The following is a 71,028-nucleotide window of genomic DNA, read 5'->3' as shown; positions in this document are numbered from 1 at the left end:
ATCCCTTGGAAGAAATGGAGTAGCACTCATAGTCAACAAAAGGGTGGGAAAAGCAGTACTGGGGTACAATCTTAAAAATGATAGAATGATCTCAGTACGAATCCAAGGCAAACCATTCAACATCACAGTAATTCAAGTCTATGCCCCAACCACTGAGGCCGAAGAAGCTGAGGTTGATCGGTTCTATGAAGACCTACAACACCTTCTAGAACTAACACCAAAAAAAGATGTCCTCTTCATCATAGGGGATTGGAATGCTAAAGTAGGAAGTCAAGAAATCACCGGGATAACAGGCAAGCATGGCCTTGGTGTACAAAATGAAGCAGGACAAAAGTAATAGAGTTTTGCCAAGAGAACATGCTGATCATAGCAAACACTCTTTTCCAACAGCACAAGAGGCGACTCTACACATGGACATCACCAGATGGTCAATATCGAAATCAGATTGATTATGTCCTTTGCAGCCAAAGATGGAGAAGCTCCATACAGTCAGTCAAAACAAGACCTGGAGCTGACTGTGGTTCAGATCATGAGCTGCTTCTTGCAAAATTTAGGCTTAAATTGAAGAACGTCGGGAAAACCACTAAACCGTTCAGGTATGACCTAAATCATATCCCTTATGAATATACAGTGGAGGTGAGGAATAGATTTCAGGGATTAGACCTGATAGACAGAGTGCCTGAGGAACTATGGATGGAGGTCCGTAACGTTGTTCAGGAGGCAGCAATGAAATCCATCCCAAAGAAAAAGAAATGCAAGAAAGCAAAATGGCTGTCTGATGAGGCTTTACAAGTAGCTCATGAAAGAAGGGAAGCGAAAAGCAAGGGAGAAAGGGGAAGATATACCCAACTGAATGCAGAGTTCCAGAGAATAGCAAGGAGAGACAAGAAGGCCTTCTTAAATGAACAATGCAAAGAAATTGAGGAAAACAACAGAATGGGAAAGACTAGAGATCTCTTCAAGAAAATTGGAGATCTCAAGGGAACGTTTTGTGCAAAGACGGGCATGATAAAGGACAAAGAAGGCAGGGACCTAACAGAAGCAGATGAGATTAAGAAGAGGTGGCAAGAATACACAGAAGAACTATACAGGAAAGATCTGAATGTCCCTGATAGCCATGATAGTGCGGTCACTGAACTTGAGCCGGACATCCTCGAGAGTGAAGTCAAGTGGGCCTTAGGAAGCATTAGTAACAACAAAGCTAGCAGAGATGACAGTATTCTAGCCGAGCTATTTAAAATCCTAAAAGATGATGCTGTTAAAGTGCTGCATTCAATATGCCAACAAATCTGGAACACTCAACAGTGGCCACAAGACTGGAAAAGGTCAGTTTACATTCCAATTCCAAAGAAGGGCAACGCCAAAGAGTGTTCAAACTACTGCACAATTGCGCTCATTTCACATGCCAGCAAGGTGATGCTCAAAATCCTACAAGCTAGGCTTCAGCAGTATGCGAACCGAGAACTACCAGAAGTACAAGCTGGGTTTAGAAGAGGCAGAGGAACTAGAGATCAAATCGCCAACATTCGCTGCATCATGGAGAAAGCAAGAGAATTCCAGAAAAACGTCTATTTCTGCTTCATTGACTACGCTAAAGCCTTTGATTGTGTGGATCACAACAAACTGTGGCAAATTCTTAAAGTGATGGGAGTACCAGACCACCTTACCTGTCTCCTGAGAAACCTGTATGAGGGTCAAGAAGCAACAGTAAGAACCAGACATGGAACAACCGAGTGGTTCAAAATTGGGAAAGGAGTACAAGGCTGCATATTGTCACCCTGCTTATTTAACTTATATGCAGAGTACATCATGAGAAATGCCGGGTTGGATGAATCAGAGGTTGGAATTAAGATTGCCGGGAGAATTGTCAACAACCTCCGATATGCAGATGATACCACCCTAATGGCAGAAAGCGAAGAGGATCTCAAGAGCCTCTTGTTGAGGGTGAAAGAGGAGAGTGCAAAAGCTGGTTTGAAACTCAACATTAAAAAAATGAAGATCATGGCATCTGGCCCCATCACTTCCTGGCATATAGAAGGGGAAGAAATGGAAGCAGTGACAGATTTTACTTTCTTGGGCTCCAAGATCACCGCAGACGGTGACTGTAGCCATGAAATTAAAAGACGCTTGCTCCTTGGGAGGAAAGCTATGGCCAACCTAGACAGCATAGTAAGAAGCAGAGACATCACCTTGCCGACAAAGGTCCATCTAATCAAAGCTATGGTTTTCCCAGTAGTAATGTATGGCTGTGAGAGCTGGACTATAAGGAAGGCTGAGCGCCGAAGAATTGATGCTTTCGAACTGTGGTGCTGGAGAAGACTCTTACGAGTGCCCTGGACTGCAAGGAGGCCAAATCAGTCCATCCTAAAGGAAATCAACCCTGAGTGCTCATTGGAAGGACAGATAATGAAGCTGAAGCTCCAATATTTTGGCCACCTAATGCGAAGAGAAAACTCCCTGGAAAAGACCCTGATGCTGGGAAAGACTGAAGGCAAAAGGAGAAGGGGACGGCAGAGGATGAGATGGCTAGATAGCATCACGGATGCAATGAATATGAACTTGAGCACGCTCCGGGAGAGAGCGCAGGACAGGAAGGCCTGGCGTGCTATGGTCCATGGGGTCACGAAGAGTCGGACACGACTGAACGACTGAACAACAACAACAAAACTCTGATGGCAATCGCCGCAAAGTATAGGTGTGCTCTGCCTTCTTTTAAAAAATTAAAATGTTAAACAGAAATAGCGCTTTTGATGGCAGTACCTACACCTCCCCTCTATCTCGTTAACTCGGTAGGTCACTATCTCGCATCTGTCCAGCAATACCTATATCCCCTGTATCACTACTTCACTATTCCACTATTTGGGGGCATAGCTATTGCTGGACAAACAACGGGTTTGGCAAGGAAGGATATCTTTCTTCATGCCCATAAAAGAGAAGGTTAAAGAATAGAAGTGGGGGGGTACTTTTGGGGGAGATACATTCTCTAAATAATTGCCACATCAGATGTGTGACTTTTGGACTTGTTCCCTGAAGGATTTTAGAGTTCAGCTCCTGAGAGACAGAGAAATGGCAACTTGTTCCAGTTGAAAATCAAACATCATACCAGTGAGATCTGCAACAAAATATCAGAGTTCAGAGTGCTCCTCCGGTCCAGAGTTCCAGCCAGCCAGCCATGTCCCTTCCAGGACATTCCATTCCATTCTCCTTTCGCTGTGCCCGTTTTATCTGCTTTCCCACCTCTAACAGCTACTCGGTGTGTGTCCATTGAGCCTGTTCAATCCTCATTGGGCTGTTTTGCTTCTCTCCCCATCCCCCTCAAGGGTTTTTCCCCCTGAAGATCTTTTGCAGCTCTTCTAAACCTGCTGATACCGTCTTCTTGTGCATGGATGAGGCTGCTTCAGCTACAAAAGGATTGGCACATTTATTTATGTATTGGCATTTATATACCACCTTATCTGTTTTTAAGACCAGCGTACCTTGAAGCCCTGGATGTGAAGAACTGAGGATGCAGCTTTTGAAAGGAAGAGGCTTTTTCCGTTCCTTAGGCATGAGTGATATTGATGATTGGCCATGAAAAACATATTGTCGCTTTTAGTTTCTTAGATCAGCCTTCCTTAACCTGGTGCCCTCCAGATGTGTTGGACTACAAGTCTCATAATCCCCAGCCATTCCATGCTGGTTGGGGGTCACAGGAGTAGTATTCAATACATCTGGAGAGCACCTGATTGAGGAAGGCTGTCTTCGATTAAGAAGTGCCACAAAACACTGCAGAACAATCTCCTTCCTTGGGACATTTCCTGCACTCTTGGGCTGGACACTGGCCTTTCCTGTGGGGCCACTTGCCACACCAAGAACACTCTTTTGAATCTCTAGTGTGTTCATAGCCTTTGCCCCCTTTCCACGCCAGGCATGTTTGTTGGGCTCTCCGTATGCATCCCTTGTCCTGCTCCGTAAGTATTTTATTCCCACAGTCTGTCACTTCAACTGCGGTCCCTCCCTTGCAGACATTGCTAAGGAGGCCCTTTTACTCCTTTGTATAGGAGCACTGGAAGACTTTGGTCTTGGTTCTCTCCAGTGTGAGATGTGGGTCATTTTGTAGCATCTCAGACAGGCGGCTATCTCTAAGCCCAGCTACCAGTCTGGCTCTGGTGAGTCTGATGGATGAGAATATACAGGTTTGTAATGAAATCAGATGCACTCTCCTTGCTCTTGCCTGCGAGAATGAAATTTGGCTTAATCAAAGATTATGTTCCGACAGGGTGAGAAATACCTGTCAAGCTCTTCTTTGTTTTCATCTGAGCTTTTGTGAGTTTCCTAGACATTATTATATCCTCAGCAGCCAGGCCTACTGTATACAAAAGGGTGTTTACTTGCCTTTCCTCAGGCTGCTGATCCAGGCCAGAAATCTGGGGAAATCTTTGGAATCTATTTTATCCAGGGTGGCCAGGCTTTGTGGAGCTGGAAGTCAAATCCTGCTGGGGGAGCTACTTGAACATTGGCTGGGGGTGGGGCAGCCATATCTGTTGCTCCAAAGGTTTTGAGATGGATGGAGCTCACCCCTGTTTGGTGTGTTGTCGCTGGAACAATGAAGTGCAGCAGCTGGGCCTTCCTGAAGGCTTTTCTCTGACTGGGCCTCTCCTTTGCTGACAGGAGTTTCAGTCACAGACTCCAGTTGCATCAAGTGAGCCTTCAAGGGAAAATGTGGAAAGACTCCACAACAGGAGGACTGCAAGTTTTTTCTTTAATGTAGGGCATCTCTACACCAGCCTCAAATCCTGCATTTAACAGGGGACTTTCTGCTTCTGTTTTTAATGCAGGATCACAACAACTCTCTTTTTCACGTGCTTCCTTTTCCCCCTCCCCCTTCCCCCTCCTTCTCCCCGTATCTGAGTCTTCCATTATCTTTCACTGAACTTGCTCCTGTTCTTGCCACTTTTACTCCTTTCACGGAGGAAACTGAAGTGGAACACAACAGGGTAATTTGCTAGCTCATTATCTGCGATCTATTTAAAAACAGAACAAAGGGCATTTAGTGCAGGAGATGCACTTTTGATCTTAGTTTCGACCATTCAAGTGGGGGGGGGGCAGGAAGGTTGAAAAGAAATCACATGCCAAAATTGTGGGGAAGTGTGAGAATTTTCCGAGAAATTTTCAGGGGTGTGAGGCTTTGACACTTACATGAATACCAGGAGCTGGCCTAGAAGGCTGTGTGTGCTTTCCTTTCTTTTGCATTCCACATACTGTATACCCTGTGGGCATTTCTACACCAACCTAAAATCCTGCATTTAAAACGGGGCTTTCCGCCTCCGTTTTAAATGCAGGATCACAACATTTCCACTTGCTTCCTTCCCCCCCTCCCGCCCCCCAACCGGAATCTTCCATTATCTTCCATTGATCTCGCTCCTCTTCTTGCCACTTTAACTCTTTTCATGGAGGAAACACAACGGGGTAATTTGACAGTTCATTATCTGCGATCTATTTAAAAACGGAACAAAGGGCATTTAGTGCAGGAGGGTCACGGCGTCATGTAAAGAGCCCGCAAACTTCCGTGAAGGAGCAACTCAATCACAGGATAAACGCTCTGTGTGATGAAGCCCTGTGCTTGGACACGCTCTTCTCTTCCCCCTTGGTCAGGGAGAGGGTTGCTGCTGCTCCTTTCCTCCTGAGCGGGAAGAGTGTTTTGCGAGCACAGGGTGTGCTGGCGATCAGCTGGCGCCCCCGTGCCCCCAAGGCTCTTCTCGCTCTGATCGGGAGGACGGCGGCTGCAACCACCTCGCTGCTTGGTGGGGGGAGCGTTTGGCAAGCTCCAGCCACGTTGGCTATCGGGAGCTGGTGTCGCTCGCCTTGCTACTCCGGCAGGGAGGTGGCTGCCGCCACCACGTCCCTCCTGAGCAGGGAGTGTGACTTGAGTTGCGACAAGGGGGCGTGCAGTGCATGTGCGAAAGAGCTTTCGCATGAGGTTCCTGAAATGAGGGACAATGCCAGTCCTTTTTATTTTTTAAATGCTCTCTGTCATGCCCTCTACTAGCAGTCCCATTTCTGCGTGCAGCAACTCGGCCGCAGCGGTTCCTGGGATGGCCATGTGACGTCTGCTACTCCAGGGACTGCTGCTGACCTGAAAGTACCCGTTACGCTGTGAGTGTAGCAGAGACATTTTAAAAGGAAAAATGACAAGAAGTCTCCAGAACAACCTCATGCACTAAATAAGGTCGATGGAATCCTTGCCTCCCCGCTCCCACTCAAAAATTCTCTGACATTCACAGAAAAAACAATGCCTCTTTCACAGAGAGGGAAGGGGTCCCTTTCTCAGGGTTCAACACAGAACTATAGAGTATGGCAGTCATACACAAAGTTATAGCTGACCTGTCTCACTAACCAGCCATCCTGAGGGACACGGAGATCAAAAAGGCAGGAATGGGACTTTTATGTGCCTGTAAGACCATCTTCAGGAGAAGCTTTGTAGACATGGGAGCCTTATGCTGCCCTTCATTTGGCCAACATGGTTAAAAAGCCACATTCTCTCCTCTGCCAAACACACACATAAATGCAGACATAAAGAGTCAAGGCCCTTCCCAGCCCCCACCACAAATGCCTTGGCAGGATGAGCACAGTTGTTCTTCCAGTCAGACCGAGCTCATCACTACTATATAGATGTCTGTACTGAGATCCCCTCTTCTCTTGCTGTTAGGACTTTTAAAGGCGCTCGACATACAGGACAAGATAAGCATGCTTGTCACACTGAGTAGTTCCCATACAATTCCACCATGACAGAGTTTCAAATTTTATTGGGGCCCTTTGCTATAACTTATTAGGCAACAGTTACCGCAGCCTTCCCCAGCCTGGTGCCCTCCAGATGTTTTAACCAAAGCAACCACCATTCCTGACCATTCTACATGGAGTCTGAAGCTGATGGAAGTCCAAACATCTGAGGGCACCAGGTTGGGGAAGGCTGAGTTAACCCAATTTACCTGCCTGCTTTGCTTTAGGATTGATCCAAGACAGGATATTTCTTCCTCCCGTGAAAGATGATTATGTAACTGCTATAAAAGCCTCAGCATGTGGGAGGATGGATTCGAATGCTCCTGGTGTCCCCACCCCCCTGTCCAAAAAGAACATCTTGCCTTGGCATAAAAATCAGGGATCTTCTCTCCCCTGCCACTTCCCCAATGACAGCAACGCTCCAGCACACACACCTTTTCTTCCACCAATGAGTAGAATCAAGTCTGTGCTGTGACTGAGGAGGAAGAGGGCTAAGGAGATGCTCTCTTCGCTCCATAGAAGAATGGGGCCGGCAGATCAAGAGACAAAGTCCACCAGGGTGTTTCAGAGGCACGCAAAATCACAACATCTCCCCTACACCTCACATTCATTCCCGTCTCCTCCCTTATATTCCCAGGCGACTTGCTCACATGATGTCACAGTGAATTAACCCCCATTCTTCCACAGGAGCCAAACCAACCAAAGACAGCTTGCCACTGGTGCAAAGGACTTGCTGAAAGCCTTTGCCTCACCAGCCATCAGTTCACAGCTGCTGAGCTTTGCTGTTGTCCTACCCTGGTGGAAACAGGATTCAAAACCTCTCTTGGTGCCTGTGGCTGTTTCCAATTGCTCTGCTGATCTCCATTCAGGGAAGTCCCCTTTCTTGCCATGCTTGGGGTCATTCAGGTGGCTTGGGGTCATTCATACTCCCAGCTTCCAAACATTCTAGACTCTGTTACTTCTAGGCATCTCCACAAGTGTCTTGAATCCCAGTTTTGACAACACGGTGTTGGAAAGTCTGTTTTCAGATTGTTGCCCATCTAAGTAGGTATTTCCTCCCTCAAACATATGTTTTAACAAATCTCATAGGCCAGGATATCACATCACACTTTGAATCAGCTTTTACTCAGAGGAAGTATTTGTTCAGAGTATAATCTAAAGCTGAATTTGAATTAAAAAATAAATGCATAATCATTACCAGAAATCTAAGGAATTCTTTACACAGCAGAATAGTTTTATTCACATGTTATGACAGAATAATATGACCCATGTCCTATGAGGGCTGTTTTTTACCTGAAGCTGAAACCTCTGCTCTCCGATTAAGGTATAACCTCCACAGAACGTATCCTCATACATGCCAAAGAAGAGCTATATTCCCCAGCTTGTTTCCGAAGGCACTCCTAACCTCCCGGTTCCTCAGACTGTAGATCAAGGGATTCAGCATGGGGGTCACCACCGCATAGAGCACAGAGGCCATTTTGTCTAGGTGGTGATTCTGCCTAGAGCTGGGTCGTGCATACACGAAGCTAGCACATCCATAGAAAATAGTGATGGCCGTGAGGTGGGAAGTACAAGTGGAGAAGGCTTTCTGCCGGCTCTTGGCAGAGCGGAACTTTAAAATAGTCACCAGGATGTAGGTGTAAGAGGTGAGAATGATCAGACTGGTCGATATAGCATTGAATCCAACAAATACAAACATCAGAGTATCATTGAGACTGATGTCTGAGCAGGCCAGTTCTAATATGGGAGGAATTTCACAGTAAAAATGATTAATGACATTTGGGCCACAGAAGTTTAGCCTAGACGCAGCAGCTGTGTGCACCAAGGCATTTACAATCCCAGCGCCATAGGAAACTGCTATTAGCTGGACACACTTTCTTTGGGACATGTTGGCGAAATAGAGTAAAGGTTTACAGATAGCAACGTAGCGGTCATAGGCCATCACAGCCAGGAGGTAACACTCAGTGGTGGCAAATGCTGCATAGAAGTAAAGCTGAGTAAAACAACCAGCAAAAGAAATTACCTTCCTCTCATGTAGGAGATCAGTTAGGAACTTTGGGGTGACGGATGATGAATAACAGATGTCCAAGAAAGACAAGTTGCTAAGGAAAAAGTACATCGGAGTGTGGAGTTGAGGGCTGGACTTGATTAAGACAATCATGCCCAGATTCCCCACCACGGTGAAGGCATAAACAGCGAAGAAGCATGCAAAGAGGGCGACCTGCAACTGTGGAAGGTCTGTCAATCCTGTGAGCCTGAATTCGGTCACCACTGTGCTGTTTCCCATTGCGTCACTGTACAGCTGTGGGGATCTGAGAAAAGTACAAGTCAGTGTTTCTTCTTCGTGTTTGGAGCCTGAGAGCGATCTATGTGACTCAGTCCCTCTCTAACTTTCTGTCAAGGGCTCCTTGGAGGCCTCTCTCAGTCTAATCCAGTAGCCAAGTCCAGACACAGACAAATGGATTCTTTTCAAAGCTTTATTTCTCTTTTACAACTTAACAACTCTACCGTTGGCAACTAGATATGAGCAGCAGAGTACCTATGCCCTAAGTTGGAACAGTTGGTCCCCGTTTGAAAGGGAATTACTGGCAGACCCCTGAACCTAAGGACTAGGGAGAGTCCCTCCACTTTTCCCTTGGATCCTCTGGGCACAGCCGTTGTTTGCGCGCCAACTGGGCACTACACCTCCTTTCTGCGCCCTCCATTTGGCGCCGCTCTCTGCGTCGGCGTCGCGCGTCCATCAAGTCTGCTTCCCGCGCTCTGTCACTCCCTGGACTGCTTTCTAATCTAGGAATGCTGGTGGGAGGAATTTCCGTCAGCTGTTGGCCCTGGGAAAGAGGAGCGTACTCCTCTCCCAGGAGCGACTGCTCTTCCTCAGAATCAGAGCTAATATGGGATTCTGTGGGCTCAGTGTCCACCCTGACACTTTCTCTCTCAGCAAAGAAAGGTGGGAACTACATTTTGAACTACTCGAAATGCTTACATACAGACCATTCCCCCAGCCCCGTCCTGTTTTCCATCCCTCTCCCCCCACCCCCCGTCAGCTAACATTCCACACCACTGAGCATGCCTAGTGCCATTCTGCCATTTGGTTGAGGCTTTAGGGTTTCTTTCTAAGGATTTCTAAAGGTTTGTTGTACTTCTGCAAAGCTTGAGGTTCCCCATTTATTTCTTTGTTTATTTATTCATATATTAACAATTATATACTCCCTTCTCTGCTACAATGCCATGAAGGTGGTATTCAACAATTTCAAAGAATGAAGCCCTGCGGTAATTCTAAGAACAGAGAAAACAGTAAAAATATTTAAAGCTACACATTTTAAAAGACTGAATTAAAAGGATGCATCTTTACACCCTTTCTAACGGCCAACTGCAATACTTGACGGAACACATTCCATGCTTTGGGGGCAACGCAGAAGAAAGGCTTCCATGTGTGCCCCACAAACAGCCCCTGCAGGTACTGGTGCCCTCGAAAGGGCCTCTTCGGCAAAATTTAATTGATGGGCACAGCAAGACAGGCAGTCCCTTAGATAGTCACATCCTAAACTGTTTCAGGCTTTAAAAGTTAAGACCAACACCCTGCATTGAGCCTGGAAAGCAACTGGCAACCCGTTCAGGTCTTTCAGGACAGGTGTAATATAATCCCAAGCTTGCTGACACCTTCTCCTTGTATGGGGATGGTGCAATTTTGGCTACAGAAGGATCCATGCTATTAGTGAAGAATATAAGACGATGGTTGCTCACCAGGCAAGCAGTGCAGAAGGTTTCAAAGCAGCTGCCTAGAACAGGTCTTCTTCTCAACCATTTATTCTAGTTGGTATTGTGCGTTGATATATATGCTAATCTGCATACCTTGGTTCAAAGTGTCTGTGAATATCCAATTTGTTCTCCTTTTCATTTGGTTCCTTACGACTTAAGCTGAAAGTTAAACAAAAAAAGCTTGTCATACGACTGCCTCAAGTAATATATTGTTCCATACAATAGTATAGAACACCTGCAACATTGTTCTGTTAGTAATACCAGCTGCTCAGTGCATCTGAATTCTGAACATACTTGATTTCTTTTAACTCCGCTACATCTTCAGCATGTTAGAGGCATCCCATTTTGAAGCATCCCATCTTTGTGAAGACAGTAGGAAAATCCTTCTAGTGGTGTGAGGAAATTCAGATCCTACACCCTGCAACTCAAAAGCTTTTTATGTCCTCAGCAAGCAATGATGCTTCTTTCACTCTCTTTGGAATTATGACGGAGGAGACAATTGTACTAGGAAAACCTCGGCTTTGGGACCTTCTCCCTAAAGCATTTGAGCCCCCACTATGCATTGATTTCTATTAATTACACTCTGGAGACAATGTGAGCCAACTTACAATGATCTGAAAGACTGGCCAGTGGGGAATGGAACCCACAACAGAGACCATTTTGTGGCATTTCCCAAACTATGTATTTATGCATTGTACTTTTTACATTTTATACCGCTGATAGCCATCTCTTCCGCACAATCATGTTTCCACATGTTAGGCACATTTATCAACAAAATGTAATTAATTAATTAATTAATTAATTAATGCAATATAATAAATTTAATTGCAATACCCCCACTTTAAACAAAAACAAAAACAAAAAACCCTGCACTGTTAAAATGGTTTTTAAAACCTAGTTGAAGGTGTAACAGAACTCCAGAGATCTCTGGCTGGCATGATTCTTCCCCATTAAAAACTGGGAGAAGATCACACAGGCCAAGCTTTCATGAGGCCAAGCACACATGTGGAAGGTCTAGTCCATGCCGCAAGCCACAGAGGATGGCCGGGTATTGCCTTGTTCCAGCACCCCACTGCTGCTGAGCTATCCCACTGAATGCCTGAACCAGGGCTATCCAGAGGAGACTGAGGGTGTTTCTACATTAACCAAAACCCTTTAAAAACGCACATCCTTTCTTGAGCTTCCTGCTTTTGGTTTCTTTTCGGGATTAGGAAGGGCTTCTTTACATGGCAGCCATGTGGTTTGAACTGAGGGGGTGCCTTCCTCCCTCCCTGGCATGCGTGCAAAGGAGCGGGGGGCGGGGGAGTCTTGTTCTCTTAGCTTAACTTCTGCTGTACTGTTTTCTCACAGCCCTCAGGGAACCTCTGACTTACTTCTGAGTAGACATGAAATGTAAGGTTGTGCTGTAAGTCTGCAACCCTCGGCACACTTATTTGGGAGTAAGCCCCATTGAACTTAATGGGGTGCTCTGAATCATCAGAGGACGTTGCTATCACAAAACCCCTTGGGCGCCTCTTTCCACTCACACACACACACAAAATAAGAGACTTCAGTCTCACCCCTTTATTTCATTGTTCGCAGGTTCATTACAGATGCAAATCCTCAAAGACTATCTGGCTGCGAAGGAATGCCTCCAGGGGATTCCAATGGGATCACCGAAAGTTGCCCGCAGTTTGAAAGGGAGGCTACCTGGCTGGGCTAATTTAGAGATGGAGGTCCCGCCCCTCGCACAATGCTTCCCTGCGTAGCCTCTCATGCATCGCTGATTCGACCATCTGAGCTGCGCCCCTCACGTTTCCCTCTTAGCTCTGCGCCTCTGCCTCGCGTGTCTTAGGTCACAGTCCTCAAGCCCCTCCTCTACCTGCTTGCTGCTTCTCACAGAGGGGGGCAAGGAGGGGGCTTCATGCCCGGCCATCTGGGAGTTGGTAACCTAAGAAGCATGCCTACCCATATCTGAACTGGCTTGTGAAGCTGCCACCCCCAGTTCTGGCTGCTCCTCTTCTGAATCTGAGCTGCTAACTATCTCCCTGCGCTCAAAATCAATCCTGACAGTTGCTTCTGAGCTTGGTGGGGTGGGGGATCAGATGTGTCTCCCTTCATTGCAGGGAGGCATTTTGCCCTCTTCTCCCTCCAACTGAGAAACGTAGAGGCAGGAGACGGAATCGGCAGGTGATTCTTGCCCTCGCGCCTGTCAAATCTCATCCTGACCACACCCCCAACAACTGAAAACAAACACCCACAGCAGGCAGACACAGTGGTTTCTTCCGCTATTGGAGACTTTCACAGGGAGGTCATGACACTCATGTTCCACAGGCTAGAAAAAATACCACATTTTTTGCGTTTGGGGAAAACACAAGACAGGCTGGAGGAAATGGTGGGAGACACCCTGTGTCAGGGTGGACACTGAGCCCATAGAATCCCAGAGTAGTTCTGATTCTGAGGAAGAGCAGTCGCTCCTGGGAGAGGAGCGCACTCCTCTTTCCCAGGGCCCGCAGCTGACGGAGATTCCTCCCACCAGCATTTAGAAAGCAGTCCAGGGAGTGACCGAGCAGAGATAGCAGACTTGGTGGATGCGCGATGCAGACGCAGAGAGCGGCGCCAGATGGAGGGCGCGGAAAGGAGGCGCAGTGCCCGGTTGGCGCACAAACAACGGCTGCGCCCCGAGGATCCAAGGGAAAAGGGGAGGGACTCTCCCTAGTCCTTAAGTTCAGGGGTCTGCCAGTAATTCCCTTTCAAACAGGGACCAACTGTTTCAACTTAGGGCATAGGTACTCTGCTGCTCAGATCTAGTTGCTACCTGTAGAGTTGTTAAGTTGTAAAAGAAGAATAAAGCTTTGAAAGGAATCCCTTTGTCTGTGTCTGGACTTGGCTAATGGATTAGACTGAGAGAGGCCTCCAAGGAGCCCTTGACAGCATGGAGAGTAATGGCGTCATCTACAGAGCCCACAAACCTCCAAGAGAGGGCCATCTCAATAGTAGGATGAAAGGTCTGTGTGATGAACCCCTGAATCCATGCATAAAATACATTGCTGGTTTATTTCTGTGGGAGCATTGCTTACAAAATTTGATCGCAGGGATTTATCTGGGACTAGTATTTTCCCCCCCAGCTTGTCTCGGTACTTGAACGATCTATCTGTGTAAGAATGATCAGGGACGCTTGAGAAATTTGATCTTTATGAATTCTGATACAAACTAACCTGGGAATTCTGATACAAGCCTTCCGCGCAAACAGAAGTCTGCTCGCACAACAGGGTATGTGCTCATGTGACAGGACTGCCCCATCCTCTCCCCCTGCTCACACACACACACACTCCTGCACACAACCCAAATCTGCTCCAGAGGGTCCCCCAAACATCCAGAGAAGATTTCGGAGGGTGCTACAGCGGAGAGCGGGAGATCCATTCTGCCAGTGATCCCCTCCTGCTGGTGGAATGACACCATTGGATGCAACCCCTGATCTGCACTTCCAGGACAAATATGCAGATCAGAACGTAGCTATCCATCGGATTTCATCATTCTCCAAATGCTGTGACACAGTTCTCTGCTCAAAAAGCACTTTAAGGGAGCAATCCTATGGCTGCTAGTCAGGAGCTAGATGGCCATAGGATACGTCCGTTTCCGGGAAGCAGCCTCATATCCCGCGCTCTGAGGTCGGTTCCCAGAGAACCAACCTCCCCCGCTCCTGCCCTGCCTTGCAGGCAGCTTGGAACAACCCTGTGCTCCGTGCCCAGAAGAGGAGCACAGAGCCCGAAAACGGGGCGTTCCGGGGGAGCTTTCTGGGGCAGGGAAGGCTGAAATGCCTGTACGACACGTCCAATGTGTCGTCCTGCAGCTGCTTTCCCCACTCCGCTTTCCTGCAGCTAGATAGCTGAGAGCGGCTGTCTACTCTAGCCACAGATGCAGGGTGGCTGAAGCACAGAGGGGATGATCCCCTCTGCGCGTCTCCTGGCCTGCATTGGACAGGCAGTCACCTCCGGGTTCGGAGGCGGCCGCCTATCCCTGTAGGATTGCTCCCACCAGTGCTTTATAAAATCCATATTTTGAGAGAGTATACATTTAGAAATGTGTATTGTGAGAGAAAATGCATGTGAAATAAGTCGTATTTAAATGCACATTTCCGTGTGGATTTTGTTTTAATTGCAAACTAATATGGATACAAGACAGAGCAGATTTATGAGAGAACACGTGCAAAAGAGACTGGAACTACACTAACTTTTCCATTCCTAGTCTGCCTTTAGGTGGCATCCACATTGTCATGTAAAGGTACTATGTCTATAAGGGCAGCGACTGATCACTGATCTAAATAGTGTCGCTTACCTAAATGCAACACATTGAGGCCATCAATTCAAATTAGTGTCCCGCCAATCCATTGTTTGTATCTCTCAACCACTGCAAGAGTCAGTATTTCTTTAATGAGGAACTTTCTGTTAAGCATCCTGTTTACTGGTCATCAGCACAGTGTTTAGAATCACACTGAGATAGGTAATGTTGGACAATCCTGCTTTTCATTTGTACCCATGGCTCTCTACATTTTTCTTTTATTACTTATAAAAAACATTTCTAGACTGCTTTTTGGCACTAATAAGTCTCCCAAGGTGGTTTACAATACAAGAGATGTGATTTTATTGTAGGGGGAGGCTGCAACACCCTCACACACACATTACTTGCACTCATGACCAAACCCAATTTAATTCTGTTTGTATATCACAGCATGGTGCATGGATTCTCCAGCACTCCCTGGATGCCACATATGGGCATACCCATCCCACCCCCATGACTCAGTGATGAAGGATTCAATGAGGGGAAATGGGCGTCAAGGAGAAAGTTCCCAACTAATAGGGATGACCGTTACAGGGAATCCTGTTCACTTTTGGCTCAATGGATCCCCACAGCACCCCCAACTCAGCCATGCATTTCTGAGCTGAGCAGCGGGTCATTTCCCCAAACTTGGGGACTTTTGCCACTTTTTTTTAATATGTGCAAGTTCTGATTTGCGCAAAATCACGGGTATAACTATTTATGGAAATCGCAATTTGTGCACAACTGCAGCTGTAAATAGTGCAATTTGTGCAAAATTGCAGACATAAATGGTTTGATTAGAGCATTTGCGCCAGCTTTGGGACAAATCGCTCTATTTACAGCCACAATTTGGTGCAAATCGCAATTTCCGTCAATAGTTATACCCGTGATTTGTGCATATTTTTAAAAGCGGAAAACCACGAATTGGCCCAACGCATCGCGTAACGAGTCAGGCAAGCTCATAGATCCGCGAGCCAGAGTCTGGGGGCTGAGCTGGCGAAAACTCACCACGCCCTACCCCCCAACACCCCTACCAAAGGAACTATTTCTCTTTTGGAAGGTTTCCAGATGCATGTAGAGGGATGAAATAGCTGCCTGACTATTGTATCTTCTCCTTCCCCCTGGAGAACAGAGCAGAGCAAAACTGAGTTTGCAGCAGTAGCACTCCACTGGTGAAGGGAAGGGGTCCCTTTCTCAGGGTTCAGCACAGAACTATAGAGTATGGCAGTCATACACAAAGTTATAGCTGACCTGTCTTGCTAACCAGCCATCCTGAGGGACACAGGGATCAAAAAGGCAGGAATGGGACTTTTATGTGCCTGTAAGACCATCTCCAGGAGCAGCTTTGTAGACATGGGAGCCTTATGCTGCCCTTCATTTGGCCAACATGGTTAAAAAGCCACATTCTCTCCTCTGCCAAACACACACATAAATGCAGACATAAAGAGTCAAGGCCCTTCCCAGCCCCCACCACAAATGCCTTGACAGGATGAGCAGAGTTGTTCTTCCAGTCAGACCGAGCTCATCACTACTATATAGACATCTGTACTGAGATCCCCTCTTCTCTTGCTGCTAGGACTTTTAAAGGCGCTCGACATAAGGGACAAGATAAGCATGCTTGTCACACTGAGGAGTTCCCATACAATTCCACCATGACAAAGTTTCAAATTTTATTGGGGCCCTTTGCTATAACTTATTAAGCAACAATTACCACAGCCTTCCCCAGCCTGGTGCCCTCCAGATGTTTTAACCAAAGCAACCACCATTCCTGACCATTCTACATGGAGTCTGAAGCTGATGGAAGTCCAAAACATCTGAGGGCACCAGGTTGAGGAAGGCTGAGTTAACCCAATTTACCTGTCTGCTTTGCTTTAGGATTGATCCAAGATAGGATATTTCTTCCTCCCGTGAAAGATGATTATGTAACTGCTATAAAAGCCTCAGCATGTGGGAGGATGGATTCGAATGCTCCTGGTGTCCCCATCCCCCTGTCCAAAAAGAACATCTTGCCTTGGCTTAAAAATCAGGGATCTTCTCTCCCTTGCCACTTCCCCAATGACAGCAACGCTCCAGGACACACTCCATTTCTTCCACCAATGAGTAGAATCAAGTCTGTGCTGTGACTGAGGAGGAAGAGGGCTAAGGAGATGCTCTCTTCGCTCCGTAGAGGAATGGGGCTGGCAGATCAAGAGACAAAGCTTGCCAGGGTGTTTCGGAGGCACACAGAATCACAACATCTCCCCTACCCCTCACATTCATTCCCGTCTCCTCCTGCCTTATATTCCCAGGCGACTTGCTCACACAATGTCACAGTGAACTAACCCCCATTCTTCCACAGGAGCCAAACCAACCAAAGACAGCTTGCCACTGCTGAAAGCCTTTGCCTCACCAGCCATCAGTTCACAGCTGCTGAGCTTTGCTGTTGTCCTACCCTGGTGGAAACAGGATTCAAAACCTCTCTTGGTGCCTGTGGCTGTTTCCAATTGCTCTGCTGATCTCCGTTCAGGGAAGTCCCCTTTCTTGCCATGCTTGGGGTCATTCAGGTGGCTTGGGGTCATTCATACTCCCAGCTTCCAAACATTTCTAGACTCTGTTACTTCTAGGCATCTCCACAAGTGTCTTGAATCCCAGTTTTGACAACACGGTGTTGGAAAGTCTGTTTTCAGATTATTGCCCATCTAAGTGGGTATTTTCTCCCTCAAACATATGTTTTAACAAATCTCATAGGCCAGGATGTCATATCACACTCTGAATCAGCTTTTATTCAGAGGAAGTATTTGTTCGGAGTATAATCTAAAACTGAATTTGAATTAAAAAATAAATGCATAATCATTACCAGAAATCTAAGGAATTCTTTACACAGCAGAATAGCTTTATTCACATGAGACAGAATAATATGAACCATGTCCTATAAGGGCTGTTTTTTACCTGAAGCTTAACCCTCTGCTCTCCGATTAAGGTATAACCTCCACAGAACGTATCCTCATACATGCCAAAGAAGAGCTACTTTCCCCAGCTTGTTTCCGAAGGTACTCCTGACCTCCCGGTTCCTCAGACTGTAGATCAAGGGATTCAGCATGGGGGTCACCACCACATAGAGCACAGAGGCCATTTTGTCTAGGTGGTGATTCTCCCTAGAGCTGGGGTGTACATGCACAAAGCTAGCACATCCATAGAAAATGGAGATGACCGTGAGGTGGGAAGTACAAGTGGAGAAGGCTTTCTGCCGGCTCTTGGCAGAGCGGAACTTTAAAATAGCAATCAGGATGTAGCTGTAGGAGGTGAGAATGATAAGACTGGTTGTCATCATATTGAACCCAACAAATACAAACATCAGAGTATCATTGAGACTGATGTCAGAGCAGGAAAGAGCAAGAAGTGGAGGCCCCTCACAATAAAAATGATTAATGACATTTGGGCCACAGAAGTTTAGCCTAGACGCAGCAGCTGTGTGCACCAAGGCATTTACAGTCTCAGCACCATAAGATACTGCTATTAGCCGGAGACACTTTCTTTGGGACATGTTGGCGAAATAGAGTAGAGGTTTACAGATAGCTACGTAGCGGTCGTAGGCCATCATAGCCAGGAGGTAACACTCAGTGGTGGAAAATGCAGCATAGAAGTAAACTTGAGTAAAACAACCAGCAAAAGAAATTACCTTCCTCTCATGTAGGAGATCAGTTAGGAACTTTGGGGTGACAGATGATGAATAACAGATGTCCAAGAAAGACAAGTTGCTAAGGAAAAAGTACATCGGAGTGTGGAGTTGAGGGCTGGACTTGATTAAGACAATCATGCCCAGATTCCCCACCACGGTGAAGGCATAAACAGTGAAGAAGCATGCAAAGAGGGCGACCTGCAACTGTGGAAGGTCTGTCAATCCTGTGAGCCTGAATTCGGTCACCACTGTGCTGTTTCCCATTGCGTCACTGTACGGCTGTGGGGATCTGAGAAAAGTACAAGTCATTGTTTCTTCTTCGTGTTTGGAGCCTGAGAGCGATCTATGTGACTCATTCCCTCTCTAACTTTCTCTCTCAGCAAAGAAAGGTAGGAGAACTACTGGAAATGCTTACATGCAGACCATTCCCCCAGCTCCGTCCTGTTTTCCATCCCTCTCCCCCCACCCCCCGTCAGCTAACATTCCACACCACTGAGGATGCCTAGTGCCATTCTGCCATTTGGTTGAGGCTTTAGGGTTTCTTTCTAAGGATTTCTAAAGGTTTGTTGTACTTCTGCAAAGCTTGAGGTTCCCCTTTGGTTTGTATACAACAATTTCAAAGAATAAAGCCCTGCGGTAATTCTAAGAACAGAAAAAACAGTAAAAACATTTAAAGCTACACGTTTTAAAAGACTGAATTAAGAGGATGCATCTTTACACCCTTTCTAACGGCCAATTGCAATACTTGATGGAACACATTCCATGCTTTGGGGGCAACGCAGGAGAAAGGCTTCCATGTGTGCCCCACAAACAGGCCCCTGCGGGTACTGGTGCCCTCGAAAGGGCCTCTGCGGCGGAACTTAATTCTTGGGCACAGCAAGATGGGCAGTCACGTCTTAAACTGTTTCGGGCTTTAAAAGTTAAGACCAACACCCTGCATTGAGCCTGGAAAGCAACTGGCAACCCATGCAGGTCTTTCAGGACAGGTGTAATATAATCCCAAGCTTGCTGACACCTCCTCCTTGTACGGGGATGGTGCAATTTTGGCTACAGAAAGATCCATGCTATTAGTGAAGAATATAGGATGATGGTTGCTCACCAGGCAAGCAGTGCAGAAGGTTTCAAAGCAGCTGCCTAGAACAGATCTTCTCCTTCTCAACAATTTATTCTAGTTGGTATTATGTGTTGTTATATATGCTAATCTGCATACCTTGGTTCAAAGTGTCTGTGAATATCCAATCAGTTCTCCTTTTCATTTGGTTCTTAAGCTGACAGTTAAACAAAAAAAGCTTGTCATAAGACTGCCTCAAGTAATATATTGTTCCATACAATAGTATGGAACACCTGCAACATTGTTCTGTTAGTAATACCAGCTGCTCAATGCATCTGAACATACTTGATTTCTTTTAATTCCACTGCATCTTCAGCATGTTAGAGGCATCCCATTTTGAAGCATCCCATCCTTGTGAAGACAGTAGGAAAATCCTTCTAGTGGTGTGAGGAAATTCAGATAATGCACCCTGCAACTCAAAAACTTTCTATGTTCTCAGCAAGCAATGATGCTTCCTTCACTCTCTTTGGAATTATGACAGAGGAGACAATTGTACTGGGAAAAACTTGGCTTTGGGACCTTCTCCCTAAAGCATTTGAGCCCCCAGTATGCATTGATTTCTATTAATTACACTCTGAAGACAATGTGAGCCAACTTGCAATGATCTGAAAGACTGGCCAGTGGGGAATGGAACCCACAACAGAGACCATTTTGTGGCATTTCCCAAACTATGTATGTATATATTGTACTTTTTACATTTTATACCATTGGTAGCCATATCTTCCGCACAATCATGTTTCCACATACTAGGCACATTTATCAACAAAATATAATATGTATGTATGTATGTATGTATGTGTATATATGTACATGTATATGTGTGTGTATATATATATTTTTTCCAATATAATAAATTTAATTAAAACACCCAAAACAAAAACTTTAAAAAAAACCCTGCACAGATAAAATAGTTTTTAAAAACCTGGTTGAAGGTGTAACAGAACTCCAGAGATCTCTGGTTGGCATGATTCTTCCCCATTAAAAACTGGAAGAAGATCACACAGGCCAAGCTTCCATGAGACCAAGCACACATGTAGAAGGTCTAGTCCATGCCGCAAGCCATGGAGGATGGCCGGGTATTGCCTTGTTCCAGCACCCCACTGCTGCTGAGCTGCCACCAAACTCTACCCTCCAACACCCCTACCAACCAATCAGAGGAACTATTTCTCTTTTGGAAGGTTTTCAGATGTGTGTAGAGGGATGAAATGGCTGCCTGGCTATTGTATTTTCTCCTTCCCCCTGGAGAACAGAGCAGAGCAAAACTGAGTTTGCAGCAGTAGCACTCCACACCAGCCTCTCACTCTCTTTTTTTATTTTTACACAATTTCTTGCAGCAGCAGAAAGAGTGATTTTGTGTGACTGTGTGACTGTGTATCTGTAAATCATAATTAATATTAAGTGTGTGTGAAGTGTGTGTGAGGCTAGCTAATTGAATCCAGACCAGACCATGGAGGAAGACAGTTGCCTGAATACTTGCACTGATGTCCTGCTTGCGGGTTTCCCATGGGGAGCTAGCGGGCTGTTGTGTGAACAGAATGCTGGACTAGATGAACCCTTGGTCTGATCCAGCATGGTTCTTCTTATGTCAATTTTATTTTAATCTCTACTTTTTGGAGTTTTCCAAACTACTTTTTGGAGTTTTACAAACTTTTTTGGGTTTAAACTCTTATTTGAGTTTTGGCACTTTTTTTTTTGTTAAATCCATACAAAACCCATTATTATTATTATCCCACCCCACACATTCAGCTTTGCCGGCATGCTCTCTCAGTGTCCCCTTGTGCAATGGGTTGCTGCTGGGTTTTAAAGACTGCTGTTCTATGTTGCTTTGAGTGAACCATCATCATTATCATTTGTGAACCACCCAGAGAGCTTTGGCGATTGGGCGGTATAGAAATGTAAACATAAATAAATCATCTGAAAAGAGGTGGATTTTGGATGTTCTCAGAACTTGCTCCCCATGCTTATTCCTGAGTAATCCAGCCCTTCTTACTTCTGAGCTGAATTTTTGTACTGTGCTGCTTCTCACTGTTACTTCTGAAGAGACAGGGAAAGCAGTGGTTTGGGAGATGCTCTGTAGACAGGTAAGGAGATGGATTTTGGGCGCTCTTAAAACTTGTTGCTGGGTTCCAAAGACTGCTTTTCTGTGTGAGTCTGAGGATATCATCATTGTCATCATCACTGTCATTGTAGTAGCGATGCTGCTGCTGATTATGATGATGTGTGGGTTATATGGATTCCCCTCTCCCCACTCTGTTTTGCATGCATGATCTTAAAGTCACTTGATTCTCTGTGCAATGAAAGATGTTGCTGGAACAGGAAAAAACGAGTCTTTTTGTGTGGCTGTTTGAATTTTTGCTTTGTATTGGTGTTTAAAGTCCATGTGCCTCCATTTCCCCTTTCTGTGGTATGTGCTCCTGGCTGATGGGGATTCAAAATGCTGCTCTGCCTCTGATGGCCCCTTGGCTTAGCCTCTGGTGGCCATGGCCTCCCTTCTACCAACTGAATGGGCAGCAGACACCACTGCAATACAATCAAAACCAATGAAATCACTAAAATAATATTAAACAGAATTAAAGGCAGAGATTCAGAAGCCAGAGAAGATGAGAGTTAAGACTTCAAATTCAATATCATACTTAAGTGCCACTGAAGGCCAGATAGAATAAAAACATTTTGCCTGCTTAAGAAAAACATCAGGGACAGAACTAATCTAACCTCTTTTGGGAGGGAATTCAATGCATTCTTCTGTAAAAACTTTATAAACAATGGACAAGGTGTCCCTCTGGAGCCACAACCTGATAAACATATTTTTAGAATTACCAATCTGTCCTCCTCTAGGTGTCTCAATGCAGATCAATCTTTTACTCTGTGTTTCTTCCATCTCCAAATAAATAGACTAACCACTGATCATCATTTAATCATCTTTGTACAGCTCTGCTACTGAGGTCAGAAAATCCCCAGGGACCAGGCCCCAGAGTCACAAATTCTCAACATAAAGGCTGCTCTCAGTGTGATGCAACCCCATAAGCAGGAAGCAGCATGTCAATACCTAGCATGGGGAGATTTCTGAATCCTGTGCACAGCTAGATTAAAGAATATAAAAGGACATGGAAGGAATTGGGCATTTCTTTCCATAGAAAGGACATTGTTTTGTGCCCAGTTCCCAGACCCAAAGTATTGCTAAGTGAGACACTCAGCCCTTAAGTGAAGATACAAGCATACAAGGTAAGTGTAAAAAGTCTCTAACACTGGCTCTAAAATAACCTATACAAGAAGTGTAAGGTTAAAAAAAAAACATTTTTTAACAAGACCACAAAAAAAAAGCAATTTTCTCTCCCACACAGGGCTGGGTGTTGGAGACAGAAAGTTGAGGACAGTTATAATTTGAATTATGAGAAGATTCACCACTAAGCTTTGAGATATCTTTGTGTCTTTCCCTAGCAGCATTGTTATTACCTCAGCCAGAGCTAAAATGCATTCAGAACTGGTTTGCCTCACTGGAGCACTGCATGCAGCTGTTTCCTTTGGCCAGACTATTGGTAAGACGGGAGTTTGGGTGCCCTGATGGAAAGCAGAATGGGGCTCCTAAGCCTTTAATAGGCATAGAAGACATTTTGGCAGCTGCATCTTCTCATGTGATGTTGAGACAAGCTACAGAAATTCCACCTGCTGCACAACTGATAAAGGTAAAGTAGCACTGACTTGCTTTGCCTTTGGACACCCTATTGCAGTTGGCCAGTTTGATTCGCAGTGGAGAGACAAAGAAGTTATGGTTTCCCTTCCTTTTCCAAAAGCTTTGAGGGAGATAATACTAACAGACCCCATTAGTGTCCCTTTAAAAAATATATAAGGACACTTTGATTCATATCAGAGCAGGTAAAGAAGGCGGAAGCTGAAATATTTGCCTTTAAGGTTTCAATGTTTGTAAGTTACTCAATTATACACACACACACACACCCCACATAGGCAAATTTTGCATGGAAAATAAAGAGAATCATGTCAGTGTTCTTATGGAACTCCTATTCATTCAGTGGAACTGGATCAGGATTCCCCACCCAGCATATTCTGTGCTATCTTTAATCAGTTGTCTTCTGACATTACAGAGGAAAGAAGTGTTTTCCTCCCTGTAATGTTTTGAACCTTTACATAAGCAGTTACTTAAGGGACTTTTTAAATAACCAAATAATACTACGGATATATGGGCAAATCTGTCTGGACTGTCAGTTTGTGCATTTTCTGCACAAAAAGTCACACAAGGATCTTATGCAGTCCACATTTTATCCTGTGGCCATATAAGTGTGTACGTTCCTCTGAGGGGTGGGGAGCAGGGGGAAAGTTATGCAAACCTGCCCTATATTGAAGAGGTCCTCCTTCTGTGTGATTGTCTGCACAGAAATCTGGGGCTCTCGCACTTTCTAGCTATTGTCCTTGCCTTCCTTTCTTAGTAGAAAGAACACCCCCTCCTTTTCAAGGTGTAAATTTACCACATCAATTCTTCGGTACTTTCATATGTTCATTGCTTCACAGCCCCAGAACCCATCTTCTTAGTTGGATCATTAATTTTAATATTAATCTTGAACATCTATAGCTGAAGGTTATGTCCCTCACAAGCTTCCTCAATTAATCTCACTGAATGAATTATCAAAGGAGCAGGGCCCCATCTAAATGGCACCGCCTTGGCCCCCCAGCTCATCGCAACTGTGCAGCAATGCAGCTTCGAATCACCATGCCCTGCGATACAGTCGCGATGTACTGCATGCTTCCCTAAGAGACTTGCCGTGCCCCTTTTTTTGGTCATTATACTGAAATGAGCAGCTGTGCAGTTCCATGAGCGTGCGGGAGTGAGACTTCAGTGGCTGTTTTATATTTGAGGGGCTCTGCTGTGTCTTTCTGACCCTGTTTTAGGTTAAAAGTTGGTATTTTGTGCTCCTTCATTTCCGCAGCATCAGTTTGTCAGTTCCCCAGCCCGAGACTCTTGCAATGGTTCGCACTTACAAGCGTGAGCGCTATGTGCCAAGCCTTCACTCCAAAATGTTGGCCAGAGCGACGCTGATCCTTCCTCAAGACACCCCCCCACCCTTGAGTACTGCATCCACAACCATTGTGAAGATACAAAGTTGCAAAAATGTGCGAAAGTGTGATTAAATAAATGATAACTCCCCTCTGTGCATCTGCAACTACGCAGCTGCGAAGGGGTGGGGGAGCAAAGGGGCATCACAGAGTGATGCAGGCAGTACGCACACCTACAATACCCCCACTGCAAAATGCGAAGTCAGTTCAGGGATGGAGCAGATGGCCCGCAACCGTGGGGGAACCTGCAGCAAACCAAAAAATTGCAGTAAAACGACTCCTTGGAACTCCACTTTTTCCAGGCGAAAACCATGGATGGCAGCAAAGTTGCAACTATGTCATCTATCATGAGGGACCTTGACTTGCACCTGCCCCAGAGTAAAAGCCCAGTGTAGATGGGGCCCAGGTCTTCCAACACATTACTTACACAGCTGAACAGGTGTAGGTGTCACAGATTTCCTAATTCCTTAAACGCATTAAATAATTATCCTGTATTTGGTTTTTTTATACACCAGAGGGAGCAATCCTATGGCTGCTAGACAGCAGCTAGACAGCCATAGGATATGTTCTTTTCCGGGAACCGAACTCGGAGCCCACGCTCTGAGGCTGGTTCCTGGAGACCTGACCATGGCCTCAGAGGCAGCACCGGACAGCCCCATCCTCCATGCTTACAAGAGGAGCGCGGAGGGGCCAGAAAGGGGTGTGGCTGGGGGCATTCCAGGGCAGGGAGAGCATAGCGGACTGTACGACACATCCTATGTGTCGTACAGGAGCCTCCTTCCCTGCTCCGTCCACCACTATCGGCTATCTAGCTGAAAAAGCAGGGCAGGAGAAGCACAGAGGGAATGATCCCTTCAGTGCTTCTGCTGCCCTGCTTTGGATAGGCGGTCACCTCCAAGTTCAGAGGCAGCTGCCTATCTAGATAGAATTGCTCCCTTAATTACCTAACTAGGTATTCAATTCTAGCCATACAAAACTAGAATTAGAGCATATCATGCCATTAGAACATAACATGGACTTTAGCAGAACTACTCCAATGACACTCAAAAGATTAGGATGCAATGTTATTTCTTACTGAACTGAGTTCTATTGAGACCAGGCAGGAGTTGAACCTGTCTCCCAGGTACACGTGAGCACACTGAGACCTTCTGCAAAGTCCCATAAAAGCTGGTTTACATGCAGCTGAAATTAGTGTGACAGATCCACTTTTGTTCAGTATATCTACAGTTATAACTAGAACAAATGTCGCCCATCCTCACGGATAGTCAGCATAAAGGATGAGACAAGGGTATTTCAGACAGCTGTAACGTGCTTTTAACTTCTTCTTTTCTTCTTTTTTTGCTGTAGTGGCAGAACACTACACTCCTACAGCTGAGTCTGGTGCCATCTCACAATACCTCACTCTGAGGATGGACATGGACCTCCCATTAGAGCTGTAAAGAACTGGGGAGCAGGAGGCAATTGTCAGCAAATTCTTCTCACATAATTTGCTTGTAAAATGCATATGGATACTCCTTAATAGGAATTCTTCCATCTGAATTTATATACTAATCTGAACTTAATTTCCAATATTCCTAGTTATGGATTCTTGAACTGCTGATACTTAACAATACCCAAGCAGACTTCAGATTTAGGTTCCTGATCCAGCCAAAGCTGAATGCCTTTAGGTGAGCCCTTTGATCTTTCAACACATGTAGGAACTTGGAAGTGCATCCTTTGGATCTTGATAGCTCTTAAGATGCACATCTCTTCTCAAAGATTTGTTTCATGCCTTCAGAAGGCAGTGAATATCTGTCCACATTCATGCATTACTTATCCAAAGGTCATCTAAATCAGGGGTATTTATTTGTTTGTTTGTCTGGCATATAGAAGGGGAAGAAATGGAAGCAGTGACAGATTTTACTTTCTTGGGCTCCAAGATCACCACAGACGGTGACTGTAGCCATGAAATTAAAAGACGCTTGCTCCTTGGGAGGAAAGCTATGACCAACCTAGACAGCATAGTAAGAAGCAGAGACATCACCTTGCCGACAAAGGTCCGTCTAATCAAAGCTATGGTTTTCCCAGTAGTAATGTATGGCTGTGAGAGCTGGACTATAAGGAAGGCTGAGCACCCAAGAATGGATGCTTTCAAACTGTGGTGCTGGAGAAGACTCTTACGAGTCCCCTGGACTGCAAGGAGGTCAAATCAGTCCATCCTAAAGGAAATCAACCCTGAGTGCTCATTGGAAGGACAGATAATGAAGCTGAAGCTCCAATATTTTGGCCACCTAATGCGAAGAGAAAACTCCCTGGAAAAGACCCTGATGCTGGGAAAGACTGAAGGCAAAAGGAGAAGGGGACGGCAGAGGATGAGATGGCTAGATAGCATCACGGATGCAATGAATATGAACTTGAGCACACTCCGGGAGAGAGCGCAGGATAGGAAGGCCTGGCGTGCTATGGTCCATGGGGTCACGAAGAGTCGGACACGACTGAACGACTGAACAACAACAACAACAACAACAGCCAAAGCTCTCTGGGCGGTTCACAAAAATTAAAACCAAACAACACACAATAAAACAATTTAAAATATTTGTTGTTGTTCAGTCGTTCAGTCGTGTCCGACTCTTCGTGACCCCATGGACCATAGCACGCCAGGCCTTCCTGTCCTGCGCTCTCTCCCGGAGCGTGCTCAAGTTCATATTCATTGCATCCGTGATGCTATCTAGCCATCTCATCCTCTGCCGTCCCCTTCTCCTTTTGCCTTCATTAAAACCACAATATAACAATACAACCACAATAAAACCTAGCAGCAGTGCAGGAGTTTAAAATACAAATTTTTAAAACAGCAAAGCTAAAAGTTTAGAAAGCTAAAATGCCTGGGAAAATAAAAAGGTCTTCACCTGGCGCCGAAAGGAATACAATGTAGGTGCCAGGCAAACCTCACTAGGGAGCTCATTCCACAGCTGGGGTGCCACAGCAGAAAAAGCCCTCCTCCTAGTAGCCACCCACCTCACTTCCTTTGGCAGGGGCTCACGGAGAAGGGCTGCTGACAATGATCTTAAGGTCCAGGCAGGCACATATGGAAGGAGGCGATCCTTCAGATAACCTGGCCCCAAGCCGTTAAGGGCTTTAAATGTTAATACCAGCACTTTGAATCGGGCCCAGAAATGGACTGGCAGCCAGTGCAGCTGAAAAAGTACTGGCATAATATGAGCTCACAGGCCAGTCCCTGTTAACAAACTTGCTGCCCTATTTTAAACCAGCTGAAGTTTCCAGACCGTTTTCAAAGGCAGCCCCACATATAACGCATTGCAGTAATCAATGTAGGCAACCTGTAGCTCTCAGCATAATTTCATACGATCCTCAGCCTAATCTCAAAAGCCCTCTGCATCAGTTCAGACCTCTGGCATGAGTGATCTTTCCCTTCCCTGGCAGCCCATTGCATGGGAAGGAAGAGGGAGAGAGAGAAAAGGGGTGGCAGAAAGAGCAAAGGAATGACCCACCTGCTTTTGCCTCTGCCTTGCCCACCATTGGCTTCAGCTCTGGTCATCACCTTCATGCACCCCCCGTCCCAAAGATTACCCATGAGAGCATGCAGCCATAAATAAGATTTCCCACCCTTGATCTAAATTGACATAGAAGGATGAAGACCCCATAGATTTGCATATCCATCTTCCAGGTTTGCTATAATAACAGCTGATTACATAGATGACAAGTTGGTCTGTAGACAACAATAATTAAGTTAGCGTTACTTCCCCCAACATTAAGTTATCCGTGACTTCTAAGGATTCACAGGATATTCGTCAGTCTCTCTCCTTTGTTTTATAGGCTTCGTGCTCAGCTACAATGGCCCAATGGAATCAGACCACAGTGTCAGAATTCATTCTTGCAGGATTCACAGACAATCCACTGCTCCGCATTTCCCTTTTCGTGGTATTTCTAGCCATCTATGTGGTCACCCTTCTGGGAAATCTCGGGATGATTGCACTGATTCATCTTGACCCACGTCTTCAAACGCCCATGTACTTCTTCCTCAGCAACCTGTCCTTCTCAGATCTCTGTTACTCCACTGTCATTGTCCCGCAAACACTGGTGCATTTCTTGGTTGAGAAGAAAGCCATTTCATTCATTGGCTGTGCCACCCAGTTTTATTTCTATGCTGTCTTTGCCACTGTAGAGTGTCTCCTTCTAGCCACCATGGCCTATGACCGTTACGTAGCAATCTGCAACCCGCTGCTGTATCCAGCTGTCATGTCCAAGAAGGTTTGTGTTTGGCTAGTCCTGGCTTCATACCTGGTGGGGTGCGCCAATGGCATGATACATACAAACACCACCTTCCGCCTCCCCTTCTGCAACTCCAATGTCATCAACCACTTCTTTTGTGACGTACCTTTAATACTGGAGCTTGCCTGCTCTGACACTCTGCTCAACCACATCCTGCTTTTCATGATCTCTTCCCTGATCGGCCTCTGTTCCTTCCTCACCATCCTTGTCTCTTACATCTATATCCTCATCACCATCCGGAGGATCACCTCCTCTGAGGGAAGGAAGAAAACCTTCTCTACCTGTGCCTCCCACTTGATGGCAGTCACCTTGTTCTACACCACCATCCTTTTCATCTACCTGAAGCCCACCTCAAGCTACTCTGAAGGGCAAGACCAAGTTGCTGCTGTCTTTTATACAGTGGTGATCCCCATGGTAAACCCTCTGATCTACAGCCTGAGGAATAAGGAGGTGAAGGAGGCCCTGAGAAGGATAATATGGAAGAAAGGGGTTTCCACTGAGGCATAAATGACTGACTTTATTATACAAGGAGGACTTCCTCATATTGAGAATTATAACTTGCACAGGGCATCGAGCAGTGTGACTTGCTTCCATGTTCATGCATAAGACTGGGCTGGCAGTGAGGAGCAAGGATCCTATATATGCAAGATCAGTTGCCAGCCACAGATCTGTCGAGGAGCCAATCATGATGACTCATTCAGACGATGTATCTGTGCCCATTATATGCCAGCACAACAGAAGCTTGTGGGAGCTACCCTATCTTAGTAAACCTTACATGAGCCTCGAGCTAGAAAGATTTTAATGCTGAGAGCCATGGGAGAGGACAGCCCTGGATGTCCACATTCTATCATGCAACAAAAGTAAACTCTACGTATTGGTTTAGGGGATTCCCCTGCCTCAGGTTTTTCTGATATTCTGTGATAAGGATATTATTTGCTGGATTTTTCAAGTGTTGAACTATCTGGCATTTCAAACTGTGAGCAATCAGAGGTACACCACTATCTTGAGATTTGTTGGTATTACAAGCATTCAGATATTTGGGGATGTACCATTTAGGGCTTACCAACTTCATGTGTGAACATTCATAAGTGATATTAGCTTTGAAGTAAACAGGCTAATATATATGTGTGGCCACACACACACATTTAAAGCAGTTGCGGAGAGTCTTATTTTGACCAGTGCAGAGGTATATTAACCTTTCCTGTCCACACCATTTCCCCAATCGTAATCACCCCCTGCCCCCCCCGTCCCAAGAGTGCATGATGATTAGCCATGCATACCTGAGCATTTGTGGATTACATCACTGTGAGTGTTTTACTACCATAACAAATAAATGTACAAGTCTTCTTGTCTTCAAGTGTTTGCCTTAAGGTGCATAACACACCTAAACAGCAGATTATCACTGAATGCCTCTATTTATGTGTGAATAAATGAATATATTTCAATCAAGGCCAGAAAACATTTTTTTATTTATAAAATGCATTACTCGCTTTTCATTATAAAGTAACCCCAAAGCAGGGTACAAAACAAGTTAAAAGCAGAAACATCATACACGGTCAACCAAATGGCTGATATGCCGGTGGCCACGGCAAGCTTCAAACTTGACTAGTTTTGTTTTCTCATTGTTGCCCAATCTCTTTGCCCAGGTAAATTCACCACACTGTGTGAAAGGAAACTTCCCAGCAGCAATGCCTAGAAATTCCCCTTTGAGCCCTATCCTCATTCAGCGCTGGACAAGAAGAGAGCCGCTTCCACCGCCATTCACTGGACCTCATGGATAGGCAGCGCCTTGCTTTTGTCTTGAATTGGGGGGGGCATATTGCAAAATAGGGTTTCCAAAACTGGGGATGATTTTGGGGAAGAAGAATTGAAAATGTGCAAATGGTTCATGGGGAGCTGGACCAGGAGATGGGGCATTGGTGGCTCTCTCTCTCTCTCTCTCTCTCTCTCTCTCTCTCTGTCTGTCTTTATAACTTTAATGTTCAGGTGGAAGGGAAACAACAGCACTCTAAATGGCTGCCATTATTTCCCAGCTGCAGCACTAGAGTGGGGTGGGGAATGGGGAATGGTGGCCATTTAAAGAAAAAGTCTTTTCAGAACAAGAATATTTCCAGAGTCAACTCCATATCACAGTGTTCCACAGGCATTCTCCCTTCCCAACAAATGGGACCTACACTTGGATGAAGGCAACAAAAGTAGCTACTTTATTTGGTCCTTTGGTGCCTGCCATTCACCCTGCCATGGTTAACCCCTTCCCAAGCTCTTTCCTTCCTTTGCCATGCTCTCCTCGCCCCAGGAACTCTTGCTGCCACCCCTTCTAGCTCCTGCAATCAACCTCGTCATCCTACGCTGATTTTCATAAGTCAGAGGCATCTGATACACCCCCAGAGCAGAGTGCTCAAAACTCAAGGTAAACTTTTTCCCAACATCACGAATCAGGATCACAATTATCATGCTTAAATGGCTCTTTAAAAATATCACCCTTTGCTACTGCTGTAACTGAGAATGGCAGGATGCTTAATGAGGGCTAGGGAAAACTTTTCTTTAAATCTAAGTTATTGTTATGGGTTTTCCATTGGATTACTGTGAATGGATTTTCTATCGGTGTGGGTTGTCTGAGACATTCTTGGTCAGAGGAAACATATGTCTTCCTTCACTTTCTCCTCCCTTCCTTCACTGGAGATTATGTCATCCAGGTCTTTATATGTGAAAAGCCTTCAACTGGCAGTTCTGAGAGTCAGGGGAGAAAGCTGGAGAGATGGAACTGAGCTTTTCTGTTTCTGTTCTTCTGTAGGCACATGGGAGGGAACACAACTAGGCCTCAGGAAGCTGGCTAATGTGGAGTGGTTTGGGAAGCAAGGAATATTGTGGAACCAGCTGCTGCCATTCCCCTAGCAGTGCTTAGGAAGCAGCAGGTATCCCTGCAACCTGGTGATACACCTTGGTGAGAACTATTTTGGGCAGAGGGCGTGCTCATCTTTGAGCCTGCAAAGTCACCAGGATATGGAGTGGCCCAGAGTGGGGCACCAGGTATGTCTGTTGTGTGGTCAGACTCGCTGTAGTGTAGGGTATGGAGGAGAACAGCTAAGCCTCACCAGGGAGATGGGGCCAGGAGCAACATGAACTGGGCTCTGGTGGTGGCTATGAAGATTACATCCTGATATCAAGCACTTTCTGCCTACCCTCTTCACAGAGGATTTTATTTTTGTTTATTTGTTCAGTTATGTATTTGTGGCTTTTATATACTGCTGAATATCATAAAATCTCTCAAAGGATGGAGTGCATCTTTCCCCAGAGGGCTATGATTGGTTCTTGACACGCTTACCCAAATCAGATGCTCACAGCTTTTCCAGCTGGAGGGGAACTGGGAGAAGGGGCACTCAGGGGCACTGATAGCTCCATTGATCCCAAAGTCTATAGAGCTTATGAATTGATGACACTTTCAGGAGACTCCTTGCCACACACACTAGTGGGCTAGCAATGAGGAGCAAGGATCCTTGTCAGAACTAATCATAGAATCATAGAACAGTAGGGTTGGAAGGGGCCTATAAGACCATCAAGTCCAACCCCCTGCTCAATGCAGGAATCCAAGTCAGAGCATCATCTTGAATGCCTCCAGTGTGGGAGAGCACTGGGCCCAGGACTGAGCCCTGCGGTACCCCACTCATTACCTCTCCCCAGTTTGAGAAGAATCCAATGCTTTGAGCCAAGATGGGATCACTTTTGCTGGATTGTGTTGAGGGGAGGCTGGTGGTTCCAATTTCGGTGGGGCAGAGATTCCATTCTGAGTTTTAGTTAAAACCAGACAGAAGTCTACAGGAGCTACCCAAGGTGCTGGACCCATTTGGGGGATAGGGTCCAGCATCTTGGATAGCTCCTTTAGGCTTCTGGCTGGTTGTAACTAAAACCCAGAATGGAATCTCCACCCCACCGAAATTGGATCCACCAGGCTCCCCGGATTGTAGCCCATCAGATCTGTGCTTTGTATCTGTTGCATCATCGCCACTCACCTACCTTCTAAGCAATGTTTTTCTTTTGAAAGGGCATCTTTAAATGATACTTCAATGGGATAAATTTTTGCACTGGAAAGCAAGGAGATAATTGTTACTGTCACCTGAGACTTGAGTTATTTGGAGGACAAAGTCCCAGTTCTAAACTCATACTATAGTCCCTTGTGAATAGCACAACCTCAGAGATCTTAACATGTTTGCATCAGGCAGTTCAACAATATTTAAGAATTTGTAGGTGTCATAATGAAACTGTCATTCAGCCATCTTCTCCCTGGAAATTGTACCCATGAAAGAGAATGGAGCATAGAGTAAAGATTCAGCATTACGTCCATCCTCACCGGTGCACCAGAACAAATCTGAGATAAGGATCTCAAAATGACTGGAAGAGGAAAATGTGCTAGCAGGCCACAGGGAAATGGGTGAGTATCATTTTTACTTCAAATTAAAAGTTGGTTGCTTCCACACTAGCTCTTCTTTCCTGAATTGTTTCCTTTCTTGTTTCTCTCACTTTATATGAGGAATCCACACCAAGTCACTGTGAAATCATTGCATTCTGGGGTTTTCTGTGTCATCCTCCTGTTGTTGTTGTTGTTGTTTTCCAGACCTGGGGTTTTTCTATTTATTTATTTTTACTGTGAATAAAAATGAAGCTTTAGCCTGTCCAGAGTAGACTGACAAAGTGCTATTGATTCACCTGGTTGCCACTTCCACCATCACATATCCCTTCCGACATTACAGCCTGCTTTATGGTTCTTCCCTATATACACACACACAGAGATTTTTCTTCCTGTGCTCTGAGCTGGAGGTGGGGTCTTCACCCTGGAGCACTGAGCTGTAGAGAGGCCACCCTCCTCCTCAGTCAGTAGAAGAGGACAGAACTCTTGCTCACCCACACTGAGGCATACAGCTCTGCAGCTCCATATTTAGGGAGAGAGGTTTCTGCCTTCTACTCCTGGCTTGGGGGAAGGAATGGGAGGGGAGCTGAAACAGGAATCCACACATTTCAGCTGGCCTTCGTAGCCAACGTTTTCCCCCTGCTAGCCAGGTGTGAAGCCCAGTCCACCATGATACTGCCACAAGAGCCCTCTTCACACATTGTTCATGTGTAGGGCAGTCCCATGATGAAGCTGGAGTGCAGCTGTGCTTCTTACCCCAGCGTCACATCCCTGTGTTAGCCGTGCCCTCCACAGTCCAAGCACTCAGTGTACTTGTCTGCAAATGAGCCACTTCAGGGTGCAGGCAGCAGCTCATGCCCAGGGCTCCGGGTGATCAGGATTCTCCCCGAAAAGGTGGGGAAAGCATTACTTTGGCCAGTGACAATGCAATCCTACACATAGTCACTCATAAGTAATCCCCATTGAGTTCAATGGGAAATGTGTATAGAATTGAAGCCTAAGATGCCTGTTTTAATTCCTTACCCAATACTTCTTATTACAAGAGCATCTCAGTACCAGCCTAAAATCCTGCATTTCAAATGGGGCTTTCTGCTTCTGTTCTAAATGCAGGATCATGACGGACTCCCTTTACATGAGCTTCCCTCCCCCCTCCTTCCCCCCTCTTTTTCCCTTTTATTTGAGTCTTCTATATGTTTCATTATATAGCCGCTAGATGGTGCTGTGGTCTAGCTCATCTTATTGTGGGTTTTTCTCTTTTCACGAGGGAGCTCAACAGGCTTCAGTTTGATAGCTTATTATCTCCAATCTTTTAAAAAATGGAATAAAGATAACTTAGTGTGAGACGCCCTGGTGGTTAACAATGTCATCTAAATAACGCACAAACTTCCGTGAGTAACCAATCGCAATAGCAGGATAAAAGCTCCATGTGGAGAAGCCCCCAAAGTAAAGAAAGAGTGTTGGGCGGGGGGAGGATGTTCCAGAAGCAAGAGTCCTAAAAGACTATGAACTTTTGTGGCTTGATTTTTCATAGGTTACAGTTACAATGGATGGGTGATTCCAGACCAGGCTTTTATCCTGCAATTGCCTTGTCTCAAACAAGGAATTCGACAGGGGATCCAGATTATAGCGTCTTCTATTTGTAACTTTACTGTCTTTTTCCACCACTGCTTCCATCTCTTTTTCTTACTGGGAAAAAAAAAAGCTGTTAAGCAGGAAAGACAGAATACATGCATAAAGCCTTTTCATTTGTAGCCCTCCATCTAAAAGCACCCTAACTTTCAGATTCAGTTTTTCCAGCTAGCGCAATGAAATCTTCTGACAGAGAGTTTGAATAGGCCATACTCTGGGTTATTTCATTTTTCTTAATTCAGGGGTTATGATGAAAACAGAGTTTTGAATGTAAGGTCCTTCATATAGGGATCTCAGAAATGAATAGCCTTAAAAATTTGTTTTAGAAGTGAGTAAAACTGGGGGTTGCAAAATCTGCTGTATTCCAATTATAATACTTCCTCACTTCTGACTGCAAATTTTGCCTCCTCATTACGTTCTTCTGAGGATGCTTCCAGACAGAGGACTCCTGGCTCTTACAAGCAAAAGGCAATGTATGGCTATTTCTTCTTTTCCTCCTTAATGGATTTTTTTCAGGTAAGATGTAGGGATGTCAGAGAATTCTGCCATGGATCTCGGTGAGGCCGAATGCCAGTGCATTTGGCCCCCCGAAATCCGTGGTGGAATGAAGGCCCGCCCCACGAAAGGCACGCGAAACGGAGCACTTACCTGCTGCCGTCCGCGCTGACTTGCATTCACTTCCTCATCATAGCTGTGAAAGGCTATATAAATAATTACATAGCCTATCACGGCTAATGCAGGGAAGCCATTTGCGTCCCTGCAGAGGCCGTAATAGGCTACATAAGTATTTATGTAGCCTATCATGGCAAGCTAAAAAAACAAACAAACCAGCATACGCAAATGGCGGCGGCTACAGCAGCCGCTATTTGCATTCCCTTTTTTTCACTGTTTTAGCCTACAAAAATATTTACGTAAGCTATTACGGTGAAAAAAAGGGGAACGCAAATAGCATAGTGGGCACTATTTGCGCTCCTTTTTTTCCCGCCATAATAGCTTACGTAAATATTTACAAAGGCTAAAACAGCCAAAAAAAAAGGAACGCAAATGGCGCCCACTACTCTATTTGCATTCCCCTTTTTTTTCGCCGTAATAGCTTATGTAAATATTTACGTAGGCTAAAACAGCAAAAAAAAAAGGGAATGCAAATGGTGGCCGCCGTAGCTGCCACCATTTGTGTACGCTGTTTTTTGTGGGGGGGGGGTTGCCTGCAGGCTGCCCAGCAGCTGGATGTCTGGCTGCGGGCGGCCCCGGCCAGCGGCTCCGCAGAATCTCCACAGAGCGGAGCCGGCCAGGTTAGGATTTTGGGGGGAAGTGCAGAGCGCCTCCCCCTCACTGCGAATCACCCCATCGAAAAGGTAGGTGACTTTCATACATCCCTAGTAAGATGGAAGCTCTTTGATGAGCTTCCGCCAGGCTTTAAAAGCCTGGCTGTTCAGGTGGGCATTTGGGGTGGGTTAGGGTTTTTTAGAGCAGTGTTGTTTTGTTATTTTGTTGTTGTTGTTCATTTGATTATGTAAATTTGTTATTAGTATTGTATGCTGCCTAGAGTAGCCAAGTAGCTGGCCAGATGGGCAGCTAATCAATCAATCAATCAATCAAATAAATAAATAAATAAATGGAAGAATCAGTGGGAAAACATAGGAGGGCTACAAATGGATGATGATGACATCTGGATGCCCTGCAATCCCATGCAGACTTACATGGAAGTACGCTCCATTGCACTTGCTCATGAGCAAGCATGCATAGGATAAAGCTGTAAAAGAAACTGAGCATTTGCCTAACAAAAGTCTTCTGTCCTCTCTAATGCAATCATTACATTTCTAATAAGTAGCTAAATCTTCTTTACAAAGAACTGTTACTATTTCAAAGTGCACGCTGTATTCTTCTGACATTTTAGATTGCTTGTCTGAGTGAAGAGCCCTGTGAGATCTGGAAGGTCCAGTGCTCACCATGACCCCATTACCAAGAAGAGTCCATAGTCATGCCTCCACCCCACCCCAGGATACGTACATGCTACTAATATCCTGCACTCCAGGTGATGACATCATTGCTCCCATTCTGAAAAAGTCCCAGAGCTGTGTTCAGTTCTTCATTACACCACTGGTAGTGTTGGTGGAAAGATCCCACTGGGTCTTAGAGAGGCTTGCAAGGCAATGTGATACTTGCAAGTAGGGATGTCAGAGAAATCTGCAACAGATTCAAACAAGTTCAGATTTCGATGACTTTGATCTGCCAACTCCGCAGCAGACCAGCTTTTTCCAAGTCATGCAGGATCCATGGACTTGCAGACTGGGTTTTCACTGGGGGGGAGGACTTACACTCATTTGCTTTACTGCTAATTCACATTCAACAATTTGCAAATTAGCACAAGTAGAACGAAATCCTGGTTAAGAATATCTGGTTCCATCAGTGAGCAGACAACAGAACGAAAGATGCCTGACAGTCTGCAAAACACTGATGGAATAGATTTAACAAAATCTGTCCATCCCTATTTGCTAGGACTGGGCACTGCTTCAGTCCGAAGCCCGAATACCGAGTTGAAGGGGGCTAATTCGTAGGTGCTGCCCCATGATATGAGGTGGAGCAGAATAGCAATGAGGCGCTCCAAAGCGAAGCGGCTTGTATATGAAGTGCCTTGTCCAACTCGGCAATTCATTCTGAGCAGCCCAGACAGCCTGGCACCAAAAGTATCAACTTGAAAAAGTTCAGCAAGGGGTTGAGGAGGAGGGAGGGGGAGGGGAGAGGAGGGGGGGAGGGAGGGGGAGGGGGGAGTTTTGGCAAATGGAAACTAGTTCCCAAATCAGGGCTGAACATAACCCAGCAGTCTCTAATCAGTGACAGTGGTGAAGGAGGGGGGAAGACTGAATAACTGGAGAAAAATGGCTGCATTTCAGAGACAGAGTTCATTCTGGTGGTGTTACTTAGGGATGTGAGAACCCGCCCCTGTCCGGGTTCTCCAGATGCTCCCCCAGCCCCTGCTCTGCTCGCCAGTCCCTCCGCCTCCACCACAATCAGCATGTTTTTAAAAAACATGGAAACTGGAAGTCTATGTGCACCGACCGATACACAAAAAGCGCCATGAGTCTTGAGTATATGGGCGATACACAGCATTTTTCGCGTATAAGTCTATGCATGCACATAGAGTTATATCCAAAAAGTGCTGTGAATTGCCCAGGCAGGAGGAGGAGGGGGCGTGGTGCACACCCCAGCTGCTAGCCATCTCCTCCTTGCGAGCAGGAGACGACTAGCGGCAGGGGCATGTGCCACACCTCCTACTACTACTACTTGGTCGGCTGTCAAGGACAGCCAACCAGCAGCATGGTGCGTGCCCTCGCTGCTAGCTAGCTGTCTCCTTTCCATGAGCAGGCTAGTGGTCCCTGACAGCCAAGCAGGCAGGGGGAGGAGGGGGCGATGCGGGGCTGAGGGGTAGAGCTCTTTGCTTTGAGAGTTTTTGTGGGGGGGAAAACAAATTTCAGCTGCGCCTAGCACAAAAAGTACTGGGCCAAACTGTCTGAAACTTGGCAGGTGGGATCCTCTCCCTGGGGGCAGAGAGGACCCCGGATGTCATATATTTATCATGGAAACTGAAAAGGTTATGGCCATTTGTGTTTTCCCATGCAAGTCAATGGGAAAACGCCCAAACTGAGTGATCCAGATATCCAAATCTTGCTTCGGATCCAGATCCAAGTCGAAGAGGGAGGGGTCCAGATCAGTCCGAGTCAAAGTGGGGCTGATTTGAAGGGTCCAAAGTGGCATCCAAAGCAAAGCAGGAGGTCCGTGCACAGCCCTACTGTTTGCAAGCCTCTCCAAAGCTCAGTGCTTTAAAGTGTGGAACACTAATTGGAATTTAGTGCTGTTTGGAACCACAACTATATTTCCACTTCCAGCTGATTGTTGGAGAGCAATTCCTGTGCAGTGCCAAAGGCACTTCATGGAGGAAAGACCTTTATCACAGTTGGCCAGATAACACTTCCCAATCCGTAAGCTTGTGGTAGGTGCACGTAGACCCACTCCATCTTCCTTTCATCTCTAGTTTTGCAAATTAAATGAACAAGAGAGGAAGTGCAAAAGATCTTTGTGTATCCCTCAACTCAGCCAGCCCAGGTGAATTTATGTCAGCCAGTACTGGGAGGTGGAGTGGTTGTCTTGATGAGAAGCCTGCATGGAACCATTTCGTGTGGAAGTGTCCAAGTGTTGCAGAGCAAGAGAGACCATACCTGTGAAAGATACCCTTGGTGAAAGGATGTGTATGAGATGAAACATTTGTATTGACTTGAGGGTTATAACTTCCCTAAAAGTCACCCCCGTTTCAGAATCTCGGGGCAACAGCTATAAAAACCCTCTTCCTAGAAGCTACTGATATTATTTCCTTAATTGCATAGAACTGGAGCAATGCTCTTCCATCATGTTTCAATGGGCAAGGGGAAATATGTTTAGATTCATTCATTTCATAATTATATTGCCCAGTAGCTGAAGCTATATGAATTATTTGCTTTTGTTCTGCACAGTACAAGAAGATGAGAAATCATTCTACAGTATACGAATTCATTTTTGCAGGATTCACTGACTCTCCAACACTGCAGATCCCTCTCTTCATTTTCGTCCTAGTAGTATATGTTATCACACTGATAGGAAATGCTGGAATGGTCTTTTTAATCAGAATTAACCCACAGCTTCACACCCCCATGTACTTCTTCCTTAGCAACCTGTCCTTTGTGGACCTCTGCTACTCCACTGTTGTCACACCAAAGATGTTACTGGACCTGGTTATGAGCAGAAAAACTATTTCACTGACTGGATGTGCCCTGCAGATGTGGCTTTTTGTTCTTTATGCAACAACTGAGAGTTTCCTCTTATCTGCTATGGCATACGACCGGTATATGGCCATTGCCAACCCGCTACTCTATACAGCAATTATGTCACGAAGAGTTTGTGCCCAACTGGTAATCATTCCCTACCTTTTTGGAATGGCAAATGCCACAACACAAACAACCTTCTCTTTTCGACTAATTTTCTGTAACAGCAACATAATTAAACATTTCTTCTGTGACATCCCTGCTGTCATATTGATCTCCTGTTCAGATACTAGACTCAACAAGAGGGTGCTTTTTGGTCTATCTTGCAGCTTTGGCATTGTGTGCATGTCTGTTATCATTGTCTCCTATACCTACATAGTCATTGCCATCCTGAGAATTCGCTCCAATGAGGGAAGGCGCAAAGTTTTCTCTACCTGCTCAACCCATCTCACGGTTGTGTCTATATTTTATGGGACACTCTTCTTTATATATGTGCGTCCCAGCTCCAGCTCCAGCACAAACTCTTCATCAATAAATGGGGACAAAATGGTCTCTATGTTCTACACAATGGTGATTCCCATGCTGAACCCCTTGATCTACAGCCTGAGGAACAAAGAGGTGAAAGATGCCCTGAGAAGATTGATCTGGGGGGAAAGCTCCCTATAGAATAAAAAGTCATGTATTGGATTCAATCATTCCCTGATAATGTAATGTAAAGGAAAGAATGGATCAGTTAAAATAACTCAATTTATGGCATAAATCAGGTTACCCTTTAAATTAACTGTGTTTGGCAAGAAAGAGTAAATTATTGCTAGGAATACAGAAGAGACCCAGCAGCTTCTGAGATTCTAAAACAATGTTCAGGCTTCCTTATCTAGGGGCTGAGGATTAGGTAAGAGTTAAAGCAAAATTTATAAAATGGAAATAGCATGTGAAGAAGTGATGAAGAGATTAGGTGCTGGAGTGGTAATATTTAAATAATGCTTTAGAAAATGTTGGTATTGAATCAATCTTTCGGTCAATGGTGAAAAGAATATATATTTCAACAAAGTGTTGTTGTTGTTGTTCTTAATTTTATTCCAGTGGATCCAATGCCCTGTCAGACATCCACCCCATTCCCTCATCCCTGAGAAACATTTAGACCAGCTCAATGGGAGGAACTGATTTTTTTTCTCTGTCCATGGGCAGAGAAAAAATATGGAAGTCCCTCCTTCTCCTGGCTTCCTCTGACAGGACATAGGAAGGAACAGAACCTCTGATATCAGAGGTTCTGCTCAGAGAACATAGGATTGCTCTCTTAACATCGTATTATCAAGCTTTATGTAGCAAAGTGGTGGTTTGACAAATATACCAATAATATCTGGGAAGAACTTGAATAAGAAGGGTCTGGCTTCCTAGTGAAATCCTTATGCTTTGTTTTTTGTTTGTTTGTTTAAGGAATGTGCAGTAAATATTCAGCATCCTTTGATTCTTGATTCAATAGTGAGAGTATGGAACAATGGAACAAAATTAAGGCAAGATGATGCCTTAATTATTTTAAGTACTTATTTTACATATTTTCAAGATTTGCCTCCATCTGTAAGATCTGACAGGAAAGGAATCTTGCCACTTAATTTTAAATGATATGGTATTAAATCATTTGTCAAGATTTGTTATCCACTTGAATGGGAAATATCTGTTTTATTTCCATACTTTTCAGATCAAATCGTCCTTAATACAGTGGTTGACAACTAACAATCAGACAATTAATGAGTGTGAAAATATATTTGTGCTATCAAATAATAACATGTTACAGGAAGATTTTGTAATGTATTGAGAGAGATAACATTAAATCTAATGGCAAAGGTACTGAGGAGGTACTAATACCAGCTGAGACTTGGTCAAATCTTTGGCAAATTGGGCCAGCTACATCTGGTAGAATAAGGTTAAGACAATTACTGGAAAACCATGTTCCTCAGATATGTTACCCAAGCCAAAGTTAAGAATATTTATCAAACCATTTCAGCTAGCTGGGGGAAATCCTCTTTACATAAGAGCCTGTAAGGTACATACATATGTTCTGGAAGTGACATCTGAAATAGCTGGAACAGTTACCTCTTCCCCCACTCCCAAATCACTTTTATTAAGAATAACAGAGGATCTTGTACCTAAAGAAAAGGCAGTTTTTATATTGAACTTAAATGAAACAGCGAAGGTGATAATGAAAAACACTGAAAGAACATTTATCAGTAGGGGCCCAGATTGGATGATATTTCTCCCCTGATCCAGACCATCATAGATAAAATCTAGAAATCAGCCATTCAATTTGGCCTGTGTGCATTGGGTATTAGGCATGTAGTCTTCATTCAAGCACAACATTCCCACATTAACAGCTGGTGGTGTTGGAGATGTGACTGATGTGCTATGTGGACAGGGAGAACAGGCACACTCTTGCGCCCCTCCACACAAAGGGCCACATTGGAGAAGCAGTGTTGCCCAACCCAGCCCTAGATGGATGGCTAAGCAAGGTTTGGAACATCTTAATATTAACAAAATTGACACATTTTTATTAAATTGAGGGAGGGAAAATTAAGAAAGTGTGTGTGTTCGAAACTGGTCTACTTTTATTTTGTAGTATAGTTATAATTGCTGATACACTATTATTTATGGGAGAGCTTAGGCTATTGGGCAGTACAGAAATGAAATGAAATGAAATGAAAAAAATTAATAAATAATTGGATTGTATTTGCTTTTTTGTTAATAAAAATAATTTAAAAGAAAGAATGGGAAATTGTGTATTGGCTTCAACTGTTCTGAGGTGGATTCAAGCCAGTATTTTTCTCAAGAAAGAGAAAAGGGGGCAGGAGGGGATTCATTCTTCCATTATTCCACCATGCACACACAAATATATAACATGAAGATGAAGTTGTCTATATGACAATCCTGAATATAGCAGTTTTCAGGAAAAATTGAAATGGATAACCGAGAGGCCGCAATTCAGCCAAAGTTAGTTATGACTTAACCACATTGTAAGTAATTGGTCTTGGGTTTATTGAGACTTAACTGGGTTCATTTGCTTCCAAGAACTGGTAATGAATCACTTTAAACTAGGGATGTTGGAGAAATCTGCAACAGAATCAACCGAGTTCAGATTTCTATGAATCCAACCCCCGGATTCCAAAGCAGATTAGCTTTTCCCAAGTCAAACAGATTCTGCGGACTTGCAGACCAGCTTTTGAACTTTCTGGAATTTTACGGAAATTTAGTCATAGAAAAATATGTAAAATTTAAAAAACACTGGCCAAAAATGCACATTTCCCCCATAGGCTAAAGCATGAAAATGTACATTGAGGGGAAGGAATTGTGAATTTGGGGGGATTTGTGCATTTTCGCAGGGGTACATTTGCACAAATTTGGGAAATTGGAAAAAAAATCCAATTTTGTCAATGAGCGGATGATGGAACAAAAGGCCTCTGACCATCTGCGACACACAGATAGAACAGCTTTGTACATCCCTTCTTTAAACCTTGTTTAATCTTTTCTTTATATGTTTATATCTCACATCATCAGTAGATGAACACAAGATAGCATCCATGTTTTATACTGTACGACCATCGTAAGCTGACCAGACTGCTTATCCATAAAGCCCGGGATTGTCTGCTCTGATGGGCAGGTGCTCTCTGGGTCTTCTGCAGGGGTCTTTCACACCAGCTGCTATCTGCTCCTTTTAATTGGAGATGCCAGAGATGGAATCTGGGACATTTTGCATGCAAAGCAGATGCTCAGCCACTGAGAGGGAGCCTGGTGTGGAAGACCCCACCAGCTGAGAGACGGAGGGAGGCAACATCGGTGTGAGCTGGGGAGCCAAGCCAGCCTGGTTTAAAAAACAACAACAACATTCCCATTGCCAAGCTGACTTTATATGCCACTTTTGTATGTTAACGTTTTAATATCTTGTCTAATGAAATGTCAACGTATCTTACAGTTATTTCTGCACAGGTTTATAAACTCCATATGTTAAATAATTGTGTAGACATAGAAGTATATTTTTGATCATCAGAACAACATCTGTTTTAGAGTCTTCTCCCCACTTTCTCCTTTACTCCTCAACCAATTATGTAAAACTTTTCATCTTTTTATTATATTCAGAGGCCCCTCATAATGTGAGGCTCTACACTTTAGCTTACTTAGCTTGTGCCTAAGTCTGTTATTGCTTAAACGTGTTGATCAGTGTCCGTAAGGGAGCAATCCTATGGCTGCTAGACAGCGGCTAGACAGCCATAGGATATGCTGTTTTCTGGGAACCAGCCTCAGAGCCTGCACTCTGAGGTCGGTCCCCAGAGAACCGACCTCCCCGCACTTCCACGCTGCTTTGGAGGCAGAGTGGGACAGCCCCGTCCCCTGCACTCGCAAGAGGAGCACGGAGTGGCCGGAAGGGGGCGTGGCTGGGGGCGTGCCATGGTGGGCAGAAATGCCTATATGACACATCCTATATGTGTCGTACAGGAGCCTCCTTCCCCGCTCCATCCTCCAGCGGCTAGACAGCCACAATCGGCTGTCTATCCAAAACAGCAGGGCAGGAGAAGCGCAGAGGGAATGACCCCTCTGTGCTTCTCCTGCCCTGCTTTGGATAGGCGGTCGCCTCCAAGTTCGGAGGCGGCGGCCTATCTAGATAGGATTGAGCATACACTAAAATCTCTGCTGGAGCAAGTATGATCGACAATTAGCAGAGACTCTTCGTTTTGCCTATTATACGGCAGTGAGGATGGCAAAAAAATCTTACTATACATCTATTATTTCAGCCTCAAAATGTCACCCAGCAGAATTGTTTCGAGTGGTGAAGGGCCTGTTGGGATCTCGCTCAGGCTCAGAGAAACTGGGATTGGAAACCTCAGTCATCTGCTGTGATAAGTTTGCTAGGCACTTCCAGGAGAAAGTCTCTCATATTCGCTCAGAACTTGACGCCACAGTTACTGCAGAGTCTGGGGAGGTGTCCAGTGTTCCATCTGGTTGTGTTTCCTGGGATCAATTGCAGTTGTTGCAGCCTGATGATGTGGACAAGGCACTTGAATGAGTCCAGCCCACCACATGTAAGCTTGACCCTTGCCCATCTTGGCTTACATGATCTAGCAGGGTGGACTGGCTGGGTGGGTCCGGGGAGTGGTAAATGCTTCACTCTGTCAGGCGGTGGTTCCTGCTGCCTTGGAAGAGGCTGTAGTGCGCCTTCTCCTGAAGAGGCCCCCCTGGACCCAGAGGGGTGTGAGAACTATCGCCCCATTGCCAATATCCCCTTTTGGGGCAAGGTGCTTGAGCGTGTGGTGGCTGGGCAGCTTCAGACGTTCTTGGAGGACACTGATTATCTGGACCCATTTCAGTGGTTTCAGGCCAGGGTATGGCACTGAAATGGCCTTGGCTGCTCTGACAGACAAGCTACTCTGAGTGAAAGACAGGGGGAGCACTACCCTGTTGATCTTCCTGGATCTCTCAGCGGCTTTCCGGTGTCTTACTGGATCAGCTCTGCAGGATGGGAGTTGGGGGCACTGTGCTACAGTGGTTCTGCTCCTACCTGCAGGGCCAATTCCAGAGAGTGGTATTGGGGGATCCCCATTGTACCCCATGGTTTTAAGCTGTGGGGTCCCACAGGGTTCTATTCTATCCCCCCTGCTGTTCAACATCTATATGAAGCCGTTGGGAGAGGTCATTAGGAGTTTTGGGGTGGGGTGACACGAGTGCGCTGATGATACTCAGCTCTATTTCTCCTTGTCATCAGAGTTGGCTGAGGCAGTGAAGGTGCTGGACCAGTGCCCTGGAGGCTATAATGGGCTGGATGAGGGCCAATAAACTGAAGCTAAATCCTGACAAGATGGACGCTCCATGGATTGGTGGTTCCCAAGTCTGGGAATTGGGTAAGCGACCTGTCCTGAACAGGGGTGCACTCCCCCTGAAGGAGCAAGTGCGTAGCTTGGGAGTACTCCTAGATCCATCCCTGTCGCTGGAGCCCCAGGTGGACTCCGTGGCCCGGAATACTTGGGGCCAGGTTTGGCTGATCCACCAGCTACAGCCTTTCCTGGACAGGGATAACCTAGCCACAGTAGTGCACGCGCTGGTAACTTCCCGATTAGACCACTGCAATGCACTTTACGTGGGGCTGCCCTTGAAGACGACTTGGAAGTTGCAGCTAGTGCAAAATGCAACAGCTAGACTGCTGACCAAACACCCCATAAAAACCATATAACACCAATTTTAAAGGAATTGCACTGGCTGCCAATATGCATCCAGATGGAATTCAAGGTTTTGGTGATGACATTTAAAGCCCTAAGCAGCTTGGGGCCTTGATATTTGAGGGAGCGCCTCTCCCTATATATGCCTGCCCAAGACTGAGATCTGCCCTCCTCTACATCCCACCAGTACAAGACATATACTATAGTGGGACGTGGGAGAGAGCCTTCTCTGCTGTGGCACTCCAGTCATGGAATGCCCTCCCCTTGGAGGTCCAATTAGCACAGACATCGGTCTCGTTTCAGCGCCAAGTAAAAACATGGCTTTTTACCAAAGCCTTTGAGGGCTAAATGCATTCTCTAGCACATTGTTTTAACTGTTTTAGATTTTAACTAGTTTTAGCTTGTTTAATAGTTTAATATATTTTTAGGTATTTAAATTGTTTATTGTTTTATACTGTCTACATTGATTTTATCTGTATGCCACCCTGAGATCTTAATGATATAGGGCAGGATAGAAATGTTTTTTAAAAATAAATAGCCTAGATTTGCTCTTTGTACCATGTGTGTCAACGCCATTTACCTATATTTTAAGCAATGTTTTTCTTTTGAAAGGGGATCTTCAAATGACATTTCGGCACAATTAATTTCTGTTACCAAAAGCCATTAAGGTAATTGCATTTGCCACCTGAGATCTGATCTGTTTGGAAGACAAAGTCCAAGGTCTCAGTATAAAGTTGCTTCTGAATAGTATGGTTTCAGAGATACTAAGTTGCTCACAATAAGCAGTTCAGCAACATTCAAGGATCTGACTGTGTCATAATGACACTCTATTTCATCTATCTTTTCCACCTTACCACTGGAAATAGCACCCTGGGCAGTGAATGGAGCAACTATTCAACTTCATGCCCATCCTCAGCAATGCACCAGAACAAATCTGAGACAAGAATTTCAAAATAATTGAAGAAGTGCTAGTGGGTCACAGGAGAATGGGTAGGTTAAAGAGTATTTCTCGTTTGTTTGTTTGTTTGTTTGTTGCTTTAAAATTACACTGTATCACATTTGGCCAGATTATACTTCCCAATCCAGATGGTTTTGGTGTATCCAAGTACCCACCCTGGCTGGTTCAGTGAGCCTTTCATTTCCCCACCAGCCAAATCAGATGAAAAGTAGAAGGTGAAAAATATTTCCTCCCTTCTGCCCTCCCTTTCATCTGCAGGCCCAAGTCAAGCAGATTATGAGAGGAGCTGTCTTAATTGGGAGCCATTTTGTGGGGAGCCATTTTGTGTGAAAGTGTATACATATGTGTTGATGAGAAAAAGACACTATACAATAGCTGTAACTGTGTATGGGAGTAAAAATGTAAATAGATTTTATTGTCATGGCTTCCCTCTAAGAACATGGAAGGTCTCTATCAGACCATTTTTAAAGTCATCCAGAACTGCAGTACCTGGGGTCCACTGAGAGACAAACCATTTTTTTTCTATAATTATTGTGAAGAAGTAGGTATAGAATGATACTGAAAGCATGCTTCATGATGATGAAATCTGTCTATAATGTCCCAAGAGGAAAGGAGTCCAGAGCCAATTTTGAGTTTAGTGGGCAGACAGTTTAGGCTTCCAAAACATTTTCTTCATAAATTAACTTGAGAGGAGCTCTGAAGAAGAGGGATGGAATTTTCTCCAACATTTTAAAGGGCCCCCTTGAGATTTATTTATTTATTTATTTAGATTCTATAAGGCCTTGAAAATCTATCTATCATCTATCTATCATCTATCTATCTAATCTCTCTCAATGGAAAACATTTCCATTATAAAGTCTCTCTGTTCTAAACATGTCCTGGATGGACCAAATGATTTTAAGGTGAATATGAAGTCTGCATCTTTTCCTGCAGTGGTAAAGCTCAAATAAGTTTATATAATTATTGTATATACCAGTGGTATTTAGAATTTCAGTACCCAAACTGTGTCATTTCTGTTTTTGTATGGATCAAGATTGTACATTTGTGAACATTTGTACAATGTTTTGCTATACCACCAATTAAAAGTTACTCTTCAAATGCATGTTGTTGCCTGCAACAGAAAGAGTCAGTTCTGGATGCTTCAGGAAGCTTTACCAGTACAAGTTTACTTCCATTCACCCTTTATGCTTAAGGTATTGGAAGGACTGAATAAATGTGTTATGTGCTCTTTGGGTAAGTGTTACAGTTACGGCCAAACTCAACATGATACTGAGGGTGAAGACAAACATTATTTTAAGACATAACTAGCAGCAACATCTTCCCCCCCCCCTATTTTTACTTTACTTTAGGTGCAGGGCCCCTGATCTGGATCAGGTTCCTAGCATGGAGAATACCTTTCCCATCCCCTGCTATGGCCCCCACCATGTCTGCAATTTCTAGCACAATACTGCTGATCCACAAAGCAAATGTCACACTGACAGCAGGATGGCAACACATGGGGAGTGCAGTGTTAAGCCTTTCCTTCCTGTGGTCCTGCTATTGGCCCTAGTGGAAGCTCCTATTGGTGTCAATGGGAGCTCTCTCCTCCCCCCCCCCTCACCTCCAGAGGTAATAGCAGCAGTAATGTTAGGAAGCACATAACATGGCAGGGGAACAGTGTCCATATGTCCACCTACAAAGCAATTTAAAATATAAATAGCCTGCCTGGCATGGGAAACAGAATGATTGTGAAGTGTGCACTAGAAGAGAAAGTGACTATTCATTTTTACAATTCCAACATTTCCCAATGACTTTCTCAGGGATCACTGTCTTTGAGCTTTTCTAGATGAGGCTGTTTCATCTGTTGTTTCTACTTTTGATTTCATTGCAGAGTTAAGGTCAGAGCTCTACATGGATTATTTTCCTTTCCTGCCTTTCCATACTTTCAGCTACATAACCTCTAGGTGGCACTGCAGAATAATGCATCTACGGAACTAGCACTTTGTTACGCTTTCACAAATAGTACTGATTTTCTCTGCTCCGCCACGCCCCCTTGCAAAATTGCTTTTAAAAACTGGAAGTGAAACTGGGTAGTGACAGCACCTTGCAAACAACTGTGAGTGAAGAATGGTGAGCATGCAATAAATGCCTCGTCTAGAAAAGCTCTTTGTTTCTTTTTCCATGCTGACTGTCTGTCTGTCTGTCTCTCACACACACACGCACACGCACACGCACGCACGCACACAAAACCTTCTCTGACATTAAGGCTAAAAATGACCATCCAAATGCAGCTGTAAGTCATGAGCTGTTGTTTACAGAAACATAAAAGGGAGGATCTTCATCTCATCTTCTTCAGGTGCTCATTTCAGAGCCAACAGTTGTAAAGATCTCACTCCTAGAAGCTGCTGTTATTTTTTCTGTAATTGAGAGGAGTTAGAGCAAGATTTAAGGGAGGGGGAGTATACAGAGTGTATATGAATTCTTCTTTTTGTTCTGCTCAATACAGGAAGACATGGCCATGGAAAATCATACCACAGTGTACGAATTCATTTTTGTGGGATTCACTGACTCTTCAAAACTGCAGATCCCTCTCTTCATATTTTTCCTAGTGGTATATGTTATCACTCTGATTATAAACCTTGGGATGGTCTTTGTAATCAGGATTAGCTCACAACTTCACACCCCTATGTACTTCTTCCTTAGCAACCTGTCCTTCGTAGACCTCTGCTACTCCACTGTTGTCACACCCAAGATGCTGATGGACCTGGTTGTGAGAAGAAAAGCTATTTCATTGATTGGATGTGCCCTACAGATGTGGTTTTTTGGACTCTTTTTAGCCACTGAAAGTTTCCTCTTGGCTGCAATGGCATATGACCGGTATATGGCCATTTCCAATCCACTACTCTATACAGTGATTATGTCCCGAAGTCTTTGTGCCCAGTTGGTAATCATTCCCTACCTTATTGGAGTGTTGAATGCCACAACACACACAACCTTGTCTTTTCAACTAACCTTCTGTCACACCAACATAATCAACCATTTCTTCTGTGACATCCCTGCAGTCATATCACTCTCCTGTTCAGATACCCAACTCAACAAGAGAGTGCTTTTTGGTCTATCTTGCACCTTTGGCGTTGTGAGCACTTCTATTATCATCATCTCCTATATCTATATCCTCACAGCCATCCTGAATATTCGCTCCAGTGAGGGCAGGCGCAAAGCTTTCTCTACCTGCTCAACCCATCTCACAGTTGTATCTATCTTTTATGGGACTCTCTTCTTTATCTATGTGCGTCCCAGCTCCAGCTCACCAATCGATGAGGACAAGATGGTCTCTATGTTCTACACAGTTATTATCCCCATGCTGAACCCATTAATCTATAGCCTGAGGAACAAAGAGGTGAAAGATGCAGTGAGGAGATTGACTGTGTGGGGGAAACTTCCTATAGAATAGAAAGCTTGTATTGGATTCAGTTATTTCCTGCTGGAAGATAAATAATTAATCTCAAGCAACAGAAAGAACAGATCCTTTTATATTTTATAAAGAATGTATCAATGCCATACATTACAAAGCTGTATTCAAAGCATATGGGCAAACCTTAAGAACAAAAGATCCTGAATAGTCCAGCATCTTAAGGAAGCCTTGTTTTTCACTGTTCAGTTTATTATTGTCTGGTTGTGTCTTCCAGATTTTGATAATAAAAGTGAATCTACCTAACACTGAATAGTCTAACAGTCCTAAAATGAAGGACAGTAAGACTGGATCCATGGGCTGATTAAATATTGGTATGGGCTTTATATGGTCTTAACCAAGTTAAGACAACCAGGTGTGGCTGTCATCACCAGAATCCAGATAAGTGATTTTGGCAACCAAGGATTGTACATCCAAAAACTGTACTAGTTTTCTTACAGAGACCTCTTTCAATTGGCTGTTTCCATGCTCATGGGACAGCACCTTACTAAGGCAATTAGTAAGTCCCACAGTTGCCGTGAACTGCAGAAATCCATGCACCCAAATGTTCTATCTTAAATAAAAGATATTTGTCAATGTAGACATAAAATATTCAATTATTTTTTTAAAAAAAGAAAGAAATATAAATGATCAAAGAAAGAAATATAAATGATCAAAGTATTGTCTAACCATAGATAGTTTCTGGGTTCCTTTAGATCAAGGGTGGGGCAACTTTTTGGCCCATGGCTGAATTCCAATTTGGGAAGGGTCTTGAGGGCCATATTCCAGCAGCGCATGGGGCTAAGGACACAGGGTGGTGCCAAGGACAAGGAAAGCAAAATGGGAAGGGCCACATGTAATTCTTAACCATTTGGACATTTTCCCATGAAGCACACAAAACACAGCTCAGTTCTATGCGTGTCTACTCAGAAGCTTGTGGGTTCCTGGCGAACAGCTGGTTGGCCACTGTGTGAACAGAATGCTGGACTAGATGGACCCTTGGTCTGGTCCAGCAGGGCTCTGCTTATGTGCTTAAGTAAGCCCCAGTGAAACAGCATTCAGGCATGCAAAGTAGAACTCAGTTCTATGCAGGGTATTTAAAGTTTACATGCCTTTAAATACCTTTTTATCTCCAATCACTGACTGGAGATAACAGCAGAAGAAGCTGGTGGGTCAGATGGGAACCTGACCCATGGGTTGGGTGTTCGCCATCCTTGATTTAGATGGAACAGGGAATCCATTATGAATTCCTTTATTTATTTCATCTATCTGTTTCTAAGATTTATTAGTCACTCTATACCTCAGGGCTGGGCAACCTGTGGCCATCCAGATGTGTCGACCTACAACATCCACCAGTCCTAGCCACCACAGCCAAAGGGGATCATGGGAGTTGTAGGCCAAGACATCTGGAGGGCCACAAGTTGCCCACACCTACTCTAGCCAGTCACTTTTCAATACAATAGTGGAGCCATTATACAATACCTATACAATAAAAACACAAATAAAGATCCCAAATCCATATAAATCAAATCAAAAAGAGTGTAGTAAAATAACCAATTAAAAGCAGCAATTAAAAGCAGCAGTGATAAAAACAAGAGCAAGCATCTTAAGAATCTCTAATACTATCAGTGATAAAACTAGTTAAAAACACAACATAACAGCAGAAATATAGAAAGGATTAAAAGTCTTGAGAGAATAAAAATATATTTGCCTGGCACCAAAAAGATAACAAAGTAGGCACCAGGCAGACCTCTCTGGAAAGGGCATTCCATAACTGGGGGCTACTACTGAAAAGGTCTATCCCCAAGTAGGGATGTACAGATTTTGTTAAATCCATTCCAACTGTGTTTCACAGATTCTCTTTTGTTCCATTGTCTGGTCATTGATGGAATCAGATGTTTTTAAACCAGAATTTCATTCTACTTGTGCTAATTCGTATTAGTGTTAATGTGCACTTGCACATTCCCACAAATGCATGACAACTGGCATAATATGAATTAGCGCAATCCCCCCACAAAAGTGAAAAACTGATCTGGGCAGAATCCATGTGACTTGGAAAAAGCTGGTCTGGTACAGAATCTGCAGGTCAGATTCATAGAAATCCAAACTCATTTGAATCCATTGTGGATTTCTCTGACATCCCTACCCCTGAGTAGCCATCTGCCATACCATGGCATGTGAGGGCCCTTGGAGCAGGGCCTCCAATTACAAATGCAGGACACGCATAGGAATATACAGGAAGAGGCTCTCTTTCAGATACTGTGGTCCTGAGCCCTGTAGGGCTTTATAAGTTGACACAAGCTCTTTGAATTGGCCCAGAAATTAACTGAAAGCAGAGAAGATGATACAATACTGGTACAATGTAATCATAACAGCCAGTTCCAGTCAGTACCCTGACCACCGTAGTGTGCACTAGCTGAAGTTCCTGGACCATCTTCAAGGGCAACCCATATACAATGCATTGCAGTAATCAAAACAGGAGATTATCAGGGCATGGATCACTGCAGCCAGCCTCTCCCTATCCAGGTGGGCACCAAAGATGGATCTACAAGCACCCCCAAGAACTTGTTGCCCTGCTGTCAGTCTGAGTCTAGTCAGGGAACAATATCCTTTGTTCTAGACATTGAGCCAGAAATAACACTTCAGCTACATAACACCCTGGGAGTGCCGGTCTTTCTAATTTCACATACAAATCCCAAGGTATAATAGTAGTGGTCCAGAGAGCAACAGAGATGGCATCTCCAGCTCAACAAGTGTTTTCTGGAATCCCTGACATGACACATTGTTATCTGTTGTATTCATCAGAAGAACTTCCGAGAGGATCAAACACTTGATTGCAGGGCCGGCCCTGTCATTAGGCAGAGTGAGGCAATGGCAAGATGCTCTGAGGTTTTAAAGCCTAGCCTGAGGACAGTATTGATCCGGGTAGGGATGGGAAAGAGAAGAGCACCCAGATTTAGTGTATCCTTCCTCCATAGTCACCCTACCTTACAGCTGACCGACGGATGAGCTTGGAAGTCTTTTAGAGCACAGACCTGCCATAGGGTTACTGAGACCGCACTGCTCCGAGCTGAACAACTGGGCCCAATGCATGTCAGAGCAGTCCTCCACTTGAACTGCACGCTCCGCATATTACACAATGCACACAATGGCTGACCTGCAGCCAACAGCTAGTTTCAGTCGCATCATATATTTCCTCCCTTCACAGGAAATACATGAAATCCTAGAGATTAAAATGGTTAAAGATAAGCAGGAGCACCATGGGCAAGCCTGGGCCGGAAGAATGTCTGCTCCCCATTCTCTCAGGCAGGAAGTTGGGCTAGGAGCGAAATGGTCCTTGGGAACAACGCAGGGGGGCTGGCATTTGTGAAGAAGCTGTCCTTTGCTCCCAAAGGTAAATAATGCATAAACCAGGGGTGCCAAAACAAAATGGGGTGAGGGCCAAATTGCCCCCCCATGGGCCAGATGATGCCCGCACCCACTAATACCTCCACCTTCTGTCTTTCTCCGTGCTGAGAGAGGGATGGAGTTCCTTGCCCCTCAGATCAGAGAAAGGGGCTCTGCCAGCACTGGGGGAAGCATCCACTGCCCCAGTGCTGGCCGGGTCCCAGGCTTCACACAGCGCGTGCCATCCCTGTGGGGGCACAAAGCAAAAGGAGGGGAACCCTCCACTGCAAACACTAACCAGAGCAATGGGACTACAAAGTGCACACCATAATCAAATATAATGCTGCTAGTGATCGTAAGGTTCACAATAATTTACGATAACCCCAAGCGCGCATACACATCACTTTGTCTCTGAATGATAATACTTAACAATGGTGCAAACGCTCATACTTTAGCAAATTCAGTAGATGCATATCCCTTTATCAACAGATCATAATGCTGATGAGCCAGCCCAGATGGTCTAAGGTGAATACATATATACAGTATGTGCATATATACTGTATATATACAGTAAGGTGAATACAGTAAGTGCATATATACATCATACTGTCTCTGAATGGTGGTATTTAACAATAGTGGACAAGCTCATATATCAATGAATTCAATAAATACAATTTTCTTATCCCAAGTCTTAATATTCATAGAATCATAGAATCATAGAATAGTAGGGTTGGAAGGGGCCTACAAGGCCATCGAGTCCAACCCCCTGCTCAATGCAGGAATCCAAGTCAGAGCATCCCTGACAGGTGGCTGTCCAGCCTCATCTTGAAGGCCTCCAGTGTGGGAGAGACAACCTAGATTATCTTGGGTGAATGAATCAACAAGTGTATATATATACATCGCTCTGTCTCTGAATAGTAATGTTTAACGATAGAAAAACGCTCATACATGAATGAATTCAGTAGCTACATATCCTTTTGTTACAAGTCATAATGCTGATGAGCCAACCCAGAATGTCTTGGGTGAATGAGTAATCCCTAGCAGCATTATAGTTGATTATATTATTCACTTTGTGGTCCTATTGGTCTGGTTAGTATCCCCAGGGCGGCACCATGTGCCGTGAGAAGCCACTCAGACAGCACAAGGAAGAGCATATGCTCCTCTCAGTGCCGGCCAAGCCCCTGGCTTCACATGCCACATATTATCCCCATGGAGGTGCCACGCAAAGCCACTCAGCCAGAGCTGGGAAGGGTCACTTGGATGGCTCTTCCCAGTGCTATCCAAGTGGCTTCATGCAGCACACACAGGTTGCCCCACAAACTGTCCTGTTCCATTGCAGATTCCAACATCCCTACTAGGCAACGGCTGAAGCCAGAGGATACAGTGTTGGGCAGCAGCTGAACTCATTCAGAACCCCAGAAACAACTACAGGTGCTGATGTAGGGAGCGCGGGCTCAGATTCAGGACCAGGGAGAGCAATCCTGCAGCTGGGTAAGACAGTGTAGTGTAGTGGTGAGAGTGATGGACTGGGAGCTGGGAGATCTGGGTTCTAGTCCCCACTTGGCCATGGAAGTTCACTGGGTGACTTTGGGCCAGTCACAGACTCTCAGCCCAACCTACCTCACAGGGTTGTTGTTGTGAGGATAAAACGGAGAGGAGGAAGATAATGTAAGATGCCTTGGGTTCCTTGCAAGAGGAAAAAAGGTGGGATATAAACGCAATAAATAACTAAATAAATAAAGTCACCCCAATGCTGACTTAGAGCAAGTGACAGGGTTTTATAGCCAAGCCAGGAGAGTTCTTCTGGGAGCTCTGTCTCCTCAAATACTGCATCTAGTTTTTTTAAGTCTGTTTCCAGGCACAATTCAAAGTGTTGGTCATGTCCTATAAAGCCCTATACGGCTCGGGTCCAGGTTATCTGAAAGACCGTATTCTCCTCTATGAGCCTATTCATGCCCTGAGATCTTCAGGGGAAGCCCTTCTCGCCGTCCCGCCACCATCACAGGCATGCCTGGTGGGAATGCAAGAGAGGGCCTTCTCGCTGGCTGCCCCAAGGCTCTGGAACTCCCTTCTCAGGGAGGCAAGAGTGGCACCCTCCTTGATATGTTTTCATAGGCATGTAAAAACTTTTTTGTTCCAGCAGGCCTTTGGGGATAACTAGTCTGGACCTGTAAAAATATGATGGATGGATACTATTTTTCTTGTTGTCTTTTAATGTTTTGATATATTTACAATTTTAATATTGATGATTTAATTATATTTTAACTTTTGTACACTTCTATTTATATTTCTATTTATAGGTTTTAATTGTATAAGTTTTAATGCTGTAAAGCTCAGTCTTCTCCCAAAAGAGGGTCTATGACCCCCCCCCCCCCCGGCAAAGGCGAAGTACAGGCTGAAGGGGCAGGATTGCAGCTGGAGATTGATAGGCATATGGTCAAGGAACACCTAATTACTTTGAATGAGTTCAAATCTCCAGGGCCAGATGAACTGCATCCTAGAGTCATAAAGGAACTAGCAGAAGAACTCACAGAACCACTGTCTATTCTCTTTGAGAAATCACGGAGGACAGGGTAAGTGCCAGATGACTGGAGGAGGGCTAATGTTGTCCCTATCTTCAAAAAGGGTAAAAAGGAGGAACCTGAGAACTACAGACGAGTCAGTCTGACATCAATCCTGGGAACATTCTGGAGCAGATGATAAAGCAATCCATCTGTAAGCACCTTGAAAACAATGCAGTGATTACTCGAAGCCAACATGGATTTGTCAAAAACAAGTCCTGCCAGATGAATCTGATCTCATTTTTTTTTAATCAGGTAATCTCCCTTGTGCACTGTGGGAATGCTGTGGACATAATATACCTCGACTTCAGCAAAGCTTTCGACAAAGTGCCCCATGATATCCTGATGAGCAAACTAGCTCAAAGTGGGCTACATGAAACAACGATCCGGTGGATCCACACTTGGCTACAGAATCATATTCAAAGAGTGCTTATCAATGGGATCTTCTCAAACTGGGGAGAGGTAACGAGTGGGGTACTGCAGGGCTCTGTCCTGGGCCCAGGGGTCTTCAACATTTTTATTAATGACTTGGAGGAGGAGGTGCAGGGAATGCTGATAAAATTTGCAGATGACACAAAATTGGGCGGGATACTTAATACTTTGGAAGACAGAAACAAAATTCAAAGTGATCTGGATAGTCTGGAGCGCTGGGCAGAAAACAACAGAATGACACTTAATAGGGATAAATGCCAAGTTCTGCACCATTTAATAGGAAAAAGAAACCAAATGCACAGTTACAAGATGGGAAATACGTGGCTCAACAACACTACAAGCGAGAAGGATTTTGGAATTGTTGTTGATCACAAGCTGAATATGAGCCAACAATGTGATGTGGCTGCAAAAAAGGCTAATGCTATTTTGGGCTGCATTAATAGAAGCATAGCTTCCAAATCCCAGGAAGTACTAGTTCCCCTCTACTCAGCACTGGTTAGGCCTCATCTGGAGTACTGTGTCCAGTTCTGGGCACCACACTTTAAGAAGGATGCAGACAAGCCGGAGAGGGTCCAGAGGAGGGCAACAAAGATGATCAGGGGACTGGAAACAAAGCCCTATGAAGAGAGACTGAAAGAACTGGGCATGTTTAGCCTTGAGAAGAGAAGGCTGAGGGGAGATCTGATAGCGCTCTTCAAGTACTTGAAAGGTTGTCCCAGAGAGGAAGGCCAGGATCTCTTCTCAATCATCCCAGAGTGCAGGACACGGAATAACGGGCTCAAGTTACAGGAAGCCAGATTCCGGCTGAACATCAGGGCAAACCTCCTGACTGTTAGAGCAATACGGCAATGGAACCAATTCCCTAGGGAGGTGGTGAGCTCTCCCACACTGGAGGCATCCAAGACGAGGCTGGACAGCCATCTGTCAGGGATGCTCTGACTTGGATTCCTGCACTGAGCAGGGAGGTTGGACTTGATGGCCTTGTAGGCCCCTTCCAACCCTATTCCAGCCCTACTATTCTATGATTCTATGATTCTATGATTCTAAAGCTGCCTTGAGTCCCAGTATTGGGGAAAAGGTGGGATATAAATAAATATAATAAAATAATAAAGGGCCAGTGCCCTTTCCCACAGTCACTGCCTTCTTTGGGTTGGTGAGGGTCTGGGGAGTGGGAAACTGGTTAGGCCTGCCCCCCCGGGCCTCCCTGCTCAGAGTCAGAGGGCAGTGGCGCCTCCTGGGGATTGAATGGGATGGGCGCAGGATCCAAGGCAGAAGACACCACTTGTGAAGGTTCTGGTTCTGGCTCCTCCCTGGAGTCACTGGTGTTGGAAACCTCCATCTCAGAGGGGGTTTGGTCTTGGGCTAAGACAGAAAGGGGCTGATCATAGCTGATCAGTTATAAAGGTCTTGTAAAGTTGCCAGGGTACAACAACTTAGGAGCTGAACACATGAGCACATTAAGGTGATTTGTTTATTTATTTTTGCATGGCCAGTTTAGACCTTCCCTGGCCATGCAAAACAAACAAACAAACAAACAATCTTAATGAAGGCTGAAAGTTGTCTTGTAGCAGAATTCTGGTCCTGTTCTGTTCTCCTCCCTGTACTCATTGCTGCTTCCCAGGCAGTCTTTTTCAAATGGTAAATAAACAGATGTACACAAACCACGTTTAGGAATTACTATATTTGTTATTGGGGCCGCGGTGGCTCAGTGGTTAAGACGCTGAACTGCAGACCGGAAGGTCAGCAGGACAGCAGTTCGAGACCCAAGTGCCGTGTGACGGAGTGAGCTCTCGTCTTCGGTCCCAGCTCCTGCCAACCTAGCAGTTCGAAAGCAAGAAATTGCAAGTAGATAAATAGGTACCGCCTAGGCGGGAAAGGTAACAGCGTTCCGTGCACCTCGGTGTTCAGTCATGCCGGCCACATGACCACGGAAGCATCTTCGGACAGCGCTGGCTCTTCGGCTTAGAAATGGAGATGAGCACCGCACCCTAGAGTCGGACACGACTGGTTGGGGACACCTTTACCTTTTTATATTTGTTATTAACAATCTAACCTGCCCTTACACCCCAAGTTTGCTTCCAAGTAGAACTGAAACATTTAAGAACATTTAAGCTAACTTGTTTGGGGGTTTTCCTGTGCAATTATCCTTCCTAACACAAGGCGTATAGAGCATTGCAACTGCCACCTGTGCTTTCAAATCCTTCTGAGACTACATTGCACATTCCCAAGAGGAGGTCTTCCTTCATGGCTGAGCCCTGCTCACACAATCCCTAGATACTGCTGCAGCTACAGAAGCAGTTGCGAGTTGCAAAGTTTCAGCCTCAAAGCCTGCACTCTCCCATCTGCAAAGACGTGTGGGGAAAGCGTTTCACAATAAAGGATGGACCAGGGAATGAAACTGAAAAACCATCAGAACATAGGTAGGCGATAGGTAATTTCTGGTTTATACTGTATGTTGCACTGTGTCAGGACTGAAGACTAGACAAGGTGGAGGGCAGAAGTTACTTTGCATCTTTCGGTTGTGTAAATTGACATGATTTGCACAGGTAATTGCAATGAACCTGGCAGATGATGCTAAACCACTGTTGATGAATATCTTGTACTAATTCTACAGAGTTCTAATCCTGAAAATGCAAGTGGGACTTCCCCATCTCCTAACAGATTATCCTCCTCATGACTTATCAGGTGCTCCTGATCAGGATTCCAGCTAGCCAGCCATGACATTCTCCAGGATGCTATAAGCTCTGTGAGGCTCAAGCAGGGAAGTCCATGCCCTACACCACTTTTCCCTTTCCCTTTCCAACTATCACTCAACATTCTGTGGCAGCTGAGCACCCTCAGACCTCACTGGAGTCCCTTCTTTGGAAAAAATGTTTTGGTTCTTCTGCCAGCCTCATGCTGATCATAGAATCATAGAATAGTAGGGTTGGAAGGGGCCTACAAGGCCATCGAGTCCAACCCCCAGGCCATCGAGTCCAAACCCTCACTCTTGATACCTTGTTTCTCATTGGCCCTATTTTGGATCCCTTTCTATCTGCACTTGCACCTGTGTTCACTATTAGAAGGAGTGATTATCTGGAAATGTGAAAATCTTGAGAGTCAGACTTAAGATGGTTTACTATTTTTTTTTTCACCACGGGGTGGGAAAAATGAAGGGGATGGATCACTTCATGGCAGAAACCTACATGGATCTCAGGCCTGTGAATGATTCAACATCTTTGGTTATGACAGAATAAGAGCAACTTCATCCTTTCTGCAACCATCATGTTTGCTCAGCTTACACTGGTGTTACACCAGTGGTCTATGCCATAAACATATAAAGCATGTGTTCCTCAACGTCAAGCATACATGCCAGAAAGCCCTAATTGGCAGCAACTTTTCAGCATGTATCCACTGCATATTTAGGAGCCGCCATCTTCTCTGATAGCCACATAAAGTATCACATCGCTCTGAGTGGCTTGATGTCTATGTTATATTGTTACAGACGATTGGTTCTTCTTTCTCTACAGCACTAAAAGGCACCTCAAAGGAAAATCACACCACGGTGCATGAGTTCGTCCTTCTGGGGTTCACTGACTCTTCTGAGCTGCAGATCCCGCTCTTCATATTCTTCCTAATGGTCTACCTCCTCACCCTTGTGGGAAATTTTGGGATGATCCTAATAATCAGGATCGACGCCCAACTTCACACACCCATGTACTTCTTTCTCAGCAACTTATCCTTCATTGACATTTGCTATTCTTCAGTTGTCACTCCTAAGATGCTGATGGATTTTATAGTAGACAGAAAAACTATTTCCTTGGCTGGATGTGCAGCACAGATGTGGTTTTTTGGTCTCTTTGTTGCCACAGAGTGTCACCTTTTAGCGTCAATGGCTTATGATCGGTATGTAGCTATTGCCAAGCCTCTTCTCTATACTGTCATTATGTCTAGGAAATTTTGTGCCCAGCTGATGGCTGGACCGTATCTTGTAGGGCTGCTAAATGCCACCACACACACCAGCTTAACTTTCCAGTTAATTTTCTGCAAGTCCACAATCAATCATTTCTTCTGTGACATCCCTGCCGTGATATCACTCTCTTGCTCAGACACAAGATTCAACATGATGGTGCTTTTTGGTCTCTCCTGTGCCCTTGGCACCCTCAGCAGTTCTGTTGTCATCATCTCCTACATCTACATTCTCACTGCCACCCTGAGGATCCGCTCCGGTGAGGGAAGGTGCAAGGCTTTCTCCACCTGCTCTTCCCACCTCACAGCTGTTTCTATTTTCTTTGGGACCCTCTTCTTTATATATGTTCAGCCCAGCTTTAACTCAGTAGTTGAAGACAAGACAGTCTCCACGCTCTACACTGTGGTGATTCCCATGTTAAATCCCTTAATTTATAGCCTGAGAAACAAGGAGGTGAAGGATGCCATGAAGAGAGTGATCAGGGGAAAATGTTTCTCCTGATATGTAGTAATCATTTTTTGGCAAGAAAAAAGTATATATTTCCAACCGTTTGTATTTGGGGTATTCCCTGCATGGCAGGGCTATGTATAGATTAATTTCTAAAAATGATTTTGGAAACATTTAGAAAGATGGTATTTCCTATGCTTTTAGCTCATGAGATCCTCCAGAAGATACAAGAAGTTGTATATTCAAAAACAGAGCATAGTTGTGTGACATAAACATGACAAGGCAGAGCCATGGGTGGCCCCTAATTAGAAGGGGTAATTAGAGAGGAGGCTCTAATTAGAGTGACAGCCCAGATAGAGGGCTCCTAGCACTAACCATCAGAAGGCCTTGTGAAGAAATTTGGGGTTTTTTTCCCTAACAGATCTTCTGCAGTAAGGAAAAGGATGGAAGAAGTGGTTGGAAAATACAGGAGGGTTACGTGTGGGAGTTGACAATGCTCGGACCCCCTGCAAAATTCTGGGATTGAGGAAGGGCGATGCATGATGGAACACAGTCTCCCTGGAAGAAAAGGGCTTCAGGCAAAGAATGCCAAGATCGGGCAAGCTGGGACATGAAACATAAAAGAAAGGGGCTAGTGTTGGAACTGCTCAGGTCTAAAGAATTAACCATTGCTGAAAGGAACTTTGCAGCAAATAAATACTGCAGTATAAGAAAAGTGATGTGTAAAACACACATACATTAATGGGTCATGGGACTAATGGCTGAGTCTGGCCATCCATCCAAGTATAATGTATATTTAAGAAACAGGGTGATATAAATACATTCAATATGACCTGGTCATACATTTTGAATTTTTGTGACTAGCTCTGCATGAGTATTAAGAGCGGAATAATGCACAAAATGTATATGTGCATAACAAAACCCTGATGGGGGATAGAATTTGGATCAGAGAAGCGCTGGGGGTTCCTTCCTAACCCATTCCCCACCTGCCACTCCTCTGCTCCTAAACTCTCTCTATGAGCCAAATGAGATGTCACAGTGGTCACATGGTCAAATAATTGTCACATGGTTCACCCTTGCATGTGTGGGGGAAGCAGTAAAAGACTAGAAGGGCCTAGAAAATCAGGGGTTGCCAATTTCTCAACTGGCTCCTGTGCCCTTAAAAGCAGCTTGATGATCTATAGTTTTCAGCAAGTGGTAATATCTCCATGCCCTGGAAAGCCTCACCTTGCTGATTTCTCCAGATCATGTTAGCAAATGATTAGATTAGATTAGATTAGATTGTCAGCCTGTGGGCAGGGACTATCTTGTTTTACTGACTGTATGTAAGCCACTCTGGAAACCTTTTTGGCTGAGGGACAGGATAAAAATACCTCACACAAGCAAACAAGCCCCTGTGGGAGAACAGTAAGAGACGATCGATCGCCAGTAGCTGGAGATCGACAAAGCACATTTGCAATTCTATTATGTTCATGCAAGGAAGCACCTTGAAGTACTCAGGGCACTGACAACAGATACCATTGCGTAGTGCCAAGAGTCATGATGAGATCATCACGCCCACATGAGTAAGGTATAACTGAGCATGTGCAGAACCTTTGCTGTGTTATCTTAATATGATTGATTGTAAGTTGCCGCCAAATGTTGCTATTGGCTGTGTAACCCTTGCGTGGAGGCCACCTTGAAGGCGGAACCTTGAAGGCGGAACTGGCCTCTTATATGTATATACAATCATGTGGAAAAGAAAGCACACCCTCTTTGAGTTCTATGGTTTTACATATCAGGACATAATAAAAATCATCTGGTCCTTAGCAGGTCTTAAAAATAGGTAAATACAACCTCAGATGAACAACAACACATGACATATTACACCATGTCATTATTTATTTTACAGAAATAAAGCCAAAATGGAGAAGCCGTGTGTGAAAAACTAAGTACGCCCTTACTGCTTCCATAGGTATGAAGAGGCCAAGTAGCAGCCATGTGCTGCTAATCAAATGCCCTTGATTAATTGATCATCAGCAAGTGTGACCACCTCTATAAAAGCCGAAGTCTCAGGAGTTTGCTCAAGCATTCAGGTGTGTGTTAACACAATGCCAAAGAGTAAAGGCATCAGCAATGATCTTAGAGAAGCAATTGTTGCTGCCCATCAATCTGGGAAGGGTTATAAGGCCATTTCCGAACAATTTAAAGTCCATCATTCTACAGTGAGGAAGTATTCACAAGTGGAAAACATTCAAGACAGTTGCCAATCTTCCCAGGAGTGGACATCCCAGCAAATTCACCCCAAGGGCAGACCGTGCAATGCTCAGAGAAATTGCAAAACATCCAAGAGTTACATCTCAGACTCTACAGGCCTCAGTTAGCATGTTAAATGTTAAAGTTCATGACAGTACAATTAGAAAAAGACTGAACAAGTATGGTTTGTTTGGAAGGGTTGCCAGGAGAAAGCCTCTTCTCTCTGAAAAGAACATGGCAGCACGGCTTAGGTTTGCAAAGTTGCATCTGAACAAATCACAAGACTTCTGGAACAATGTCCTTTGGACAGACGAGACCAAAGTGGAGATGTTTGGCCATAATACAAAGCGCCACGTCTGGCGAAAACTAAACACAGCATATCAGCACAAACACCTCATACCAACTGTCAAGCACGGTGGTGGAGGGGTGATGATTTGGGCTTGTTTTGCAGCCACAGGACCTGGGCACCTTGCAGTCATTGAGTCAACCATGACCTCCTCTGTATACCAAAGTATTCTAGAGCCAAATGTGAGGCCATCTGTCCGACAGCTAAAGCTTGGCCGAAATTGGGTCATGCAATAGGACAATGATCCCAAGCACACCAGCAAATCTACAACAGAATGGCTGAAAAAGAAAAGAATCAAGGTGTTGCAATGGCCCAGTCAAAGTCCAGATCTCAACCCGATTGAAATGCTGTGGTGGGACCTTAAGAGAGCTGTGCATAAGCAAATGCCCACAAACCTCAATGAACTGAAGCAATGTTGTAAAGAAGAGTGGGCCAAAATTCCTCCACAACAATGTGAGAGACTGATACAGTCATACAGAAAACGATTACTTCAAATAATTGCTGCTAAAGGTTGTTCTACAAGCTATTGAATCATAAGGTGTACTTAGTTTTTCACACATGGCTTCTCCATTTTGGTTTTATTTCTGTAAAATAAATAATGACACAGTATAATATGGCATGTGCTGTTGTTCATCTGAGGTTGTATTTACCTAATTTTAAGACCTGCTAAGGACCAGGTGATTTTTATTATGCCCTGATACGTAAAACCATAGAACTGAAAGGGGGTGTACTTTCTTTTTCACATGACTGTATATGTGTGCCACCATTTTGGAGTTGTTGTTGTTCTCTCAGGAGAAGAACCTCATGTGTGAATAAAGTGCTTTATCAAATCTTCCAAACGCATGTGACCTCCAGTCTTTTGGACTACGATTTCCCCGACACATGCATAGGCTTTGCGGGGAGGGCAATTACCCCAGGTCTCATACATGGAAGGACTACCAGATGCATGTGTGTTTTTCTAGCTGAGAAGGGGGAAATGACATTGACAGATGGTGCAGTCGGAAGGCAGGGGGATCTCAAACGAACATGCAGACCCCCGGCCTCTCTCAGAGACTTAGAAGGGGGCTGACTGCATGGCTGGTTTTTCATTAACAAATAGCCAGCCGAGCAGAGGCCAAGCAAGATTAGGATGATGACATGTTGCAGGAGGTCCTTAACCCTTTGGCTCCTACTACCACCACCATCGCACCCTTGCTCTTTGCAATGAGAGGTAAGCACCCATTCGCAATAAAGGGAGTTTTCCTCCCATAGCAAGTAGGAAACATGAGGGGGGCAATTCTGATCAGGACCATGTTGGGAGAAAAGGCCTAAAGCCCCCCCACACACACACACACACACACACTATGCCCACGTCACAGTCTTGATCCAGCTCAGGGACCCCCGTGACAGCTTTTTGTGAAAGAAAAGACAACAACAACAGGGCAAAGCATGAGACAAACATCACATCTAATTTGGCCCTAAGCCACTTTTCTACTGGTAAGATTCCAAATGCCTGTTTGGAAAGGCAAATATGCAGAATCCTGCTGAAGGAAAAGGGGCTCAGGGGGCAGATTAAAGCTTTTTTATTTCTTGTCTGTAAATTGTTATTTTTAATAGTTAAGGAGAAGAGGGCAACATTTGTAATGTGCAGTTAAAATAGGAAAAATAATTGGTTAATGGAAAAATTCAACCTAGTTAAGAGAACATTCCAGTTTACCTAAGAGAGGAGACCATCATAGCTCATCATTGTGAAAGTAGGCTGGACTAGGCCTTGTAAGTAGTTTGGTTCAGGCAAGGTGCCTGATGGGATTGAGTGTGTGTGTGTGTGTGTGTGTGACTATGAGAAGGTAAGTGTAACTTGCTCATAAGCAAGAAATTCCTATCCACCAAAGTAGCTCATCCCTAAAGATAAGAAGGCTGCTGTGCTGATAAGACTGTCGCTGAATACTAATTGGTTTCTCAGCATGCTTAGTGTATTTTCTTTGTTCTCCAACTTGCAGTCTGAATAAATGCATCCTGATTCTTTTATTTGGGGGAGACACAGTTTTGCCTGTCTTTCCCATGGCTGTGATGTGCTTTAATCAATTTCTGACTGTTCAACCTAATCTGCCTTGAATATTTCCTTAATATCAGACATATAAGATTTGTGAGTTTTCTAGCATAAAATAACTCATGAAGCTGAAGATCTGAACATAGGCCAGGGAAGGAGATCTAAAATCATTGTCAGAAAAATGCTAAATGTTTCTTTGGGGCAAGGTTATGAGCCCGTTTGAGCTCTGCCCTGCACTGATTGCTGATTCCTATCCATTCTTCGTCAAAATAATAAACAAATGTTCACAAAGTCACCTTAACACTCCAGACTCAGTAAAGGCTTGTCTGGATGAGCCATCAAATGCTGAAGAGGAAGCAAAGCAGCATCAATGTTTTGCATTAATCATGGATGAACATTATCACTCCAAACACCTTGTCATCCACTTCCAGACACTATTACCATTTGTGCTATAACTGAACAATTCACTTCTGTATAATTACACCCCAAAGAATGGCTTGTACATTCTTCCCTAAGGCTTTATGTGCAAACATTATGGATAGTAGCCAAGATTTGCAGCTATTTTCCTGGAATCCTAAATTTTGCTTTGCAAGATTTATTTATACGATAAAGTATTTTAGGGGTTGTTGATTTAAGGTTGTTACCATTAATCAACAACTCTAGGTTACACAAACAAAGAATCTACAGATGTTTAGCAGGTGTTCCAATAGCCCATGGAGGGCCACAAGTTGCCCACACCTGACCTAATACTTTAACTTTGATCCTAAAACCAAAAGTGGCAGTTAAGACGTCTGCCAGCTCCTTACCAGCATAAGCCACATGCAACCACACTCTCTAACCCATTTTGATGAAATTTTGAAGGCAAGCTAATATTATTTAGTTATTTATTCAAAATATTTTTACACTCCCCTTTGACTTAAAGGATATCAGGACAGTAGACAAAGGGCATGACCAAAATAACCATACCAAAATTAAGTATAGTAGTACAATTTTTAAAAACCAATCAAGTGAAACAGATGTCAAAGAACTGAAACAATAGAGCAGCTAAACAAATCAACACTCCTAATTCCTGGGCAAATAAAAAGGTTTTAACATGGTGCTGAAAAGTGCGTAGTGTCAGCACCAGCCATAAGTCTGTGGGAGTAGTCCACTGTAGGGATGCCACCATTTATTCTGAAGTGGTTCGATATTCTTTGGAAAGCAATTAAGGAGGCCTTATAGCTTGTGGTCCTCCAGATGTTGCACTCCAGCTTCCATCAACCCCAGTCAATGGACAATGGTGCGGGATGATGGTAGCTGTGCTTCATCAACATCTGGAGGGTTACAGGTTCCCCATCCCTGCCTTAGAGGGAATCATTGTCAAAGGCAAGTGTAAAACTGCTTCAGGCTCCTTGAAACCAGGCTTGTTCAGTATCCAGAAGGTTGGTGGCATTGATAGGCATATACTTCTTTGGCAAGGGCAGCAGATGAAAAAGATACAATTTATTGTGGCTGAAGCATCTTCAGATGAAAACAGTTTTTTGATGCAATGAATGTCCTTGCCCAGTGGAACAAACGCTAATTGCAATTTGCCACTTGACCATGCAAGTGCAGTCTCAAAACCCCAGGCTCAAGAGCTCAGAAGAATATAAAGATCTTTGTTTGTGCAGCAATACTGGAGATGTCAAGAATCCTCATCTGGAAGATGTGCACTGCAATCCTGTACATGTCTACTCAGAAGTAATTCCCATTAGGTTCAATGGGACTCAATCCCAGGTAAATGTGGAGGATTGTAGCCTGAAGTATCTCAAAAATTACATACTAGCAGATGAAATCCATCATTTCAGCATTCCCATTGATATAAGATTAAATTAGTGAAAGTAGACACAAACAAAAATCAGTATCACAGTGTTAAAGAGGTCAGGGCATTTCAGGGGAAAGAGTTCCAGAAAAAAAGTGAAAGAGATGAGAAAGTTACTGAATCATAGGGATATGGGAAGGTTAGGGGGCATTTTTAATTTTTGCTTCAAATTGCACTATGCAGATTGCCTCATAAAATACATTTTTCTTTCCTTTAATTCTCAAACAGGAAGGTTTCCAGCTCCTCCTCATGCTTTCAGTACTCCTGTTTTTCACCGCTCCCGTCCCGTCTCAGCACCATTTCAAGCCCTAGACTTCTTAAAATGGCAGAAACGAGTGAATTAAGCAGCAAAAGAGGGGGTGCAAAAAGGAACGTGTAGAAAGGGAAGCAGAGAGCACTGTGGCTGCATTGTGTCTGTGGCTTTAAATCAGAAGGCTTCTGGAAATATGCAACAACTAGACTAAAAAGCTAGAATCATGGGGCAGCACCCAGTGGTGCTATTGCACTAGCGAGAACAACCGCTAGTGCAACAGGAAGCCAGCGCCTGCTACAGGAATGAGCCCAAGCTGACAGATCCAGAATGAAACAAGTTTTGGGGGGGAGCGTGGCTAGTTTCCAGCAGTGGGGGCTGGTTGCTCCGATTTTGGTGGGACTGTGGATCTGTTCCAGGTTTCAGCATGAACCTTCCAGAACACTAAAGGAGCTATCCAAGGTTCTCAGCCCTATCCCCAAAATGGGTACACCACTTTGGAGAGCTCCTTTGGAGTTCTGGCTGGTTCTGACTGAAACCTGGAATGGATTCACAGCCCCACCTAAGTTGGAGCCACCGGCCTCCACTGGTCTCCAGGGTTGCTGTAGCCAGAGCTTGCTTCCTGTTTCTCCAGCCTGCTAGCTCACCCTGATGAGCCCTGGGAGGCAGCCAGCACTGGATCGCATTAATGGGAAGCCGCCTTATATCAAGTCATAGTACTAGTCAGTCAATCTCGGAAGCTAAGCAGGGTCAACCCTGGCTAATACTTGGATGGGAGACTGCCTGGGAATCAGGCTTCCTGCACTGAGCAGGGGGTTGGACTTGATGGTCTTGTAAGCCCCTTCCCACCCTATGATTCTATGATTCTAGGTCCAGTATCATCTACTCTTGACTGGCAAGCCGCTCTCAGTGCTTTCCAGTGGAGCAGCACCTTTCCCATCAGCTCCTGCCTGAATCCTGTTTAAAGTGTAGATACCAGGGATTGAACCCGGGGCCTTCTGCATGCTAAGCAAGTGCTCTATGGCTGTGCTGTGGCCCACCCCCTCTTCCCACTGCCTCTTGCAGTCACAGGATCGACATTTTGTAAGTGGTATCGTCCATATTGCCTGTATCACAACTGAGCTTCTCTTCTACTTTTCTACATAGAAAAAGAGGAAATGGCAAACGTAAACAACACCAAGGTGTATGGATTCATGCTTCTGGGATTAGGTGGCTTTCCGGAGCTACAGATGCCACTCTTCATATTCTTCCTAGTGGCCTACCTCTTCACCCTTGTGGGAAATCTTGGGATGATCCTAACAATCAGGATCGACGCCCAACTTCACCCCCCCCCCATGTACTTCTTTCTCAGTAACTTGTCCTTCGTTGACCTTTGCTATTCTTCAGTTGTCACCCCTAAGATGCTGATGGATTCTGTAGGGGACAACAAAACTATTTCTTTGGCTGGATGTGCAGCACAGATGTGGTTTTTTGGCCTCTTTTGGGGTGTTGAATGTTACCTCTTGGCTTCAATGGCTTATGATCAGTACATGGCCATTTCTAACCCACTACTGTATACAGTCATTATGTCTAGAAAACCTTGTGCCCAGCTCTTGGCTGGACCCTATTTTCTAGGACTGATCAATGCCCTTACACATACAAGTTGGACTTTCCAGTTGACCTTCTGTAAGTCCAAGACCAATCACTTCTTCTGCGATATCCCTACCGTGATATCACTGTCCTGCTTGGACACACGAATCAACAAGGTAGTGCCTTTTGTCATGTCCTGCACACTACGCACTCTCAGCAGCTGTGTTGTTATTGTCTCCTACATCTACATCCTTACTGCAATCCTAAAGATCCACTCTGCTGAGGGCCGGCGTAAAACTTTCTCCACATGCTCCTCCCACCTCACAGTGGTTTCCATCTTCTTTGGGACCCTTTTCTTTATATATGTGCGGCCCAGCAATAGCTTCTCAGTAAATCAGGGCAAGATGGTCTCCATGTTCTACACTGTGGTGATTCCCATGTTGAACCCTTTGATCTACAGTGCAAGGAACAAAGAAGTGAAAGATGCCATGAGAAGAGTGATCAGGAGAAAAGGGTTTCCTCTAAAACAGTGAGCCTTAAGTGACCAGTGCTTTTAAACATTTGTGCTTAAGGTATGTCAGGAAAAAAGTCCATAAAGGAGATCACGTCCTATGATATAATACTTTTTTTTAAGGTAGTGGTTGTATGGTTCTTACTAATTAATTCTGTGGTGTGTGTTTTTTCCCCTGGGGGGGCTTTTCTGTTTGAAAAAACTGTGTTTATACATGCTGTATCCATCCTTCTGTACTGTATTCAGAATTAAATGGATCGGTAGAAGCAACATTCAAAGATATAATTCCACACATCATCTTAAAGAGATACACATGAAATGAGAAAGCTTTCCCACAGTTATATAGCCAGCTGTAACTAGACATCTGATGTGTGTAGAGAAACATATGTGATGTGGCTATATGTAAAAAGACAAACAAACCAAAAACTAAGTCTCAAAAAGAAGAAGCAAGAGTCTAAGCACAAAGCCCTGGTGGTCATACATGGTTCAAATGCTTTAGGAGAAACAAAGGAAGCTACTCACAGGTGGGATAGACATTTGAATGTGGAAGAAGAAATGGCTATAGGTCTCTATATCCCTCACTATTAAATGGTCTGAGTGACAGGAATTAAGAAGTTGCTTTTTTCTACACATTTTGGCTCTCCACATTAAATGGAAGGCTTTATGATGTGAACAAATCCATTTTGGGGCCAACGACATGTAATAAGCAGTAACAAAGCAGCCTCTGAGGGGCAAAACAGACATGGCTTGAAAGGTGTCTTCTTTCATGTTTACTCTAGAATAGGTGGAGAGCCCCCAGTCCAGATCTTAAACGCTCCCCTACCCCCACATTAGGGTCCTGATCTGGATCAGGAGCCCTGCATCTACACTAGAATAAAAATGGTGTGGGGGGGAACTGCCTAAACACACATTTAAAGTAATGTCTGTTTTAGTCTTGAGGCTGCATGTTTCAGTGGACAAATGGTGGGAGGGGAGGAGCTGCTTAACAATGTCCTTCCTGGCCTTTTTTCTGCTCAAAATCATGCCCTCAGCCCCGGCTGCTTTTTGCCCTGAGCGGGAAACAATACAGTTTCCCATATCCACACACACACACACAAAACAGGGTGAAAAGATATTGCTGGAAGGGAAAGGA

The 71,028-nt window shown here is 44.7% G+C and overlaps 7 protein-coding genes across 7 annotated transcripts; 5 read left to right on the top strand and 2 right to left on the bottom strand.

Annotated features, from left to right (window-relative positions):
- Positions 1–8,107: 8,107 nt before the first annotated feature.
- Positions 8,108–9,046, bottom strand: LOC146358060 (olfactory receptor 5J3-like). The gene has a single exon (XM_084854270.1). The coding sequence runs from the start codon at positions 9,044–9,046 to the stop codon at positions 8,108–8,110; it is 939 nt and encodes a 312-aa protein (XP_084710396.1).
- Positions 9,047–17,800: 8,754 nt separating this feature from the next.
- LOC146358059 (olfactory receptor 5F1-like) lies at positions 17,801–18,739 on the bottom strand. Its single transcript, XM_084854146.1, has one exon. It carries the CDS (start codon positions 18,737–18,739, stop codon positions 17,801–17,803), a length of 939 nt encoding a protein of 312 aa, XP_084710272.1.
- A 9,745-nt stretch (positions 18,740–28,484) lies between these two features.
- On the top strand, positions 28,485–29,429 carry LOC146358058 (olfactory receptor 5AP2-like). Its single transcript, XM_084828980.1, has one exon. It carries the CDS (start codon positions 28,485–28,487, stop codon positions 29,427–29,429), a length of 945 nt encoding a protein of 314 aa, XP_084685106.1.
- Positions 29,430–39,473: 10,044 nt separating this feature from the next.
- Positions 39,474–40,418, top strand: LOC146358057 (olfactory receptor 5G9-like). Its single transcript, XM_084854009.1, has one exon. The coding sequence runs from the start codon at positions 39,474–39,476 to the stop codon at positions 40,416–40,418; it is 945 nt and encodes a 314-aa protein (XP_084710135.1).
- An 8,930-nt stretch (positions 40,419–49,348) lies between these two features.
- LOC146358056 (olfactory receptor 5G9-like) lies at positions 49,349–50,343 on the top strand. The gene has a single exon (XM_084828966.1). The coding sequence runs from the start codon at positions 49,402–49,404 to the stop codon at positions 50,341–50,343; it is 942 nt and encodes a 313-aa protein (XP_084685092.1). The 5' UTR covers positions 49,349–49,401.
- Positions 50,344–53,670: 3,327 nt separating this feature from the next.
- Positions 53,671–61,170, top strand: LOC146358055 (olfactory receptor 5G9-like). Its single transcript, XM_084853879.1, has 2 exons — positions 53,671–53,734; positions 60,230–61,170. Exons 1-2 carry the CDS (start codon positions 53,671–53,673, stop codon positions 61,168–61,170), a joined length of 1,005 nt encoding a protein of 334 aa, XP_084710005.1.
- Positions 61,171–68,919: 7,749 nt separating this feature from the next.
- LOC146358054 (olfactory receptor 5G9-like) lies at positions 68,920–69,918 on the top strand. The gene has a single exon (XM_084828953.1). It carries the CDS (start codon positions 68,974–68,976, stop codon positions 69,916–69,918), a length of 945 nt encoding a protein of 314 aa, XP_084685079.1. The 5' UTR covers positions 68,920–68,973.
- The last annotated feature ends 1,110 nt before the right edge of the window (positions 69,919–71,028 follow it).

The sequence above is a fragment of the Heloderma suspectum genome, chromosome 1 (assembly GCF_057233095.1).
Source record: "Heloderma suspectum isolate Gila_16-S chromosome 1, 16-S_ref, whole genome shotgun sequence".
Taxonomy (NCBI): domain Eukaryota; kingdom Metazoa; phylum Chordata; class Lepidosauria; order Squamata; family Helodermatidae; genus Heloderma; species Heloderma suspectum.
The sequence above is the reverse complement of the archived record's forward strand: the minus strand, read 5'-3'. Positions and strand labels throughout refer to the sequence as shown.

What these genes read in the sequence shown, in the direction of transcription:
- LOC146358057 (XM_084854009.1), top strand. Translation starts at nt 39,474, where the DNA reads ATGAGAAATCATTCTACAGTATACGAATTCATTTTTGCAGGATTCACT.
- LOC146358055 (XM_084853879.1), top strand. Translation starts at nt 53,671, where the DNA reads ATGGTCCTTGGGAACAACGCAGGGGGGCTGGCATTTGTGAAGAAGCTG. An exon ending in GCTGTCCTTTGCTCCCAAAG is followed by an intron (nt 53,735 to 60,229) that starts GTAAATAATGCA and finishes CTTTCTCTACAG; the next exon opens with CACTAAAAGGCACCTCAAAG.
- LOC146358056 (XM_084828966.1), top strand. Translation starts at nt 49,402, where the DNA reads ATGGCCATGGAAAATCATACCACAGTGTACGAATTCATTTTTGTGGGA.
- LOC146358059 (XM_084854146.1), bottom strand. Translation starts at nt 18,739, where the DNA reads ATGGGAAACAGCACAGTGGTGACCGAATTCAGGCTCACAGGATTGACA.
- LOC146358058 (XM_084828980.1), top strand. Translation starts at nt 28,485, where the DNA reads ATGGCCCAATGGAATCAGACCACAGTGTCAGAATTCATTCTTGCAGGA.
- LOC146358060 (XM_084854270.1), bottom strand. Translation starts at nt 9,046, where the DNA reads ATGGGAAACAGCACAGTGGTGACCGAATTCAGGCTCACAGGATTGACA.
- LOC146358054 (XM_084828953.1), top strand. Translation starts at nt 68,974, where the DNA reads ATGGCAAACGTAAACAACACCAAGGTGTATGGATTCATGCTTCTGGGA.